At 53.3% G+C, this 60,948-nt stretch overlaps 1 protein-coding gene and 2 long non-coding RNA genes across 14 annotated transcripts; 1 reads left to right on the plus strand and 2 right to left on the minus strand.

The window, feature by feature from the left end:
* Nucleotides 1–3,464: 3,464 nt before the first annotated feature.
* LOC142824829 (uncharacterized) lies at nucleotides 3,465–8,871 on the minus strand. Of its 3 annotated transcripts, XR_012899400.1 has the most exons (9): nucleotides 8,803–8,868; nucleotides 8,128–8,322; nucleotides 7,206–7,322; nucleotides 6,908–7,052; nucleotides 5,404–6,684; nucleotides 4,989–5,213; nucleotides 4,799–4,897; nucleotides 4,560–4,676; nucleotides 3,465–4,372 (listed from the first exon to the last, which is right to left on the minus strand). It is a non-coding gene; the product is annotated as an uncharacterized LOC142824829 (long non-coding RNA). The 3 variants fall into 3 exon arrangements; XR_012899399.1 differs by having other exon boundaries at nucleotides 4,799–5,213; nucleotides 8,128–8,319; nucleotides 8,803–8,871; XR_012899398.1 differs by having other exon boundaries at nucleotides 4,799–5,213.
* Nucleotides 8,872–18,531: 9,660 nt separating this feature from the next.
* On the minus strand, nucleotides 18,532–34,147 carry LOC142824828 (uncharacterized). 8 transcript variants are annotated; one of them, XR_012899397.1, is made up of 10 exons: nucleotides 31,905–34,147; nucleotides 30,735–31,602; nucleotides 29,565–30,432; nucleotides 28,395–29,262; nucleotides 27,236–28,092; nucleotides 26,055–26,922; nucleotides 24,885–25,752; nucleotides 23,715–24,582; nucleotides 22,545–23,412; nucleotides 18,532–22,242 (listed from the first exon to the last, which is right to left on the minus strand). It is a non-coding gene; the product is annotated as an uncharacterized LOC142824828 (long non-coding RNA). The 8 variants fall into 8 exon arrangements; XR_012899396.1 differs by having other exon boundaries at nucleotides 24,896–25,752; nucleotides 27,225–28,092; XR_012899395.1 differs by having other exon boundaries at nucleotides 27,225–28,092; nucleotides 31,916–34,146.
* A 15,688-nt stretch (nucleotides 34,148–49,835) lies between these two features.
* On the plus strand, nucleotides 49,836–60,418 carry LOC102444856 (selenide, water dikinase 2). Of its 3 annotated transcripts, none has more exons than XM_075916583.1 (8): nucleotides 49,836–50,107; nucleotides 51,353–51,456; nucleotides 51,780–51,887; nucleotides 56,797–56,951; nucleotides 58,113–58,203; nucleotides 58,449–58,548; nucleotides 58,837–59,049; nucleotides 59,604–60,418. In XM_075916583.1, exons 1-8 carry the CDS (start codon nucleotides 49,876–49,878, stop codon nucleotides 59,726–59,728), a joined length of 1,128 nt encoding a protein of 375 aa, XP_075772698.1. In that variant the 5' UTR covers nucleotides 49,836–49,875; the 3' UTR covers nucleotides 59,729–60,418. The 3 variants fall into 3 exon arrangements, with proteins under 3 accessions (XP_075772698.1, XP_075772699.1, XP_075772696.1); XM_075916581.1 differs by having other exon boundaries at nucleotides 49,837–50,107; nucleotides 59,572–60,418; XM_075916584.1 differs by lacking the exon at nucleotides 51,780–51,887 and having other exon boundaries at nucleotides 59,572–60,418.
* The last annotated feature ends 530 nt before the right edge of the window (nucleotides 60,419–60,948 follow it).

Below are 60,948 nucleotides of genomic sequence, written 5' to 3' on the forward strand. Positions count from 1 at the left end.
CCCTAACCCTAACCACCCCCACCCCCACCCCCAACCCACCCACCCCCACCCCCACCCCCAACCCCACCCCACCTCACCCTACCCCACCCCCACCCCACCCCCACCCCACCCCCACCCCCACCCCCCACCCCACCCCCACCCCCACCCCCACCCCCCACCCCCTACCCCACCCACCCCCCTACCCTCCACCCCCACCCCACCCCCACCCCCACTCCCCACCCTCCCCTCCCCCACCCCCCACCCCCGAACCCTCACACCCACCCCCAACCCTCCACCCCCACACCCACCCCACCCAACCCCACCCCCTCCCCTCCCCCACCCCCTCCCCCTTCCTCCCAACCCCACACCCTACCCCAACCCTCCCAAACCCTACCCCCTACCCTACCCGACCCTAACCCTACCCTACCCCCTAACCGCTAACCCAACCCTACCCCTAACCCTCCCTCCCGACCCCCGAAACCCCGACCCCAAACCCGACCCTAACCCTACCCCTCACCCTACCCCTCACCGTACCTACCCCCTAACCCTCACACCCTACCCTAACCCTAACCCTCACCCCCTACCCCTACACCCTAACCCTAACCCTAACCTAACCCTCAAACCCCTAACCCCTAACCCTAACCCAAACCCTAACCCTCAAACCCTAACCCTAACCCTAACCCTACCCCTACCCTAACCCCTACCCTACCGTAACCTAACCCTAACCCTAACCCAAACCCCTAATCCCTAACCCTAACCCTAACCCTAACCCTAACCCTAACCCTAACCTCCCTAACCCTAACCCTAACCCTAACCCTAACCCTAACCCTACCCCTAACCCTAACCCTACCAAACCCTAACCCTAAACCCTAACCCTACCCTAACCCTAACCCTAACCCTAACCCTAACCCTAACCCCTAACCCTAACCCTAACCCTAACCCTAACCCTAACCCTAACCCTAACCCTAACCCTAACCCTAACCCTAACCCTAACCCTAACCCTAACCCTAACCCTAACCCTAACCCTAACCCTAACCCTAACCCTAACCCTAACCCTAACCCTAACCCTAACCCTAACCCTAACCCTAACCCTAACCCTAACCCTAACCCTAACCCTAACCCTAACCCTAACCCTAACCCTAACCCTAACCCTAACCCTAACCCTAACCCTAACCCTAACCCTAACCCTAACCCTAACCCTAACCCTAACCCTAACCCTAACCCTAACCCTAACCCTAACCCTAACCCTAACCCTAACCCTAACCCTAACCCTAACCCTAACCCTAACCCTAACCCTAACCCTAACCCTAACCCTAACCCTAACCCTAACCCTAACCCTAACCCTAACCCTAACCCTAACCCTAACCCTAACCCTAACCCTAACCCTAACCCTAACCCTAACCCTAACCCTAACCCTAACCCTAACCCTAACCCTAACCCTAACCCTAACCCTAACCCTAACCCTAACCCTAACCCTAACCCTAACCCTAACCCTAACCCTAACCCTAACCCTAACCCTAACCCTAACCCTAACCCTAACCCTAACCCTAACCCTAACCCTAACCCTAACCCTAACCCTAACCCTAACCCTAACCCTAACCCTAACCCTAACCCTAACCCTAACCCTAACCCTAACCCTAACCCTAACCCTAACCCTAACCCTAACCCTAACCCTAACCCTAACCCTAACCCTAACCCTAACCCTAACCCTAACCCTAACCCTAACCCTAACCCTAACCCTAACCCTAACCCTAACCCTAACCCTAACCCTAACCCTAACCCTAACCCTAACCCTAACCCTAACCCTAACCCTAACCCTAACCCTAACCCTAACCCTAACCCTAACCCTAACCCTAACCCTAACCCTAACCCTAACCCTAACCCTAACCCTAACCCTAACCCTAACCCTAACCCTAACCCTAACCCTAACCCTAACCCTAACCCTAACCCTAACCCTAACCCTAACCCTAACCCTAACCCTAACCCTAACCCTAACCCTAACCCTAACCCTAACCCTAACCCTAACCCTAACCCTAACCCTAACCCTAACCCTAACCCTAACCCTAACCCTAACCCTAACCCTAACCCTAACCCTAACCCTAACCCTAACCCTAACCCTAACCCTAACCCTAACCCTAACCCTAACCCTAACCCTAACCCTAACCCTAACCCTAACCCTAACCCTAACCCTAACCCTAACCCTAACCCTAACCCTAACCCTAAGCCCAAACCCTAAAGCCCAAACCCTAAAGCCCAAACCCTAAAGCCCAAACCCTAAAGCCCAAACCCTAAAGCCCAAACCCTAAAGCCCAAACCCTAAAGCCCAAACCCTAAAGCCCAAACCCTAAAGCCCAAACCCTAAAGCCCAAACCCTAAAGCCCAAACCCTAAAGCCCAAACCCTAAAGCCCAAACCCTAAAGCCCAAACCCTAAAGCCCAAACCCTAAAGCCCAAACCCTAAAGCCCAAACCCTAAAGCCCAAACCCTAAAGCCCAAACCCTAAAGCCCAAACCCTAAAGCCCAAACCCTAAAGCCCAAACCCTAAAGCCCAAACCCTAAAGCCCAAACCCTAAAGCCCAAACCCTAAAGCCCAAACCCTAAAGCCCAAACCCTAAAGCCCAAACCCTAAAGCCCAAACCCTAAAGCCCAAACCCTAAAGCCCAAACCCTAAAGCCCAAACCCTAAAGCCCAAACCCTAAAGCCCAAACCCTAAAGCCCAAACCCTAAAGCCCAAACCCTAAAGCCCAAACCCTAAAGCCCAAACCCTAAAGCCCAAACCCTAAAGCCCAAACCCTAAAGCCCAAACCCTAAAGCCCAAACCCTAAAGCCCAAACCCTAAAGCCCAAACCCTAAAGCCCAAACCCTAAAGCCCAAACCCTAAAGCCCAAACCCTAAAGCCCAAACCCTAAAGCCCAAACCCTAAAGCCCAAACCCTAAAGCCCAAACCCTAAAGCCCAAACCCTAAAGCCCAAACCCTAAAGCCCAAACCCTAAAGCCCAAACCCTAAAGCCCAAACCCTAAAGCCCAAACCCTAAAGCCCAAACCCTAAAGCCCAAACCCTAAAGCCCAAACCCTAAAGCCCAAACCCTAAAGCCCAAACCCTAAAGCCCAAACCCTAAAGCCCAAACCCTAAAGCCCAAACCCTAAAGCCCAAACCCTAAAGCCCAAACCCTAAAGCCCAAACCCTAAAGCCCAAACCCTAAAGCCCAAACCCTAAAGCCCAAACCCTAAAGCCCAAACCCTAAAGCCCAAACCCTAAAGCCCAAACCCTAAAGCCCAAACCCTAAAGCCCAAACCCTAAAGCCCAAACCCTAAAGCCCAAACCCTAAAGCCCAAACCCTAAAGCCCAAACCCTAAAGCCCAAACCCTAAAGCCCAAACCCTAAAGCCCAAACCCTAAAGCCCAAACCCTAAAGCCCAAACCCTAAAGCCCAAACCCAGGCTCAGGTCTTTCCAGGCTACAGAGAATGACACCACAACAGGATTTCACATCAAGTTTATTTGGCAACAAAATGGCTTCCTTTTACAGCAACAGCTTACACATTGGACTGTGACCAATACTGGACAAGTCCTATGACATGAACAATAATAATGTTCCATTTTCAGAGTCTTACATGACATGCTGAACATACACTGCAAGCAATACCTTCTCATATCAAAACCTCTCCTCTACAATATCTTGGCCCGCATCTCGAGCCTTTGTGATCCAGAGTTGACCACGTGTCGCCTGGCAAACGGCCAGCATGGTTCCTCCTTAGCACCATCTTGTCAAAAAAGTTAAGTCAAAGACTGTCCGGGACAGTCCCAACCCTGATGCAGTGCAGCGAAACAGCCGGAAGGCTGACAGTTTAAAAAAAAAGTCAGCCTTGCGGCTGTTTGACTGCACTGCATCAGGGTTTATCATCACTGCAGTGATGATGCACTTTATGACTTGGATGACAAAATGAGTCATCTCACCAAGACTCAAACTACACATTACACTCTTAGAAATACAGCACTTACAATACATCAAATGCATGACAATACATCAAATGATACAGCACTCCAATACATCAAATGCATGACAATACATCAAATAATAAAACACTCCAAAACAAAAACACATACAGCACATTACAGTGCCCTCTCGTTACTTTGATGGCTAGAACACACACAATAACCACCAACTTCATTAATTTTGAATTTTTGGTACATGAACTTGACATATCTACCGATTGGGACTGTGAAAATATTAACAATGCCAACTCAGAACTTTGGTACTAGCCATCAAGACAAGAGAACACTGCAAATCACAAAGCGAGAAATACACAAACTCCACATCTTCCAAACAAAGGCACGCCAAATTCTTCTCCAGCCACGTAGAAATGTTCAGATCACACCAAAGAGGAAGACTTCCTACAGAAAGACAAAACAATTGTCACGGTTAATGCCCATACGACAAACTCGAGCCGCTTCCGCTTCCAAAAAACACACATACGGTGTAGTGCGAGTGAATTTCCCCCAGTGACATGCACCCGGTGAAATACATTTTCCCGAGCAAAATGCACAGCTCACACAACCACTGATCAGAACCATACTTAACTTGGAAATCTGAAAGCAAATCCGATGCAAACTCTACATCTTCAAAACCAGCAAAGACACACCAAACTCCTCTCTGATAACAGACAAATCTCCAGATGGTACCGATGGAGAACGCTTCCTATAGAAATGAAAAACAATTCTTACAGTTAAGGCCTGTACCACAGGTAAACTTCCCCAGCGACATGCACCCAGTGAAATACAAAAACACAACAAAAGCCCTGATCGAGGACCACACTTAACTTGAGAATCTGAAAGCAAATCTTCCAAACTGGCAAAGACAAGCCAAACTCTTCTCCGCTTACAGAGAAATCTTTAGAGCACACCAACAGGGAACGCTTCCTATGGAAACGAAAAACAATTCTCACGGTTAAGGCACACACGACAAACACAAACTACCTCGGCTTGGAAAACACACATATGTGCAACATACCGCAGGTGAATTTCCCCAAGTGACATGCACCCACTGAACCACATTGCTCAAGTGAAACTCAGAGCACGCACAACAAAATCCAACCGCTGATCGAGAACCGTACTTAACTTGAGAATGTGAAATCGAATCCTATGTAAACTCTACTGCTTCAAAAATGGCAAAATCACACGGAACTCTTCTCCGCTCACAGACAAATCTTCAGATCGTGACAATGGAGAACACTTCCTATTGAAATGAAAAACAATTCTCACAGTTAAGGCACATACAAACGCAAACCTTCGCTTCCAAAACACACACGTGCTACGTTATGTATGTGAATTTCCCCAGTGACATGCACCCACTGAACCACATTGCTCAAGTGAAACTCAGAGCACGCACGACAAAATCCAACCGCTGATGGAGAACCGTACTTAACTTGAATCCTATGCAATCTCTTCATCTTCCAAACCAGCAAAGACACGCCAAACTGTTCTCCGGTCATGGCAAAATCTTCAAATCACACAGACAGGGAACGCTTCCTATGGAAACGAAAAACAATTCTCACGGTTAAGGCACACACAACAAACGCAAACTACCTCGGCTTCGAAAACGCACATATGTGCAACATACCGCAGGTGAATTTCCCCAAGTGACATGCACCCGCTGAACCACATTGCTCAACTGAAACTCAGACCACGCACGACAAAAATCTAACCGCTGATCAAGAACCGTACTTAACTTGAGAATGTGAAATCAAATCCTATGTAAACTCTACAGCTTCAAAAGTGGCAAAAATCACACGGAACTCTTCTCCGCTCACGGAGAAATCTTCAGATCGTAACAATGGACAACACTTCCTATTGAAAGGAAAAACAATTCTCACAGTTAAGGCACATACAACAAACACACATGTGCTACGTCACATATGTGAATTTTCCCAGTGACATGCACCCGGTGAACCACATTTCCCAAGTGAAATGCAGAGCGCGCACAAAAACCAAAACCCCTGATCGGGACCGTACTTAACTTAAGAATCTGAAACCAAATCTTCCAAACCGGCAAAGACGAGTCAAACTCTTCTTCGCTCACAGAGAAATCTTCAGAGGGCACGAACACGGAACGCTTCCTATGGAAATTAAACACAATTCTCAGCATTAAGGCACACACACAAAACGCAAACTACCTCAGCTTCCAAAACACGCATATGTGCAACATATTACAGGTGAATTTCCCCAGTGACATGCACCCGGTGAACCACATTTCCCAAGCAAAACACAGAGCACACACGAAAAACAAAACCCCTGATCAGAACCGTACTTAACTTGCAAATCTGAAAGCGAATCCTATGCAAACTCTTCATCTTCCAAACCGGCAAAGACACACCAAACTCTTCTCCGGTCATGGCGAAGTCTTCACATCGCACCGACGGTGAACGCTTCCTATGGAAATGGAAAACAATTCTCACAGTTAAGGCACGTACAACAAATGCAGACCTTCGCTTCCAAAAAACACACGTGATTTTTCCCAGTGACGTGCGCCCGGTGAACCATGTTTCCCCAAGTGAAACACAGAGCGCGCACAACAAACAAACATCCCAATCAATGGCCGTACTTAACTTGCAAATGTGAAATCAAATCCATTGCCGTGAGGGAGAAATTCCCCCGCTCGCCAACTGCATCGCTGGTTTTCCAAATTAGATATCTTCTGGAGGCAGAACCTACAACAATGACAAAAATTGAACGTGACACACGGCCTATGCGCTAAAGACTATTGTAAGCCAGTTACATTTATGGAAATGACATCTATTTCGACATGACTCTGTCCCATTCCCCCACAAACCCTTAAATAACTAAATCGAGAATCGCATGTCACGAGACCCCTCACCACGCTAGTATCACAATGATCCCCCCCCCACACACATTCCACACAGCCCTCCTCACCGTTATTCCCATGCTTCCAATAATACTGACGAATCTCCACACCTATATCGCACATCTACGATCCATTCGAAGAAAGTGACAAAACTCAACACGTTCAATTGTACGGGACGACGACCACACTGATGACCAGACGACAGCACGCCACCTTACAAGCGACGACGGGCATGGAAAAACAGCATCCGAGTTAACTTATGTAATTAGCCAAGGACCCTTTCGCAATTAGCCCACCGCACCTAACACAGCAAAGGCCACGTTGCCTTGGTCAAGGCTGCACTCAAAGCTCTAACTTAACACTTACCTCACGGACGCCACCGGTTATGCCACTTCCGCTTGCGTCTCCGTTGCTTCAAACCGCGACAACTGAACAGGATGGACTTGCCATGCCTCGCTCCCTCGGCTCTGTACTCGAATCCTCCTGTGGCATGTCAACAACAAATTCCACATTATCGCTAAAAGCGACGATACTATGTTATTGCTCTCCGTTTGCTAAAATAACCAAAAGCCCAAAAGACCCCTGACGCATGTGTATCTATGACAAAGATGCAACTCGCTTCCTGAATGTAGCCCTCCACATTTCCCACCCCGCTGGGGCCTCTCACTAGCTAGGACGCTCGCATCTGCCTCAGAAAACCACAACTGCATATAGAACCAAAGACAGAGATAGTGGTGATCGCTTGTGCAAACCCAGTGCATCTCTAGTGACATTCTTGCATAAATTGCTAGTTTTGTCCCCTGCAGGCTAGTTCAATTTGGCTCAAGACAGTCACGCTTTCAGGCTGGGTCCAACTCTATTTTATTGTTTGCAAACAAGTTGGGCCGAGTAGCTCGGTGCTCAAAGCAAGGTCGACCTTGAGCATTGCCTGAGCTGAAACTTTTATAGATTTCACATTCCTTCTGGTCAGCATGTCGCAACGTGATTGGTCACTGCAAGTTTACTCAATTCCCTGGCAGAAAGATTAGCAGCTTCTACAACATATGCAATCGGCTAAACAATACCTGCTGTTTCGAGCTTAAGCAATGCAGGGGAAGAAGCACGCTTAGTTTTTACTACAACATGCGCATCGCTCTCTCGGGAGAAATACTCACTTCCTCCATATAATGACCCCCCCGCTCCCATCCCTCTTCACAATAGCCATGTGTGACAGGACTTCCGTTCCTAAACAATGAACCTCAGCCTCACAAATCCTTCTGACCATCCAACTCTCGGAAAGACGCTTAACTTTGATGTCCCCTCCTGATCTCAAGCTCTTCTTTTCCTTTGTCTACAGGCCATCGCTCTCGTACGTCGTCGTCCCTCGGTCGGTGACGTCTTCCCGGACAAATGAACAAATGGTCACGATCCTCCGTGGAACGTGACGACCGGCATCCACATCCGGTACCGTTCTTGCCAATGAGCAAACTTCAACCGCCTACTGCTTCATTAACAAAAGACATTTCTTTTACAAAGTACACTCCCCGTGCCCCGCTGCCGCACCCCCTCGATCGCTTTTCAGGACACAGAAAATGGCTACACTTCTACATACTCCTGCTCATCCTCCCTCTCTCACTGCCACAGTAGCCCATCATTAACTAAGATGCTCTAGTGCTCTGCAGAAAACCAACACCCAGAAGAGGATGAAAGAAAAAAGTAGCAGTGACCGATTATGCAAGCCCAGTGCAGTGTAACAGACAGGAAACTGAGCGTGGAGCATCTCTAGCTACAGATGGGTCACTGGCCCAGAAACACCCTTTCCTCCAGAGGAAATGCATGGTCCCTTCCTACAATGACCTTCCACCCGCATGCCTTTCCTACTCCCGTTAGCGACGGTCACCGTTTAGAGAGCTTCTATACAAAAACGAGAAGACGCAACCACAGGAATGCTTCTCGTCATCAAACCCTTTGGCAGATACTTAACTAGGACGATTTGACGGGCGTTTCCCCTCTCAATGTCTCATTCCCCTCAGTAGTCGAGGACTCACGGACCTACGAGAAAAATGCATAAAAATATTCATGCATCTTGAAAATGACAACACCAATCCATACAAAATTGGACAATACTGGCAAATGCAAATAAAACCCGACTGCAAACCTGATTGCTAACTTCAGCTATATTTTTTCCCCTTTTCTTTCACGTTCAGTCATCTAAAGCCCCATGAGTACAATGAATCAGAGAGAACTTGCATTACACATTACAGTAGTCTCAGAGCAGCCCCTGCCTAACCCAGCCAGAAAACTGCTATGCTTCTGCAGCAGACACTCTAGAAATCCTATTGATGCTAATGATGTGTGTTTTGCAGAATGGCTATCAGAAACAATTCCCTGTATCATCTTCCCGCATGCATTAAATACGCTACAAATAACATAAAATGCAATTAAATCACAAATCAAAAATGAGAACAGAAGAATGGTACTTTAACCAAAAATACAGCCCAGCATTACCCAATATCAACACTCACCATGATCGTAGGAGTACCTACCTACACCTCCTCAAAGGAACCCAAAGCTGAATGACTCCCTAGGCCTACATGCCCAGCTTAAATGCTACCATAAGCTCCGCCCCTCAATATCCCAGCATGCCTTGCAGGCCAAAGGAAGGTATAAATGCAGACTCATAGACCACAGACTCCCTTTACTCCATTTCTACATTAGCAGCAGCAAGAGCAGCTCATGCTGAAGCATTTATCATCTCTTCTTCTAACAAATACTAATCTCCACAGACTCAAACTCTGTGACCAGGTGAGGCTACAGTCACCCCTCTTTCTGGGGGCAAGGTTTTCCTTTTAGGAACCTGAAATAGGGTTTCTCAGGGCGTACATAGCTACTGGGTGCTGAAATAGCTACTTTAGATGTAGTGAAGAGGGTGTTTCAACTGGAGTATATGCAGAGTGCAGGAAACATTACTTGCCTGGTGCCACAGAGGATACACGCTGCCTCATTCTCAAGATGAAGGAGGGTGGTCATTCCCTGTTATAGTGCCAGGCCACCTGATACAAACAAGAAACCCACCATGCCCCCCAGAGCCAATATGATGGGCAAATGGCAACCTGTGAGAACTTGTACTCTGATGATGTGAGCTTCAACACTGGCCAACGCTTCCTTTCAGGCTCCCTCCCCCCATCTCCTCTAGACCCCACTGGCTCCGCCAATACTTAATTTTCATACACAAAGGTCTCAGACCTCAATCCTGACACAAATTAGAACATGGGTGGCCAAGTATGGAGCAGCAGCTGCTAGGAGAGTGCTCAGTTCTAAAGACAACCCAGCCCTACACCCACCCACCCACCCCAGCACCACTAGTAAAGGACAAAGGTAGCAATTACCTAGGAGCCATTCCATTTCAAATGTCCCATGGGCCCGAGACAGTGGAGGTAAACACAAAACCCCTCACCCCTTCCCACCCCACAAAACCCTGCCCCAACCCACACACCTCAAAAATCTCACCCAGAGCCAGACCCCTTACTCTTGCCCAAACCCGAGGCCCAGTCTGAGGAAACTGAATGTACGTGGAGGACAACTAGCAACAGACACAGGACAAATTGAGTGAGCGTGAATTGGCCTGTTATTTTGAAATACCTCTGGGTATTGTGTCTAGACTGGCCAGTTTTTCTGGAAAAATCAGCCACTTTTCCAGAAAAACTTGCCATCTGTCTATACTGGCCGCTTGAATTTCCACAAAAGCACTGACTTCCTACTGTAAGAAATCAGTGCTTCTTGCAGAAATACTATTCTGCTCCCTTTTGAGCAAAAGGGCCAGTGAAGACAGCTCAGATTTGTTTTCCGCAAAAGAGCCCCAAACACAAAAATGGCAATTGGGGCTTTTTTTTTTGCAGAAAAGCGCATCTAGATTGGGACACATGCTTTTCCACAAAAGCACTTTTTGCGTAAAAGCATTCTTGCCAATCTAGATGTTCTGTTCTGAAAATGCCTTTAACAGAAAATTTTTCCATTAAAAGCATTTCCGGACAATCATGCCAGTCTAGATGTAGCCTAAAGGTGCATCTAGACTGGCAAGATTTTGCGCAAAATTGGCTGCTTTTGCACAAAATCTTGGCAGCTGTCTAAACTGGCTGCGAGAATTTGCACAAGAACACTGATGATCTACTATAAGATTGTCCATGTTCTTGCGCAAGAACAGTGATGCTCCCACTTGGGAAAAAGCCCTCTTGGGCCAATGTACACAGTCTAGACACAGCCTTAGAGAATTCTGCCCGCAATACCGCAAATGGCCACGGAGTGTAACTCTGGAGGCGCTGCAGAATTATACGTGCATTACCTGCAATGACCACCCAGTGTCACTGTGGAGACGCTGCAGAATTATACGTGCATTACCGGCAATGACCACCGAGTGTCACTGTGGAGGCGCTGCAGAATTATACGTGCATTACCTGCAATGACCACCAGTGGCACTGTGGAGGCGCTACAGAATTATACGTGCATTACCGCCGGTGACCACCGAGTGTCACTGTTGCTCTGCTAAGGGCAGGTATTTCGGAATGGGGCATTTCTACCCTAATAATATTTCCTGTTTTAAATTGACATGGATTCAGTGTATATGCTCAGATGATCTTATAAAAGATTGTTATTTCAATGTAAGGCTTGTGCTGTATAACAAAGTAAGTACTCCCCACAGTCACTCAAAATGGAGTCCCAGGAAGCACTGGGGAGTAACTAACAGCACGTCTATAAGACATCACTTTAGAAAAGTGGTAACGTGAGCATCCAGAGGGGAAGCCCGTTATTTTGAACGTATTTCAGAATAACAGGCTTCTTATTTTTTGTGACATGAGTTTGTTCCAGAATAATGCCATTGTTGAAATTGCTATTTCTAAATAGCAATATTGTGTATGCTCCACTGTCGCTATTTACAAATAGCTCCTTCCTAGGGCCATTAAAGTAATTATGCTCTAGTGTTTCCTGGGGCTCTAAATCAAGGTAGCACATCCACTTTAGGAAAGCCTGCCTCAGATAGAGTAATTACAAGTCTTCTCTATTTTGAAATAGCATTTCCCCATTACATTTTAGCACGTTTTATTCTAAAATACTTGTTAAAGTATGTCTACACTACATTGACTCTTAGAATATGCTATGTAGCATGTCCTTACTAAGGGAGCCTACCTCTCACAAATTTTGATGCTTCCCTGATGTGGGAACACACTATTTTGAAAAATATTTTCAAATACTTTATTTGAAATTACCCCCAAAATACCTTAATTCCCCAGTGTGAACATAGCATTGCAGTGTAGCTGTAATGTTTGGCTATTTCCATATACCCAAGAATCCCAAAATATCAACCCCTCATCTTCACAGCAAACTTGGTTTTTTTGGATTCATTATTCCAAAGTCCCTGTAAATATCATTCTATGAGGCAAAAGGGACGTTTTCTTAGAGCACCTTATTTTGAAATTTGGCATCACATAGACGGCGCCAAATGATGAAATCATTTGTATAGCTCAAATTGTGTATCTTGAGTATCTTATCTCAATGCTATTTCAAAATGGCTTATTTCAAGTACTCTGTAGAACTCTGAGACTCTCTTTACCCCTCCTTCACCCTCAAAGGTTCTCCCTCCACCCACTTTCCTCTCCCAGATTCTTTCCCCAGCCCCTCTCCAGCTACTTTGACCCCAAATAAAAAACACACCCACTTTGTTTCCAAAAAACAATGTCAGTTTTATTGTCTCTGCAGGGGAAGACGGGGAGGATTGAGAGAGGAAAGGCAAAGAGGGGCAAGACACAGGCCCCTAGTTGGGAGATCCTGGGGAGCGTGTCACTGGGGTCCTTGTGAGAAACTTTCCCTCAGGGGCTCCCGGATGTGCACCCCCACCTGATGAGCCTGCTGGATGGCAGCTGTGCACAGCTGTTCAAAGAGCCTGCTGACCTGGCCTGCCTTTGCTCCCCCACCCCCCGCCCAGGAGGAACACCTCCCCCTTCAGATCACAAATATTGTAGAGCACAGAACACTGGCCACTACTTCAGGAAATGTTTCATTCCCCAACATCCAGCCAGGTGACAAGACATTTCAACCTATGGGGGGAGGAATACCTCAGTGGTTTGAGCATTGATCTGCTAAACCCAGGGTTGTGAATTCAATCCTTAAGGATGGGATTTGGAGCAAATCTGCCACGGATGGTACTTGGTCCTGCCACGAGGACAGGGGAGTGGATTCAATGACCTATCAAGGTCCCTTCCAGGTCTATGAGATAGGTATAACTCCATATATTTAGTTAATATAAATAAATATATGGAGCTATACCTACCTCACCTTGAGACACCCATGGAGCTATACCTACCTCACCGTGAGACACCCAAAGGCACCCTCCACTACAGGGCGGGCCCGGCCAAGCCTGGAATTGAAGCATTCCTTGCTAGGGTCAAGGTGTACGGTGTAAAGCTTTGTGAACCAGGGCAACAGAATGTAGAACACATCCCCCACCCTGATGATGAGATCAGGGAATAAACTGCCTGCCTCCAGCTTCTGGAAGACTCTGGAGTCGCAGAAGATGCAAGCATCACGTGCCTTCCTCGACCAGCCTAAGAAAATGTCAATAAACTGCCCACGGTAGTTGAGAGGGCCTGTGGGACCATGGAGAAGTAACCTCGTGGTTTATATACATAGATGGCTGGTAGTCAGCGCTTGGGCAGGGATGTGGGTGCCGTCAATAATATCACTGCCACACGGTTCCGTGTTGCTGAGGTGGATGACCCTGACCAGCTGGCTGGTGTCAATGGCCCGCATGTGACATAGTGCGGGTGCTGTCTACTTTGTAACCCCATGTTCCCTCCTGGCTGTGTTGCTATGTGTGATTCCCAATGAGTCACTCCTCATGTGTATTAGCCCCAGACACCTAAGTCTCAGCCTGAGCAGATAAGGCTGTTCCCAGAGGGTGAGACAAAAGAAGAGATGCAGGGTCAGCAATCAGGCTGGGGGGTAGGGCCTGGGAGTTGAGTTGGTCTAAAACATCCTCACTCCACCTAGCCCAGCCGAGACTAAGAAAGGGGGTGAAGCCCCTTCCCCACAAGAGGACTAAGGCTGTCTGCCCTCACTCCTGTGTTAACATCTCTCCTATGCTATGCTGTGTCGCTGAGAAGAAATAAACCCTTTAACTCTACTGGCTGGCCAAGAGACACATCTGGCTGGGGATGGGGGCCCAGGGTCGGGGGCTCCCCGACACACCATCGCACCGCACCACCTGTAGCAGGAGACCAACAAACAGCGAATCACTGGGGTGCCTGAGCCCTGTGCAGGTCCCGCAGCCCACCCCTTCCCTGCCCACACATACCAGGAGCCACCCCCTACGTAGCCCATCCCTGGCAGGGCTGTGTGAGGGTGGGACTGAAAAATTGCCTGGGAAAGGGGGCTTCACCACCCCCAACCACCCTTTCCGTAGGGTTCCCCATTCCAGCACTTCACACACCCCTTCCGGGACCTTAGCTGGAGAGCGCCACGCCTGCATGACGTGGGCCCTGACGGTCGACTTTTCCACACCAAACTGGTTCCCGACACATCGGTAGCTGTCTGGCGTGGTGACCTTCCACACGGCAATGGTGACCCGCTTCTCCAGAGGGGAATGTGGGTCGCATGCGTGTCCCGTCGTGTGAGGGCAGGGGAGAGCCAGGAACACAGCTCCAGGAAGATCTCCTTCCTCGTGCAGAAATTCTGGAGCCGCTGTTGGTCATTCCGGTGCTCCATGTCGAGCCGGTCCCACCAGTCAGAACTAGTCTCCAGCACAAGAAGTGGCGGTGCACAGCGTGGTGCAGCTGGAAGAGCTGCGCTCCCAGACAATCAGCTGGTGGTTGCGTTCCTGCATGGCCAGGATGGCAGCCTGCAGAAACTGCAGCAGAAACTGCAGCACGATAGCTAAGGGCTGTCGAGTGCCCAGAGACAGCTCCAGGGAAAGGAGAAGCACCTGAGAAATGGCTGTACGGGGGGGAGGGGGGTGTCACTTTGCTACCTTCAGCGGGTCCCTTATCCTGCTTTTCTAACACGGGACCTAGGCCCATCCCTGGGGCAGATGGTGTTGTCTGCCCAGCCACTGACTGTGTGGGCAGAGGGGGGTGGGATCAAGCCCACCATCCTGTGCTCCCCAGGAAAATCCCTGCCCTATCCCTGAGTTCTCTGGAGATCCCACTCTGTCTCCCTGCCTTTAGCGGGTCCCTTATCCTGCCTTCCTAATGTGGGAGCCAGCTCCATCCCTGGGGTGTCTACGTTGGATGTTCGGCCGCTCTCAGGGTGGGTGGGACTTGGGCCTACCAGCCTGCCCTGCCCAGGCAAAAGGGTCTCAGATAGCCTCAAGCAGCAGCTTCCAGAAGTAATTGCTGACCCGATCCCCTGCCTAAAGTGGTTCTGGGGGGCCTTAAATGCAATCTTGCATCCAATCAGTGTGGACACTCTATTTTGAAATAGCTAAGTGCTTTTCGAAATAAGCATGCAGTGTAAACGTACCCTAAGGGAAAAGCTGATTTTGGAAATAGCACATTCACATTAGGAGAGCTTATCTCAGACTAATTTTGAGGTTTCCTGGTAGTGTGGACGCTCTATCTCAATTTAGCGCCCCACGATGCACTGGAAAAGAATAACTTTAGAATGAGGAGTTATTTTGACATAGCAGCAGTGGAGCGTCCACACCCTCACCCTCTGCCGAAAAAGCTTTTTCAGAAGAGGCATTTTTCCGACATTGGTAAACCTCATTCCACAAGAAATAAGCCCTCCATTGTTTCAATTTTCTTTTGAAATAACACAATTGCTGTGTGGATACTACTGTTGTTCTGCCAGAATAATGTCCCTTATTCCAGAAAAATGGTACAGTGTAGATACACCCTAGACGGCCGCTTTCCTGTGCCTAGTGCGGAGGTCGTGGACGAGGTCCACGATGTCTGCACTGGACCAGGCGGGTGCCCGCCTCTTGTGGTCCTGGGCAAGCTCCCGGGAGCCGCCAGCCTGGTCCCGGGAAGAGGGGGAGGGCTGGGGGGCATCGGGTGGCTGGCTCGAGCCGTGCCAGGTGCAGGGTCTGCTGGCTGGGTGCTGGCAGGCTTGCACCTGGCACGTGCACCGTAGCCAGCCCATGCCCCTTTAAGGAGTCCAGGGCCGGGAGGGGGGCAATAGAGTTTCCCTGGTGTTGGCCAGAGTGGCCACCAGGGAAAGCTGGGGAGGGCTAGCCTCCCACTAGTTCGAATTAAGGGGCTACACACCCCTTAATTCAAACTAGTAAGTTCGAACTAGGCTTAGTCCTCGTAGAATGAGGTTTACCTAGTTCGAACTAAGCGCTCCGCTAGTTTGAATTAAGTTCAAACTAGCGGAGCGCTAGTGTAGCGCCTATCAAAGTTAATTTGAACTAACGTCCGTTAGTTCGAATTAACTTTGTAGTGTAGACATACCCTTAGAGATTTATGCCTGTCTAGCAGCAAATGGCCACCGAGGGTACATCTAGACTACACGCCTTTTTCAACAGAGGCTTTTTCTAAACTATTTTTCAAAAAAGCCTCTGTAGAAAAAGAGCGTCTAGATAGCATGATGTGGATTGAAAAATCAATCAGCTTTTTCGAAAAAGAGTGTCCAAACTGCTGGATGCTCTTTCGAAAAAAAAAGGCACCCGGAAGTGCTTCTGGCAGGGCATGGGGGCAGCCTTTATTTCCAGGTGCTGCTGCATGCCCTTTGCAGAGACGCGTGCTTAAAGGGATCCCTCTGGACAGCCCTTGCTCTGCTCCTGCTTCTAGCTTGCCTACCTCCTGGAGGGAAAGCAAAGCTTCTGCAGTGCTTGCTCTGCTTCCTCGGACACCACAGCAGTTTATTTTCAGGGTTTTTTTTGTCTGCTTCTCACTGTGTTTTTGGCAATGGAGCCTGTGCTGCCTCTGGGCAGGTGATGGCTCCACACTGTGCTGCTGGAAGTTCTGTTGCATCTTCATGAGACCATCATGATGTTTGTGGCAGAGCTGGATTCAGAGCCCAGCTTTGAGCCCCTTACTCAGGCTGCAGCCCCACTGCCCTTGCCGCCGAACTTATTCCTACAGAGGCAAGTTGGAGTCTGGACACCAGTTCAGACTGGTGAGACCAGCTTGTTATGGAGCAGTGGGACGACGAGGCTTGGCTCTGAAACTTCCTTATGCGGAAGTCCACCTTCCAGGAGCTGTGCGCCTGGCTCGCCCCTGCCCTACAACGCCAGGACACCCCCTTGTGGCCCGCCATCCCTTTGGAGAAGCGGGTCGCTATTGCCCTCTGGAAGCTGGCCACCCCCGACAGCTACTGCTTCGCGGGACAACAGTTGGGTGTGGGGAGGTCTACTGTTGGGGCCATCTTGATGGAGGTAAGTCACTCTCTGGGGACAATCCATGGGGGGGGGCAGATAAGGGGGGCAGTCAGAACCGGGCAGAGGGAATGGGGGTGGCAGTGGTAGAAGTCCTCCTGGCTTCACCCTGCCATGGTGGGGGGCGGGGAGTGGCTCTTGGGGTCTGGAAGGGAAGGGGTGGGGAAGCACCTCGCATCAGCTCATGCAACTCCTCTAATGTCTTGTTATATGTGTGTTTCTATTTGTCCCTTTCTGCAGGTGGTGATGGCCATCAATTCAGAACTGCTTTACAGGACTGAAACACCTCAGCAGTCCAGCACTCTGGCATTTAATTTCAAAAAGGGAATTACACAAAAATTAGGAGGTTAGTTAAACAGAAATTAAAAGGCACAGTGACTAGAGCCAAATCCCTGCAAGCTACATGGAAACTTTTTAAAGACACCATAATAGAGGCCCAACTTAAATGTATACCCCAAATTAAAAAACATTGTAAGAGACCTAAAAAAGAGTCACCGTGGCTTAACCACCGTGTAAAAGAAGCAGTGAGGGACAAAAAGGCATCTTTCAAGAAGTAGAAGTCCAATCCTAGTGAAATAAATAGAAAGGAACATAAACACTGTCAAATCAAGTGTAAAATGTAATAAGAAGCAAAAAAAGATTGAGGAACAGCTAGCCAAAAACTCAAAAAGAAATAGCAATATGTTTAAGTACATTATAAGCAGGAAACCTTCTAAAAAAAACAGTGGGTCCCCTAGACGATCGAGATATAAAAGGAGCAATCAAGGAAGATAAAGCCATTGCGGAGAAACTAAATGATTTCTTTGCTTCAGTCTTCACGGGTGAGAATGTTAGGGAGATTCCCAAATCTGCACCATCCTTTGTGGGTGACGAATCTGAGGAGCTGTCCTGAATTGAAGTGTCATTAGTGGAGGTTTTGGAACAAATAGAAAAACTTAATGTTAACAAATCACCGGGACCAGATGGCATTCACCCAAGGGTTCTAAAAGAATTCAAATGGGAAATTGCTGAACTATTATCTGTGGTTTGTAACCTATCCTTTAAATCGGCTTCCATACCTAATGACTGGAAGGTAGCTAACGTGACATCAATATTTAAAAAGGGCTCCAGAGACAATCCTGGCAATTACAGACCGATAAGTCTAACGTCGGTACTGGGCAAATTAGTCGAAAAAATAGTGAAGAATAAAATTATCAGGCACGTAGAAGAACATAATTTGTTGGACAAAAGTCAACATGGTTTCTGTAAAGGGAAATCATATCTTACTAATCTATTAGAATAGTGATAGAAATGTAGCCGTGTTAGTCTGGTGTAGCGGAAACAAAATACAGGACTATGTAGCACTTTAAAGACTAACAAGATGGTTTATTAGATGATGAGCTTTCGTGGGCCAGACCCACTTCCTCAGATCAAATAGTGGAAGAAAATAGTCACAACCATATATACCAAAGGATACAATTAAAAAAAAAGAACACATATGAAAAGGACAAATCACATTTCAGAACAGAAGGGGGATGCGGGGGGGGGGGGGGCGAAGGAAGGTAAATGTCTGTGAGCTAATGATATTAGAGGTGATAATTGGGGAAGCTATCTTTGTAATGGGTAAGGTAGTTGGTGTCTTTGTTCAACCCCCCATGGAGAGTGTCGAATTTTAGCATGAATGACAGTTCAGAGGATTCCCTTTCAAGTGCAGATTTGAAAGTCTTCTGGAGTAGGATGCATGTAATTAGGTCGTTGAGACAGTGTCCTTTCTGGTTGAAATGGCAAGAAACTGTTTTTTCTTTGTGATCCTGTCTAATATCTGTTTTGTGAGCATTGATCCTTTGGCAAAGTGTCTGAGACGTTTGTCCAATGTACATAGCAGACGGACATTTTCGGCACATGATAGCATAAATTATATTTCTGGATGCGCAGGAATATGTATTCTTGATGACAAGTGGTGTTCTATTGTTGGTTTTCTTGGGTTTGTCTTGTAGTAGATGGTTTCTAGGTATTCGTTTGGCTCTTTCAATTTGCTTTTTTATTTCTCCAGGTGGGTAGTTGAGGTTTATAAATGCTTGGTAGAGATCCTGAAGGTTCTGGTCTCTGTCAGTGGGATTAGAGCGGTTGTATCGAAGGGCTTGGCTATAGATGATGGATTGTATGGTGTGTGCTGGATGGGAGTTGGAAGCATGTAGGTAACTGTATGAGTAAGTGGGTTTTCTGTAGAGGGTGGTGTCTAATTTTCAATTGTTGATTTGTACTGTGGTGTCCAGGAAATGGATCTCTCGTAGAACCAACAATAGAACACCACTTGTCATCACCACTTGTTGGTACATTGCAGAATGCACAGTGGCTTGGTGTTGAGACTTTCTGCTGACAACTGTTAATGCATAGCATTTGGCAATAAACCTGCTCAATTGGTTTCATCCTGGCCTGAATCTGTCATTTCTGGGGGCTCTCAGAGTTCTACTGTGTTGGCCCGAGTGCACAGGGTTTAGCACTTTAGATAAACTTTTGGATGTGTGTGTGCGCTCCCTTTATTAGCCACCCACAGAGTAGAGGACCTGTCAGGAGCACACCAGGACACCCCCGAAACCCTGATTGACGCCAACGCCAAAAGACCAAACCCATCAGGGGTCAGAGAACTGAGGGGATTTCTAGGGTCCGGGGCACGAGGAGTGAACTGACAGTCCCATTGAGCTCACAGAGGGGGTAGCCAAGTTAGTTGTTTTTTAAGTTTTTCCAGTTACAGACTAATAGTCTTGCAGCACCTTAGTGTATGTCTACATATCAAAGTTATTTTGAAATAACAGCCGTTATTTTGAATTAACTGTAAAAGCATCTACACAGGCAGACCGCTATTTTGAATTCGGTAAACCTCATTCTACGAGGAATAATGCCAAATTCTCTTTAGTCCTCAGGTCTTGCCCACCGTCAACCTATGGAACTCCTTGCCAGAGGATATTGTGAAGACCAGGAGTTTAATAGGGTTCAAAAAAGAGCTAGATAAATTCATGGAGGTTAGGTCTATTACTGGCTATAAGCCAGGATGGGTAAGATATAGTGTCCCTAGCTTCTGTTTGTCAGAGGCTGGAAATGGATGACAGAGGAGAGATCACTTGATGATTCCCTGTTCTGTTCATTCCCTCTGGGGCATCTGACATTGGCCACTGTTGGCAGACATGGTACTAGGCTAGATGGACCTTTGGTCTGACCCAGTCAGGCAGTTTTTATGTTCTTCTGTGCTGCTGCCGGCAGCAGGGCTGCCATCCGAGCTGGGCACTGTGCCAGAGGTCATGGCCCTACAGCCACCCAGCTCGGAAGGCAGCCCCACCACTAGCAGCAGCGCAGAAGGTAAGATGGCAACACCATACCTTGCCTCCCTCCCTTCTGCGCTGCTGCTGGTGAAGACTTGGACTTCTGAGCTGAGTGTCCTGGCAGCAACCTCCTCTCTCTAGTTGCTCAGTGCGGAAAGCAGAGCTGCCCCCAGCTGTGGCACAGAAGAAAGGGTGGCAGGAGCAGAGTTTACTACCCTCCCTTCTGCACCACTGGTGGTGGCTGGCTGGCAGTGGCTACACTTTGCTGCCCTGCTTAGAAGTTAGAGCCGCCAGCAACAGCAGCACAGAAGGAAGGGTTGGGATACCACACCCTGCCTCCCTTCTTTCTGTGCTGCTGTTGCTGGCAGCAGGTTGCCATCCAGGTTGGGCTTCTGACCACTTGCCACCCTCTCGCCCACCCCTTAGGAGGCGGTGGCGCCATCAGCCATGGCACAGAAGGAAGGGAGGCAATATCCTGCCAAACCACCTTCCTTCTATGCTGCTCCTGGTGGCAGCACTGGCTTTCCAGCTGCACTTCAAAGTAGGAATAAGAGATCCTCCGGAAAAGGGCGCTTTTTCCGGAGGATCGGGGCCAGTGTAGACACTCTTTTCCGGCTTTTCTAAAAGCCGGAAAAAAGCAGCGGACATTTTTATTTAAATGCCGCGGGGGATATTTAAATCCCCCGCGGATTTCCCTATTACGACCTGTAAAATTAGCATGCCCCTTTCGGAAAAGGGGCCAGTGTAGACGTAGCCTAGGAGGGTGGTGAAATACTGGAACGGGTTACCTAGGGAAGTGGTGGAATCTCCATCCCTAGAGGTATTTAAGTCCCGGCTTGAAATAACCTTGGCTGAGATGATTGAGTTGGGATTGGTTCTGCTTTGGGCAGGGGGCTAGACTCAGTAACCACCTGAGAATCATAGAAGCAGAGGGTTGGAAGAGATCTATTTCCTTGGCTCACCCAAAACATGGAGGGCGCCAGAAAAGGTTCTCTCAGTAAAAGCTCTCTCATACTCTTCCAGATAGATGGTCGCAGCCAGTAGGAGCACCCAACTCCATGACTTCAACAAAATATAACTTAAAAAACAACAAATAGTCTAGTAGCACTTTCTAGACTAACAAAATGTTTATCCACACTCTGCTAAACCGACTACTGCCCCTTCACCAGTCTCCCTTACTCTAGATTGTACGACTGGCGTACCCGTAGAACTCCCGTTGCCTCCTGAGACCTTAACCAGTGGAGATGCTCACCTGGAATGCCTGCAAGTGTCCTGTAGAAGGACACGGCAGAAGCAGAGCAAGGACAAAGACACAGACGGGAACACAGACAGATGGAACGTATTGGCCAATACGAGAGAGCAACAAGAGAGAAACACATGAGAGGCAGCCAGAAACCTTACCACCGTGCGTCTAAACTCCTCGAGCCAAGCGTCTGCTGACAAGGACACCGTATTGCAGAGAAACTAGCGCCCCTGACAAACGGGAGCCCTGTTTCTCCCACAATCAAGGCAGCACCTCGGGAACCTCCGCTCGGACTCGCTGTCTAAGCAAACGCGACTTCCCTTCCTAGAACCCACTGGGACGTAAGCCGACAGAGTTCCAGACCCGACACTTATCTCCTTCGCGGCGATGGCTTCTCCGCTCCCAGCCGGACGGTTCTCGCCTCGCTTCGAGCAAGCTCCCGAGCTCCCTGTTCTCCTTTTCGTTCCATCCCCCGACGGTAGGACACCGGGAGGGCTGACTTCTTATCGCTTGCTAGGGAACCCAGAAAGGGGGAAAGAACAAACAGGCAACTTAGCGTTTCAGCCCGCAGGGACGCGGCATCGCTCCTTCTCCCCTATAGCGCACCGCAGCCTGCCACCATCGGCCACCTCCCTCCCTCTGCCGCTGCAGGAACGCGGAGAGAAAGGAGGCCTTGCCGCCGTATCCACACTCTGTTGAACCGACTACTGCCCCTTCGCCAGTCCCCAAGCCCCCAGGCTCCGTGCCCCAGCAGGAAGCTCTCTGCCTCAGAAGAAACCTACTGCCAGGACGCTTGAAGATTTCAAAGCACGCACCTCTTACTCACACAGAGCCATGGGAAGGCCGAACGCTGAGGACCCTTCAGGTGTCCCGAGAATCACGTCCGGGCAGCTCAAGTCCACCTCCGACGGTTTCTTCTCCCGCCATGGCCCCGCACTGATTCCTCTGCAAGCACGGAAGAAAAAGCCCAGCGTGAGCTCTCACTCACAAAGGTCCGTGGCTGCGGCAATTCTATCCTTTAGCCCTTTCCCCCTCCCCCCTCTGTATCGGGCCCACTACGAGAACACTGAGTCAGTCAGCTGTGACACACCACCGCTCTCCCTTGATCTAGCTTGCGCGACCGGCGTACCCGCAGAATTCCCGTTGGCTCCTGAGACCTTAACCAGTGGAGATGCTCACCTGGAATGCCTGCAAGTGTCCTGTAGAAGGACACGGCAGAAGCAGAGCAAGGACAAAGACACAGACGGGAACACAGACAGATGGAACGTATTGGCCAATACGAGAGAGCAACAAGAGAGAAACACATGAGAGGCAGCCAGAAACCTTACCACCGTGCGTCTAAACTCCTCGAGCCAAGCGTCTGCTGACAAGGACACCGTATTGCAGAGAAACTAGCGCCCCTGACAAACGGGAGCCCTGTTTCTCCCACAATCAAGGCAGCACCTCGGGAACCTCCGCTCGGACTCGCTGTCTAAGCAAACGCGACTTCCCTTCCTAGAACCCACTGGGACGTAAGCCGACAGAGTTCCAGACCCGACACTTATCTCCTTCGCGGCGATGGCTTCTCCGCTCCCAGCCGGACGGTTCTCGCCTCGCTTCGAGCAAGCTCCCGAGCTCCCTGTTCTCCTTTTCGTTCCATCCCCACACGGTAGGACTCCGGGAGGGCTGACTTCTTATCGCTTGCTAGGGAACCCAGAAAGGGGGAAAGAACAAACAGGCAACTTAGCGTTTCAGCCCGCAGGGACGCGGCATCGCTCCTTCTCCCCTATAGCGCACCGCAGCCTTCCACCATCGGCCACCTCCCTCCCTCTGCCGCTGCAGGAACGCGGAGAGAAAGGAGGCCTTGCCGCCGTATCCACACTCTGTTGAACCGACTACTGCCCCTTCGCCAGTCCCCAAGCCCCCAGGCTCCGTGCCCCAGCAGGAAGCTCTCTGCCTCAGAAGAAACCTACTGCCAGGACGCTTGAAGATTTCAAAGCACGCACCTCTTACTCACACAGAGCCATGGGAAGGCCGAACGCTGAGGACCCTTCAGGTGTCCCGAGAATCACGTCCGGGCAGCTCAAGTCCACCTCCGACGGTTTCTTCTCCCGCCATGGCCCCGCACTGATTCCTCTGCAAGCACGGAAGAAAAAGCCCAGCGTGAGCTCTCACTCACAAAGGTCCGTGGCTGCGGCAATTCTATCCTTTAGCCCTTTCCCCCTCCCCCCTCTGTATCGGGCCCACTACGAGAACACTGAGTCAGTCAGCTGTGACACACCACCGCTCTCCCTTGATCTAGCTTGCGCGACCGGCGTACCCGCAGAATTCCCGTTGGCTCCTGAGACCTTAACCAGTGGAGATGCTCACCTGGAATGCCTGCAAGTGTCCTGTAGAAGGACACGGCAGAAGCAGAGCAAGGACAAAGACACAGACGGGAACACAGACAGATGGAACGTATTGGCCAATACGAGAGAGCAACAAGAGAGAAACACATGAGAGGCAGCCAGAAACCTTACCACCGTGCGTCTAAACTCCTCGAGCCAAGCGTCTGCTGACAAGGACACCGTATTGCAGAGAAACTAGCGCCCCTGACAAACGGGAGCCCTGTTTCTCCCACAATCAAGGCAGCACCTCGGGAACCTCCGCTCGGACTCGCTGTCTAAGCAAACGCGACTTCCCTTCCTAGAACCCACTGGGACGTAAGCCGACAGAGTTCCAGACCCGACACTTATCTCCTTCGCGGCGATGGCTTCTCCGCTCCCAGCCGGACGGTTCTCGCCTCGCTTCGAGCAAGCTCCCGAGCTCCCTGTTCTCCTTTTCGTTCCATCCCCAGACGGTAGGACACCGGGAGGGCTGACTTCTTATCGCTTGCTATGGAACCCAGAAAGGGGGAAAGAACAAACAGGCAACTTAGCGTTTCAGCCCGCAGGGACGCGGCATCGCTCCTTCTCCCCTATAGCGCACCGCAGCCTGCCACCATCGGCCACCTCCCTCCCTCTGCCGCTGCAGGAACGCGGAGAGAAAGGAGGCCTTGCCGCCGTATCCACACTCTGTTGAACCGACTACTGCCCCTTCGCCAGTCCCCAAGCCCCCAGGCTCCGTGCCCCAGCAGGAAGCTCTCTGCCTCAGAAGAAACCTACTGCCAGGACGCTTGAAGATTTCAAAGCACGCACCTCTTACTCACACAGAGCCATGGGAAGGCCGAACGCTGAGGACCCTTCAGGTGTCCCGAGAATCACGTCCGGGCAGCTCAAGTCCACCTCCGACGGTTTCTTCTCCCGCCATGGCCCCGCACTGATTCCTCTGCAAGCACGGAAGAAAAAGCCCAGCGTGAGCTCTCACTCACAAAGGTCCGTGGCTGCGGCAATTCTATCCTTTAGCCCTTTCCCCCTCCCCCCTCTGTATCGGGCCCACTACGAGAACACTGAGTCAGTCAGCTGTGACACACCACCGCTCTCCCTTGATCTAGCTTGCGCGACCGGCGTACCCGCAGAATTCCCGTTGGCTCCTGAGACCTTAACCAGTGGAGATGCTCACCTGGAATGCCTGCAAGTGTCCTGTAGAAGGACACGGCAGAAGCAGAGCAAGGACAAAGACACAGACGGGAACACAGACAGATGGAACGTATTGGCCAATACGAGAGAGCAACAAGAGAGAAACACATGAGAGGCAGCCAGAAACCTTACCACCGTGCGTCTAAACTCCTCGAGCCAAGCGTCTGCTGACAAGGACACCGTATTGCAGAGAAACTAGCGCCCCTGACAAACGGGAGCCCTGTTTCTCCCACAATCAAGGCAGCACCTCGGGAACCTCCGCTCGGACTCGCTGTCTAAGCAAACGCGACTTCCCTTCCTAGAACCCACTGGGACGTAAGCCGACAGAGTTCCAGACCCGACACTTATCTCCTTCGCGGCGATGGCTTCTCCGCTCCCAGCCGGACGGTTCTCGCCTCGCTTCGAGCAAGCTCCCGAGCTCCCTGTTCTCCTTTTCGTTCCATCCCCACACGGTAGGACTCCGGGAGGGCTGACTTCTTATCGCTTGCTAGGGAACCCAGAAAGGGGGAAAGAACAAACAGGCAACTTAGCGTTTCAGCCCGCAGGGACGCGGCATCGCTCCTTCTCCCCTATAGCGCACCGCAGCCTTCCACCATCGGCCACCTCCCTCCCTCTGCCGCTGCAGGAACGCGGAGAGAAAGGAGGCCTTGCCGCCGTATCCACACTCTGTTGAACCGACTACTGCCCCTTCGCCAGTCCCCAAGCCCCCAGGCTCCGTGCCCCAGCAGGAAGCTCTCTGCCTCAGAAGAAACCTACTGCCAGGACGCTTGAAGATTTCAAAGCACGCACCTCTTACTCACACAGAGCCATGGGAAGGCCGAACGCTGAGGACCCTTCAGGTGTCCCGAGAATCACGTCCGGGCAGCTCAAGTCCACCTCCGACGGTTTCTTCTCCCGCCATGGCCCCGCACTGATTCCTCTGCAAGCACGGAAGAAAAAGCCCAGCGTGAGCTCTCACTCACAAAGGTCCGTGGCTGCGGCAATTCTATCCTTTAGCCCTTTCCCCCTCCCCCCTCTGTATCGGGCCCACTACGAGAACACTGAGTCAGTCAGCTGTGACACACCACCGCTCTCCCTTGATCTAGCTTGCGCGACCGGCGTACCCGCAGAATTCCCGTTGGCTCCTGAGACCTTAACCAGTGGAGATGCTCACCTGGAATGCCTGCAAGTGTCCTGTAGAAGGACACGGCAGAAGCAGAGCAAGGACAAAGACACAGACGGGAACACAGACAGATGGAACGTATTGGCCAATACGAGAGAGCAACAAGAGAGAAACACATGAGAGGCAGCCAGAAACCTTACCACCGTGCGTCTAAACTCCTCGAGCCAAGCGTCTGCTGACAAGGACACCGTATTGCAGAGAAACTAGCGCCCCTGACAAACGGGAGCCCTGTTTCTCCCACAATCAAGGCAGCACCTCGGGAACCTCCGCTCGGACTCGCTGTCTAAGCAAACGCGACTTCCCTTCCTAGAACCCACTGGGACGTAAGCCGACAGAGTTCCAGACCCGACACTTATCTCCTTCGCGGCGATGGCTTCTCCGCTCCCAGCCGGACGGTTCTCGCCTCGCTTCGAGCAAGCTCCCGAGCTCCCTGTTCTCCTTTTCGTTCCATCCCCAGACGGTAGGACACCGGGAGGGCTGACTTCTTATCGCTTGCTATGGAACCCAGAAAGGGGGAAAGAACAAACAGGCAACTTAGCGTTTCAGCCCGCAGGGACGCGGCATCGCTCCTTCTCCCCTATAGCGCACCGCAGCCTGCCACCATCGGCCACCTCCCTCCCTCTGCCGCTGCAGGAACGCGGAGAGAAAGGAGGCCTTGCCGCCGTATCCACACTCTGTTGAACCGACTACTGCCCCTTCGCCAGTCCCCAAGCCCCCAGGCTCCGTGCCCCAGCAGGAAGCTCTCTGCCTCAGAAGAAACCTACTGCCAGGACGCTTGAAGATTTCAAAGCACGCACCTCTTACTCACACAGAGCCATGGGAAGGCCGAACGCTGAGGACCCTTCAGGTGTCCCGAGAATCACGTCCGGGCAGCTCAAGTCCACCTCCGACGGTTTCTTCTCCCGCCATGGCCCCGCACTGATTCCTCTGCAAGCACGGAAGAAAAAGCCCAGCGTGAGCTCTCACTCACAAAGGTCCGTGGCTGCGGCAATTCTATCCTTTAGCCCTTTCCCCCTCCCCCCTCTGTATCGGGCCCACTACGAGAACACTGAGTCAGTCAGCTGTGACACACCACCGCTCTCCCTTGATCTAGCTTGCGCGACCGGCGTACCCGCAGAATTCCCGTTGGCTCCTGAGACCTTAACCAGTGGAGATGCTCACCTGGAATGCCTGCAAGTGTCCTGTAGAAGGACACGGCAGAAGCAGAGCAAGGACAAAGACACAGACGGGAACACAGACAGATGGAACGTATTGGCCAATACGAGAGAGCAACAAGAGAGAAACACATGAGAGGCAGCCAGAAACCTTACCACCGTGCGTCTAAACTCCTCGAGCCAAGCGTCTGCTGACAAGGACACCGTATTGCAGAGAAACTAGCGCCCCTGACAAACGGGAGCCCTGTTTCTCCCACAATCAAGGCAGCACCTCGGGAACCTCCGCTCGGACTCGCTGTCTAAGCAAACGCGACTTCCCTTCCTAGAACCCACTGGGACGTAAGCCGACAGAGTTCCAGACCCGACACTTATCTCCTTCGCGGCGATGGCTTCTCCGCTCCCAGCCGGACGGTTCTCGCCTCGCTTCGAGCAAGCTCCCGAGCTCCCTGTTCTCCTTTTCGTTCCATCCCCAGACGGTAGGACTCCGGGAGGGCTGACTTCTTATCGCTTGCTAGGGAACCCAGAAAGGGGGAAAGAACAAACAGGCAACTTAGCGTTTCAGCCCGCAGGGACGCGGCATCGCTCCTTCTCCCCTATAGCGCACCGCAGCCTGCCACCATCGGCCACCTCCCTCCCTCTGCCGCTGCAGGAACGCGGAGAGAAAGGAGGCCTTGCCGCCGTATCCACACTCTGTTGAACCGACTACTGCCCCTTCGCCAGTCCCCAAGCCCCCAGGCTCCGTGCCCCAGCAGGAAGCTCTCTGCCTCAGAAGAAACCTACTGCCAGGACGCTTGAAGATTTCAAAGCACGCACCTCTTACTCACACAGAGCCATGGGAAGGCCGAACGCTGAGGACCCTTCAGGTGTCCCGAGAATCACGTCCGGGCAGCTCAAGTCCACCTCCGACGGTTTCTTCTCCCGCCATGGCCCCGCACTGATTCCTCTGCAAGCACGGAAGAAAAAGCCCAGCGTGAGCTCTCACTCACAAAGGTCCGTGGCTGCGGCAATTCTATCCTTTAGCCCTTTCCCCCTCCCCCCTCTGTATCGGGCCCACTACGAGAACACTGAGTCAGTCAGCTGTGACACACCACCGCTCTCCCTTGATCTAGCTTGCGCGACCGGCGTACCCGCAGAATTCCCGTTGGCTCCTGAGACCTTAACCAGTGGAGATGCTCACCTGGAATGCCTGCAAGTGTCCTGTAGAAGGACACGGCAGAAGCAGAGCAAGGACAAAGACACAGACGGGAACACAGACAGATGGAACGTATTGGCCAATACGAGAGAGCAACAAGAGAGAAACACATGAGAGGCAGCCAGAAACCTTACCACCGTGCGTCTAAACTCCTCGAGCCAAGCGTCTGCTGACAAGGACACCGTATTGCAGAGAAACTAGCGCCCCTGACAAACGGGAGCCCTGTTTCTCCCACAATCAAGGCAGCACCTCGGGAACCTCCGCTCGGACTCGCTGTCTAAGCAAACGCGACTTCCCTTCCTAGAACCCACTGGGACGTAAGCCGACAGAGTTCCAGACCCGACACTTATCTCCTTCGCGGCGATGGCTTCTCCGCTCCCAGCCGGACGGTTCTCGCCTCGCTTCGAGCAAGCTCCCGAGCTCCCTGTTCTCCTTTTCGTTCCATCCCCCGACGGTAGGACACCGGGAGGGCTGACTTCTTATCGCTTGCTAGGGAACCCAGAAAGGGGGAAAGAACAAACAGGCAACTTAGCGTTTCAGCCCGCAGGGACGCGGCATCGCTCCTTCTCCCCTATAGCGCACCGCAGCCTGCCACCATCGGCCACCTCCCTCCCTCTGCCGCTGCAGGAACGCGGAGAGAAAGGAGGCCTTGCCGCCGTATCCACACTCTGTTGAACCGACTACTGCCCCTTCGCCAGTCCCCAAGCCCCCAGGCTCCGTGCCCCAGCAGGAAGCTCTCTGCCTCAGAAGAAACCTACTGCCAGGACGCTTGAAGATTTCAAAGCACGCACCTCTTACTCACACAGAGCCATGGGAAGGCCGAACGCTGAGGACCCTTCAGGTGTCCCGAGAATCACGTCCGGGCAGCTCAAGTCCACCTCCGACGGTTTCTTCTCCCGCCATGGCCCCGCACTGATTCCTCTGCAAGCACGGAAGAAAAAGCCCAGCGTGAGCTCTCACTCACAAAGGTCCGTGGCTGCGGCAATTCTATCCTTTAGCCCTTTCCCCCTCCCCCCTCTGTATCGGGCCCACTACGAGAACACTGAGTCAGTCAGCTGTGACACACCACCGCTCTCCCTTGATCTAGCTTGCGCGACCGGCGTACCCGCAGAATTCCCGTTGGCTCCTGAGACCTTAACCAGTGGAGATGCTCACCTGGAATGCCTGCAAGTGTCCTGTAGAAGGACACGGCAGAAGCAGAGCAAGGACAAAGACACAGACGGGAACACAGACAGATGGAACGTATTGGCCAATACGAGAGAGCAACAAGAGAGAAACACATGAGAGGCAGCCAGAAACCTTACCACCGTGCGTCTAAACTCCTCGAGCCAAGCGTCTGCTGACAAGGACACCCTATTGCAGAGAAACTAGCGCCCCTGACAAACGGGAGCCCTGTTTCTCCCACAATCAAGGCAGCACCTCGGGAACCTCCGCTCGGACTCGCTGTCTAAGCAAACGCGACTTCCCTTCCTAGAACCCACTGGGACGTAAGCCGACAGAGTTCCAGACCCGACACTTATCTCCTTCGCGGCGATGGCTTCTCCGCTCCCAGCCGGACGGTTCTCGCCTCGCTTCGAGCAAGCTCCCGAGCTCCCTGTTCTCCTTTTCGTTCCATCCCCAGACGGTAGGACTCCGGGAGGGCTGACTTCTTATCGCTTGCTAGGGAACCCAGAAAGGGGGAAAGAACAAACAGGCAACTTAGCGTTTCAGCCCGCAGGGACGCGGCATCGCTCCTTCTCCCCTATAGCGCACCGCAGCCTTCCACCATCGGCCACCTCCCTCCCTCTGCCGCTGCAGGAACGCGGAGAGAAAGGAGGCCTTGCCGCCGTATCCACACTCTGTTGAACCGACTACTGCCCCTTCGCCAGTCCCCAAGCCCCCAGGCTCCGTGCCCCAGCAGGAAGCTCTCTGCCTCAGAAGAAACCTACTGCCAGGACGCTTGAAGATTTCAAAGCACGCACCTCTTACTCACACAGAGCCATGGGAAGGCCGAACGCTGAGGACCCTTCAGGTGTCCCGAGAATCACGTCCGGGCAGCTCAAGTCCACCTCCGACGGTTTCTTCTCCCGCCATGGCCCCGCACTGATTCCTCTGCAAGCACGGAAGAAAAAGCCCAGCGTGAGCTCTCACTCACAAAGGTCCGTGGCTGCGGCAATTCTATCCTTTAGCCCTTTCCCCCTCCCCCCTCTGTATCGGGCCCACTACGAGAACACTGAGTCAGTCAGCTGTGACACACCACCGCTCTCCCTTGATCTAGCTTGCGCGACCGGCGTACCCGCAGAATTCCCGTTGGCTCCTGAGACCTTAACCAGTGGAGATGCTCACCTGGAATGCCTGCAAGTGTCCTGTAGAAGGACACGGCAGAAGCAGAGCAAGGACAAAGACACAGACGGGAACACAGACAGATGGAACGTATTGGCCAATACGAGAGAGCAACAAGAGAGAAACACATGAGAGGCAGCCAGAAACCTTACCACCGTGCGTCTAAACTCCTCGAGCCAAGCGTCTGCTGACAAGGACACCGTATTGCAGAGAAACTAGCGCCCCTGACAAACGGGAGCCCTGTTTCTCCCACAATCAAGGCAGCACCTCGGGAACCTCCGCTCGGACTCGCTGTCTAAGCAAACGCGACTTCCCTTCCTAGAACCCACTGGGACGTAAGCCGACAGAGTTCCAGACCCGACACTTATCTCCTTCGCGGCGATGGCTTCTCCGCTCCCAGCCGGACGGTTCTCGCCTCGCTTCGAGCAAGCTCCCGAGCTCCCTGTTCTCCTTTTCGTTCCATCCCCAGACGGTAGGACACCGGGAGGGCTGACTTCTTATCGCTTGCTATGGAACCCAGAAAGGGGGAAAGAACAAACAGGCAACTTAGCGTTTCAGCCCGCAGGGACGCGGCATCGCTCCTTCTCCCCTATAGCGCACCGCAGCCTGCCACCATCGGCCACCTCCCTCCCTCTGCCGCTGCAGGAACGCGGAGAGAAAGGAGGCCTTGCCGCCGTATCCACACTCTGTTGAACCGACTACTGCCCCTTCGCCAGTCCCCAAGCCCCCAGGCTCCGTGCCCCAGCAGGAAGCTCTCTGCCTCAGAAGAAACCTACTGCCAGGACGCTTGAAGATTTCAAAGCACGCACCTCTTACTCACACAGAGCCATGGGAAGGCCGAACGCTGAGGACCCTTCAGGTGTCCCGAGAATCACGTCCGGGCAGCTCAAGTCCACCTCCGACGGTTTCTTCTCCCGCCATGGCCCCGCACTGATTCCTCTGCAAGCACGGAAGAAAAAGCCCAGCGTGAGCTCTCACTCACAAAGGTCCGTGGCTGCGGCAATTCTATCCTTTAGCCCTTTCCCCCTCTCCCCTCTGTATCGGGCCCTCTACGAGAACACTGTGTCAGTCAGCTGTGACACACCACCGCTCTCCCTTGATCTAGCTTGCGCGACCGGCGTACCCGCAGAATTCCCATTGGCTCCTGAGACCTTAACCAGTGGAGATGCTCACCTGGAATGCCTGCAAGTGTCCTGTAGAAGGACACGGCAGAAGCAGAGCAAGGACAAAGACACAGACGGGAACACAGACAGATGGAACGTATTGGCCAATACGAGAGAGCAACAAGAGAGAAACACATGAGAGGCAGCCAGAAACCTTACCACCGTGCGTCTAAACTCCTCGAGCCAAGCGTCTGCTGACAAGGACACCGTATTCCAGAGAAACTAGCGCCCCTGACAAATGTGAAACCTTTTTCTCCCACAACCAAGGCTACTCGTTGGGATCGTCAGATAGGGCTTTCTCTCTCTCAGGAAACAGGGTAAACCTTTGTGGATACAGGTCATTAGAGGCTCATATAACCCAAATACTTATCTCAATGGTGTTCACTCTGCTCCCAGCTGGATGGCTCTTGGCTTGCATCAGTTTTGCTCATAGTCACAGTTCTCGCTCTCTTCATCACAGTACTGGAGGAGATGCCAACAGTTGAATTTTTGCCCTGTTTCTTAATACAGCACTTCAGTAAAAGTGAACACGTTGGCATCTACAGCCATGTCACGTAACCTCTTCTCACATATAAAGTATGCCACTGGGTTCTACCCTCCCCCTCCGCCTGTCTCTGCCACTGCAGAAATACCAGTAGAGAAGAGTGCTTTGAGCCGACAGCCAAATAGTCTTTTTGTAGAGCAGACCCAGCAGAATTCTTCATGCCCATAAAGAAGCTCATGGCCTCTGACGAAAGCGACTGCCAGTTGTCCCCTACTTTTTTGAAGGCTCCCAAGACCACGTCTGTGGAGAGGCTCACCCAGCAGACCTGCCCATGTCCTGTGCAGGGAGACAGCAGGACTGCAAAGAGGAGATTCTCAAAGGGGCTGATCAGTGGAGAAGTTCATTTCCTATTTTGGGTCTCTACATAAGTATAACTGTCTTAAATATATGGTATTGGAGGCTGCACTGTGGAGGGGAGAGGTCTGAGGATCCCAGGGGCACTGAGAGTTTGGGGGATTTAGAGGCCCCAGAGTTGAAGGACGGCATGAAGGTGTGTTTGAGGGCCCCAGGTTGGCAGGCAAAGCCAACTCAGCAAATTCATGGGGAACAATAATTGGAATTGGGGAGAGCTGGGCGTTAAGAGATCCCATGAATGGGATAACCGGTGGAGGGAGCAGATTAGAGAAGGATATGGCAGGCTGGCAGTGTGGGGAAGGAGAAGGACTGAGGGGGTAGGAGTACAACTTGAGGATGCGAAGGAAGGAAGGAAGGAAGGAAGGAATAAGAGAGGCTGACATGTCCCAGGCCTGGCGAGATAGGGGTGTGTAAGGAGGGTGTGTGGGTTAGCAAGGAAGGAAAAAGGGAGGCTGAAAAGTCGCAGGCCTGGAGAGATAGTGGAGTGCGAGGAGAGTGTGTGGGTTGGGAAGAAAGCCAACAGGGAGCTGAGTGGTCCCATGTATGGGGGATGGGTAGGAATAGGGCACAGGTCGGAGTGAGCTGGGGGGTGTTCTAAGGAGCAAAATGTGGGACTGATAGACCCCATGAATGGAGAAATGGGCTAGGGGGTACATGGGTGTTGTGGAGAGGAAGGAAACTGAGGGACCCAAAGGATAAAAATATGGTTCGGGCAAGGGAGGGCACTCATGGGGATAAGGTTGGCCTGTGGGTGTCGTAATGAACTCAGGAAGTGGGGGGTAAGAGAGGGAACGGGGGTACTGCTGGGCTGGGGCTGTGATGAAAGGGGGTGTGGGTTGGGCTGAGGGTGTTGAATGGACTGGGGGCAGAAGAAGGGGGGGCAGATTGGGTGGGGAAATGTGTGTGCAGATTGGGCTAGGGGTGCAGATTGGAGTGGGCACTGGGAGAATGGGGGTGTACATTGGACTAGGGGTGATGGATGGACGGGAGAGTGAGAAGAATGGGGGTGCAGGTTGGGTTGAGGTGTTGAGTGCAGAGGGCGGGAGGGGGGTGCAGGTTGGGTTGAGGTGTTGAGTGCAGAGGGGGGTGCAGGTTGGGTTGAGGTGTTGAGTGCAGAGGGCGGGAGGGGGGTGCAGGTTGGGTTGAGGTGTTGAGTGCAGAGGGCGGGAGGGGGTGCAGGTTGGGTTGAGGTGTTGAGTGCAGAGGGCGGGAGGGGGGTGCAGGTTGAGCTGGGGTGTTGAGTGCAGAAGGCGGGAGGGGGGTGCAGGTTGGGTTGAGGTGTTGAGTGCAGAAGGCGGGAAGGGGGTGCAGGTTGAGCTGAGGTGTTGAGTGCAGAGGGCGGGAGGGGGGTGCAGGTTGGGTTGAGGTGTTGAGTGCAGAAGGCGGGAGGGGGGTGCAGGTTGGGTTGAGGTGTTGAGTGCAGAGGGCAGGAGGGGGGTGCAGGTTGGGTTGAGGTGTTGAGTGCAGAAGGCGGGAGGGGGGTGCAGGTTGGGTTGAGGTGTTGAGTGCAGAGGGCAGGAGGGGGGTGCAGGTTGGGTTGAGGTGTTGAGTGCAGAAGGCGGGAGGGGGGTGCAGGTTGGGTTGATGTGTTGAGTGCAGAAGGCGGGAGGGGGGTGCAGGTTGAGCTGAGGTGTTGAGTGCAGAGGGCGGGAGGGGGGTGCAGGTTGGGTTGAGGTGTTGAGTGCAGAGGGCGGGAGGGGGGTGCAGGTTGAGCTGAGGTGTTGAGTGCAGAGGGCGGGAGGGGGGTGCAGGTTGGGTTGAGGTGTTGAGTGCAGAAGGCGGGAGGGGGGTGCAGGTTGAGCTGAGGTGTTGAGTGCAGAGGGCGGGAGGGGGTGCAGGTTGGGTTGATGTGTTGAGTGCAGAGGGCGGGAGGGGGGTGCAGGTTGAGCTGAGGTGTTGAGTGCAGAAGGCGGGAGGGGGGTGCAGGTTGAGCTGAGGTGTTGAGTGCAGAGGGCGGGAGGGGGGTGCAGGTTGGGTTGATGTGTTGAGTGCAGAAGGCGGGAGGGGGGTGCAGGTTGAGCTGAGGTGTTGAGTGCAGAGGGCGGGAGGGGGGTGCAGGTTGGGTTGAGGTGTTGAGTGCAGAGGGCGGGAGGGGGGTGCAGGTTGGGTTGATGTGTTGAGTGCAGAAGGCGGGAGGGGGGTGCAGGTTGAGCTGAGGTGTTGAGTGCAGAGGGCGGGAGGGGGGTGCAGGTTGAGCTGAGGTGTTGAGTGCAGAGGGCGGGAGGGGGGTGCAGGTTGGGTTGAGGTGTTGAGTGCAGAGGGCGGGAGGGGGGTGCAGGTTGAGCTGAGGTGTTGAGTGCAGAAGGCGGGAGGGGGGTGCAGGTTGAGCTGAGGTGTTGAGTGCAGAGGGCGGGAGGGGGGTGCAGGTTGAGCTGAGGTGTTGAGTGCAGAGGGCGGGAGGGGGTGCAGGTTGGGTTGATGTGTTGAGTGCAGAGGGCGGGAGGGGGGTGCAGGTTGAGCTGAGGTGTTGAGTGCAGAAGGCGGGAGGGGGGTGCAGGTTGAGCTGAGGTGTTGAGTGCAGAGGACAGGAGGGGGGTGCAGGTTGAGCTGGGGTGTTGAGTGCAGAGGACAGGAGGGGGGTGCAGGTTGAGCTGGGGTGTTGAATGGCCTGAGGGTGGGGGAAGCGGGGGTGCAGGTCGGGCGGGGGGGCTGTGCATAGGGGAGGGCTGAGGACCGCGGCGCGGGGCGGGGTCAGACATGAGCGGGGCCCGAGTAGCGCTGCGGGGGCGGCCGGGGATGCAGCCGGGGGCGGGGTGAAGCTGGAACACGCTGGGCAGGGCCATGATGACTAGGTCGGGAGGGGCGGGGCGGACTGAGACACGCCCCGGGAGGACGCACTCTGAGAACTACAACTCCCAGGATGCATCGCTCACGCTGGGCGTGACACGCGCGGGAGACCTGTCACCTCCGAGTCAGTGGCCGGACTGCGATGTCACTTCCGCTGAGCCCGCCCAACCGAACAGCGCCAGGCCTGCTCTGGCCCTGCAATGGCCGATGGGAGCTGCGGACTGGGGCGCGCAACATTTCCCACAAGCCACTGCGGCTACTTTTCCTACTCCTGCGGTAGCTAGGCGGGGCTCCTGCCTCAGAGAAGACAGCGTACGCCGCTGATGCCCCGCCCCCCCCTCGGGAGAGGAGACCGCGCGCCAACCCCTCCCCCTCAGATCCCCTGCACTCTGCTCCCCCCACCAACCCCCCCCGCCCCCTGCAGTCTGCTCCCCCCTAACCCTACCGACCCTCTGCACTCTGCTCCCCTGCCCCAACCCCTCCCCCGCCCCCAGCTCCCCCCAACACCAAATTTCCCAGCCGGCTTGTGCGGGGACAGGCAGCGGGACAGGCTGATGCTGCTGTTGCCTTCGAAAGTGCAGCGGGGAGCGTGAGGCGGGTTGGGCGGCTCGTCCCGTTCACAAGCCCAGAGGGGCCGCGCGAGGGTTTGCCAGAGACCCCGAGGAGTTTCCTGTTGCTCACTTCTGCGTCCCAGCTGAGTTCCTGCCGGTCAGTGGCCCCGCCCCTGCCATTAATGACGGAGCCTGGGACCCTTTTGTGTGCGACACAAACCCACGTGTCACTCGCTGGACCATTCAGTGCTCCAGCCTGACAGGAGCCGGTAGAATGTGCCTCGCGTTCCATCATTTGCATGCACCGCGCCAGGGCAATGACGTCACTAGCAGCGCGTTCCTTTTCGTAGCTGACGGCAGCAGCAGCAACTTCACACCAAGCCGAGCCACGAGGCAGCGGGCGCAGCGCTGGGGGCGGAGCTACAGGGGAGCGGCCCGGCCGGGCGGGGCTCAGCGCTGGGGGCGGAGCTACAGGGGAGCGGCCCGGCCGGGCGGGGTGCACACTCGGGCGCCCAAGGGCTGAGATCCGGGCGGGGCAGCGTCACGCTCTGACCTCGCTGCTGCCTCCCGCCGCCGCTCCCTTGGGGCCGGGTGGCGCAGACCGGAGGACCCTACTGCTCCTGTGGTGCCACGGGGCCGTAGTGGCTGGTGGAAGCTCTCACATCTCCTGGCATGCATTCCGCCTAGGGTGGGATTTCCTGGGGAACCCGCTCTCTGTGACGTCAGGACCTGCCCCAGAGGCAGGGCGCCACCCGCCCAAGCAAGGAGCAGAGCTAGGGTTGCCAGATGGTTTCAACAAAAATATCGGACTCACCAGACATTACATCACAATCTACATTACATCTGATTTAGACAATACTGGACATTTATATTTTCTCAATTTGTTTCCTGAAGAAAAAGCTCAAATACTGGACCATCCAGTTCAAAACTGGACACCTGGCAACCCTAAGCAGAGTGGTGCCTTGTTGGAGCAGTTCAGTCACAGTCTCTGGTGTCCCTCGTCTGCCCCACGTACCACAGGAGCTGGTGGGCTAAACTGGCTGCACTGCCACAGGAAACTTCCGACTCCAGTCCCTGTCCCAGCCAGGCACCCCAAGTCTGAACCCGTCCCACCTGGCCCCGTGTCTCCCTCTGCCTGCCACTCGCTGACCTGGCACCAGCTGAGCACTCCCCAGAGCCAATTGACTCCGGGCCCTGTTCCCACGGGGACGCGATTGGAGCACATACCTGGGCACTTTCCAGTCACGGTTCCCAGTCAGTTGCTGTCAGGCCATGGACCGAGCAAACGTCATTTCCAGTCCGTAGGATGGCGAGCGGGCTTCCACCGCGCCACATGTGCTGGCGTGACGCTATACTGTGAGGCTACGTCTAGACTGGCATGATTTTCCGGAAATGCTTTTAACGGAAAAGTTTTCCGTTAAAAGCATTTTCGGAAAAGAGCGTCTAGATTGGCACGGATGCTTTTCCGCAAAAGCACTTTTTACGGAAAAGCATCCGTGGCCAATCTAGATGTGCTTTTCCGCAAAAAAGCCCCGATCGCCATTTTCACGATCGGGGCTTTTTTGCGGAAAACAAATCTCAGCTGTCTACACTGGCCCTTTTGCGCAAAAGTTTTGCACAAAAGGGACTTTTGTCTTAACGGGAGCAGCATAGTATTTCTACAAAAAGCACTGATTTCTTACAGTAGGAAGTCAGTGCTTTTGCGGAAATTCAAGTGGCCAGTGTAGACAGCTGGCAAATTTTTCCGGAAAAGCAGCTGATTTTCCGGAAAAACTGGCCAGTCTAGACACAGCCTGAGAGCTCACAGTGCCCATGTGACTGCTGTTTGTTGCCCTGCGAGGGATGTGAGACGCATAGCTCCTGCCTCATGCCAGAACGCACCACAGGAGTTACAATCCTCCCCCGCCCGCATAAGTGCATCATGAGAGCCAGAGTGGAGTTCCCATGTGTACACTGTCAAACAAGAGCCCCCCCCCAGAGGGCGTGTGTCTGTCTCAGTGTCTGCCAGCTCCCGCTGCAGTCACGGGTGGGGCCCTGAGCCCGAGTCCCTGTCCCGTCTGGCTCTTCCCTCTGGCCCTCTCAGACTGTCTGGGCCATTTTAGGCTCCTGCTGGGAATGGGAGGGGGTGTCGCTCTCCAGTAGTGGGACCTGAGTATCCGCCTGGCACTGCTGCCAGGACACCGTCTGACTGGAACTCGTCATCCACACATGCCCGTGCAAAAGCTACACACCACGCCAAATGCTCACATGCAGAAATGCGCTGCCATGGCACTGTCTGACTGTCACACACCCTCTCTGCGCACTCCTCAGGCCAGGCCTGGGTCTGGGTCTGCAAGTGTGTGCATGGCCCTGCTTGCTTGGCCCCTAGAGCAAGGGGCAGGTTTGTGTCTGTATCCACACGCTACTGTTGGGCTGTGTCTACATTGGCAAGATTTTGCTGCCTGTCTACACTGGCCACGAGTACTTGCACAAGAACACTGACGTTTTAATGTATAAAATCAGTGCTTCTTGTGCAAATACTCTGACACTCCCGCTCAGGGATAAGCCCTCTTGCGCAACTGTTCTTGCGCAAGAGGTCAGTGTAGACAGGCAACATACATTCTAGCACAAGAAAGCCCAATGTTTAAAATGGCCATCAGAGCTTTCTTGCACAAGAAAGCATCTACACTGGCATGGATGCCCTTGCGCAACGGCACATGCCAGTGTAGATGCTCTCTTACTCAAATACTTTAACGTAAAAACTCTTGCGTTAAAGAGTATTTGCGCTAAATCATGCCGGTGTAGACGTAGCCTTGGCGTCACTGAACCAACACTCTGCCTGGCAATGTTTTCTAGTTGATCTCCATTCTAAGGATGTTGAAGACTAGTCAACTACAGCCTCTTCCCGACTTATGAACTGGTTATGGACCAAGCAATTGGTCGTAACTTGGTTCGTTCATAAGTCGGACCCCATAAAGTTACATGCGACTGCGCTGTTCGTAAGCACGGATTGCGTTCGTAACTCGGGGTCCGCCATTTACAACAGCTTTGGTTGTAACGGCGAACGGTCGTAAGTCAACCATTCGCAACTCAGGGACCGGCTGTATCTGATAAGCATTTGCTTATCGGACAGTAATGTCCACTAGTCAATCCCCCCCACCTTGCTGCCTCTATAAAATAGAGGCAGCAAAGGGGGGTGGGAGGGAAGGGGTACTTCCAAATGGCAGATTCTGAGGTGTGGCTATGTAAAAATCCCATTCAGCCTGGGCTGATAGAGGGTCAGTGTTGGAATGGAATGTGGAGAATTGTATATAATTTGGGACTGTTGTGGGGGTAACTAATCATGCTACCCCTAAATGTGGGAACTGTAAAACATGCCACCAGTGCTTGCAGGAGAGACACCACCATTATGGTAAGAGGTCTCGGAAGAACAAGCCTCCCCTCTTCCAGAGTTGAGTGAACTGAGCTGGGGTAAAGGGTTAAAGGACTTGAGTCAGCCTGCCAGGTGTGAGCTATAAGACTAGCCCAGCCTGCACTTTTCCCCCTTTGTTTTAAGGACAGACCTAAAGCAGACTCCCTGAGAAGTCTTTTCTCTTACTAGTCCAGTGAAAGCTGGATTCATTTGGCAGCCCAGCTGGTGGCTAAAGAGTTGAAATCACTGAGAGCTGAAATCTCTGGTTGGGCTGAGAGCCAGACCTATTGCAGCCAGTGAAGTGGCGGCGACCAGCGGCGTGGTGTGGAGCGGCCATCAGCGGCGTGGCGTGGAGCGGCGGCAGGCGAGGAGCGGCCATCAGCGGTGTGGCGTGGAGCGACAGCAGGCGAGGAGCGGCCATCAGCAGCGTGGTGTGGACCAGCGGCAGACAAGGAGTGGCAGCAGGTGCCCAGCGGAGTGTCCAGAGGTGTGGGACGAGACAGCTGGTGGAGTTTCATATAAGGTGCCCCCTATCTATCCCCCCACCCCCATTTCTACCCAGGTTGGGAGGTGAAACCCTGCGGGTGAACTTTGAGACTCTGGGTGGCACCGACCAGGGACAGAGACTTTTTTTGGACTTCGGACAATTCTTGGCTGGGGTGGGGGCTTGGCTCATGTTTGGGTTATGAACTCTGTGGCATTTTCCCCAAGTTAATGCCGTATGAATTCTCTGTTTCATTAAATGTTCCTTTCCTACACTCAGACTCAGTGCTTGCAAGTGGGGAAGCATTGCCTCTCAGAGGCACCCAGGGGTGCGTGAATTTCCCAGATTACTGGGTGGGGGCTCGAGCCGGTTCTTTGTGAGATTGACCCCAAGATATTGAACCCAGCCCTGGTTACTGCCAGGCCTACCCGGCAGAAGGGTTACACTTAGATATAAATTAAGGCAATAATGCAATGAGCCAGTAAGACAGTACTTGAGCCAAATAAAGACACAAGGCGTAAAAAGCCTTAAGCATAAGTAATAACTAAAAAGATCCCAAGATAATACCATCTTAAACACTAAAATGCTGAAATGACTGAAGAGGTGACAGGTAGCCATGGGATGCTAGTTCATAGCATCTGGAAATAAAAGAAGGGAAAAAAACAACAAATGGTCTGGTAGCACTTTATAGACTAACAAAACATGTACAAAGAGAAAACAGTTTCTTGCCACTTTAACCAGAAAGGACACTCTCTAAATGACTTAGCCACCTGCATTCTGCTACAAAGACCTTTTACATCTGCACTTGAAAGGGAATCCTCTGAACTGTCATTCATGTTAAAATTCGACACTTGCCAACAAGGACTTAACAAGACGTTGAACTTTCTCACCCATTACCAAGAGTTTCCCCAATTATCACCTGTAATACCATTAACTCACAAACATCCCACTCTCCCTACCTTTAATATCAGCAATTCACAGACACTTACCTTCCTTCCTCCCCCTTCCCACCCCCCCCGCATCCCCCTTCTGTTCTGCAATGTGATTTGTCCTTTTCATATTTGTTCATTTTTTTTAATTGTATCCTTTGGTATATATGGTTGTGACTACTTTCTTCCACTATTTGATCTGAGGAAGTGGGTCTGGCCCACGAAAGCTCATCATCTAATAAACCATCTTGTTAGTCTTTAAAGTGCTACATTGTCCTGCATTTTGCTAAAACATGTACATGGTATCATGAGCCCACAAAAGCTCATGATACCATGTACATGTTTTGTTGGTCTATAAAGTGCTACCAGATCATTTGTTGTTTTTTTTCTGTAACAGACTAACTCGGCTACCCTCTGAAGCTTCTGGAAACAAAGGAGTTAGGCATCTGCTGATGTCCCTTTCCCTAACAACAAGAGTGCCATGGTAACTGACTGACTTCTACTGCTAATGAGAGTGAGGTAAAAGGATTAAGAATTTAGGGAAAAGCATCCCAACATTGTGGTGAGGTAAGGAATTACAAATAAGGAAAAGGACATGAAACCTCTACTGCGTATTGCACTGGGCACGCTGGCATAAGTAGAACACATCGTAGAAGTTGTATTCTACCCTGTGTGCCCTGAGAGATGCCACAGTGATGTCTGATGGCAAAGGAGAAGAGACCTAAACCACCCCTTTCCAAACAGCCTGCAGCCTGAAGTGGATGGATGCCCAGCTCATCCTGTACTCTCTCTACTTGCTGTGCAGGGTTAGAGTGTTTGTGACGTGGCTCTAGCTCTATTCATTATAAATAGGGGGTGATTTTTTAAGTAGGATTGTTGCAACCATGCACCTTCAGACTCCCAACTGAACACAGTTCTCATACTTTACCTGAGGTTGGTACAAGAATCTATCCAATTTCAGTGCTAAGTAAGGAAACTAAATTAGTAATCACTGTACAGTCACTATATCCGGCACTGGGCATGTGTTTCCTATTTTCATTAGTCAAATGCCTGGGAAAGCAAATCCACACTGTTGCACTGCAGTAGCAGCAAGTTAAATCCTCTCCAGCTCTCTCCTAAAAGACCATGGGTGAAACCACAAGGCCCCTGCAGGATTTTCACTCCGTGGGTAAATGGATCCTTGTCTTGAGCAAGGACCTTGGGATCTTACCTCATTCCCACTCTGTATTGTGGCCACTACACGTGGCTGGAGGGGACCATCTCCACCCGCTTGTGCTACTGAATTCTTCAGCCAGGAAACAGGGAGATGCTGGGTGGGGGGAGAGCGGCCCCTCGGTCTCAGGACACCACAAGGGTGCCACGTGTGCCAGTTACGTTTCGGCAGCCCTCGGCACCCACAGGTAGCAAGGAGGTGGGGGGGAGGAGGGGCCAAATCTCACCTTCTATGCATGAGGGGGTGGGGCACTGCCTGGGACAAGGCTCTGGGTCCTAGCAAGGTGGGGGGAACCACTCTGGCATCTCTACGATGGGAGAGACTCTCTGGGAGCAGTGCCATTGGTGGGTATCCCGCCCCCTCTCTACGCTGCCACACTCCAATACCACAGCACCTAGGCCAGGAAACGCCACGACTCCCTTGGGGCTATGGAGCCGCAGGGGCTGACGGGAAACGCAGTCCGGAAGACACTACAACTCCTGTGGTGTCATGGGGGCCGTAGTGACCTGTGGAGCCTAGCGGCCCGAGGAAAGACTACATCTCCCAGCATGCACTGCTTCCCTTCCCCTCTACCCACCCAGGGTGGGATTTCTTGGCGGACCCGCTCCCTGTGACCTCAGGGCCTGCCACACCCCTCCTGGACCTCTCAGATGTCCCAGAGACATTGTGGGCAGCCCATGTGAATGAAGTGGGGTTGCTAGCCTCTGCAACACCAGTGCAAATAACATACAGACACAACAAGCCTTTCCCAAGGGTAGCCCTGTATCTATTGGCTAGGGAGGCACAAGAGGGCATTAAGCCTGTAATCTCTCCCTCCTTAAACAAGGGATACTTGTTTATACAACTTCACCATGTAATACACCTATACTACCTGTGAAAAAGCAAATCTATAGATTTGTAGAAGACCTAAGAGCCATTAATAAGTTTGTAATCCTTAGATTTCCAGTAGTACGTAACCTGGTTTTCTGTAATAGATTTATGTTCTGCCTTCTTTTCTATTCCAGTGCATAAGAATTCCCAATTTCTCTTTGCCTTTTCCTTTCAGGGTCATCAATTAACCTGGACATGTTTTTGTAAAGTTATTGTAAAAGCCCTACTCTGTTTTCTCAGTTTTTAAAAAAGCTGACCTTAATTCTATCTCTCTTCCCTGCAGTTCTGTGTTAGTTCAGTATGTTGATGATGTGCTAATTGCTAGTAAAACTAAGGAAAGATGTAAAACTGATACCTCATATGTGTTAAAGTGTCTTGCTAATAAGGGTCACAAGGCTTCCAAAGCCAAATTGCAGTTTGTAAAACAAAGAGTTCAGTACTTAAGGACATTTACTTTCAGGAGATGGCCACCAGTTAACACCTGAGCGAATCTCACATGTTTTTTCCATTCCTCACCCTTTCACCAAAGTCAGGTACACAAATTTCTGGGTACTGCAGGATATTGCAGACAATGGATTCCTAATTTTTCTGGACTCACCAGACCCCTTACTATTCTACTCTTAGACTTAGCTCCTGACCCAGTGACCTGGTCCCCAGAATGTGAATCTGCTTTCCTTTCCCTTAAAACTCTTCTGCACAGTGGGCTTATCTAATTATAGCAAGCCTTTTACTCTGTTTTGTCATGAACAGGATGGAATTGCAGCTGGAGCTCTCTGTCAACCCCTTGGACCCACACCTCGTCCAGTAGCTTATTTTTCTACAACACTGGACTCAGTAGCCCGTGGGTTCCCACTTTGTCTGAGGGCAGTTGCAGCTGCTGCTGAATTACTTTAAAAAGGCCCAACCTGTCACATTAGGCCACAGCATTATCTTACAGGTCCCTCATGCTGTCTCTGCTCTCTTACAGCAACACTGCACCCAGCACCTATCTGTTCAGAGACAAACCCTGTATGAGAATGTTATCCTCTCTTCCCCAAATGTGGTAATTCAAAGATGTAATGTACTTAACCCAGCTACTTTTTCTCCTTTACCCTCTAATGGTAAAGCACATACCCATAACTGTGAAGAATTGCTTGAGCACTGTGTAAAACCTCCCCAAAAATTTGTCTGATCAACCGCTGGAAAATGCAAATCTTGTATTGTACACTGATGGCTCATGTAAAAGAAATGCAGTTGGTATACTAAAGGCTGGATATGCAGTGGTCTCAGATAATGATGTTTTAGAGGCCTTTTCTCTTCCAGGAATCAAAATCAGCTCAGGCTGCTGAGCTCATCGCTTTAATTCGTGCTTGCCTTTTAGCGTCCAGACAGTCTGCTGCCATTTATACTGATTCAAAGTATGCTTTCTCTGTCTGTCATGCCACAGGAAAAATTTGGAAACAACGAGGTTTCCTTACCTCTTCTGGCTCTGCTATCTCTCATGGTCCCCTTATTTCCCAACTCCTTGATGCTATTCAGCTACCCACATCCCTCTCTATTACCCATTGCCCGGCCCACACAGGTGCCACTGATCCTGTTTCTCTGGGTAATGGGAATGCTGATGCAGCCGCCAGACATGCAGCAGAACATGGACCTCTGGCTCCCTTTCAGATTCTGGTCTCTCTTTCCCTCCCTGTTTCTTTGCAGCACCTGATAGAACCACAGCAAGCTGCTCAACCTGCAGAGAAAAACCTTTGGGAAAAAGCAGGCTGCTCCTTATCCCCAGCTGGCTGCCCAGTCGCCCCAAAAATCTCTCACACGGCAGCTTGCTCAGGTGTCTCATCAAATGACACACATGAGCAAAAGGGGGGTGGCCTCACAGATCCTAAAACAATGGTACGCCCCAGGCGTGCACCTAGAAGCTGTCAAGAATATCTAATTCATGTGTGATTTGTAAGCAGTTTAATGTTGCAGGAGGCCCACAGGCTAGCAGCCACACAGAAAGAAGAAACCTAGACATAAAATGACGGTTAGGAGAGCTTGAACCTGCAGGTAAAGGAAGCCCTCCCAGTACCTACTGATGTACCGTGCCACAACATCCAACCAGGCGACTACGTGTTCGTGAAGGGACATCGCAGAAAGAATTCCCTGACAGCCCAGTGGAAAGGACCGTTCCAATTGCTGTTCATCACCCACACAGCAGTAAAGGTGAAGGAGGGCCCCTCGTGGATCCACGCAAGTCATGTATGCCGAACTGCAGATCCAACAGAGCTGATTGACCCCGTCACCCAGGACCCCTCCCTGGAGGAATCACCTGAGGACGAGGTTCAGCGGACCGAGGCGGCAGACTCTCAAACCAGACTGTTACCAAACCGGCCTCCACCAGGAGCTTCGAGGTACAACCTGAGAGGTAGGACTGTACCAGCAAAGACCTACAGGTGAGCCTGGCGCCCTGTAGCTCTCACAAAGGGAAATCCATTCCAGTATTGAGTGAACTAAGAGACTACGAAATCTCGAAGAGTGCCTGCAGAGGCAAGCCAAACAATACTAACTGATTAAGTTTAGTTAAAAGACTGCTTTGCTAGTTGCTAGATAATTACTATATTATTATTATTATCCTTTCTACTTTAGAAATTTAAGATACTATAATAGGATGAGGATTGTTTTCCTTCTTTTAGTAGTCAGAATAGCCTTAGTGTATAACTTTCCCCACCCTTATTGGGAAGCCCTGCAAAAGGTTGTGTCCCTCACCAATACAAGTGACTGTTGGATATGTGAACAGCTTATAATAGGCTCTGAAGGCCTTTTACCATTGCAGTTTATCCCAACTCCTGCCTCCCTGTGGACCAGACCCCTAAAATTCAGATTTACTGGTAGTCAGTACTCTACAGGAGAGCGGGAGTGGGTAGATGCCCAGAATGATAACACTGTGCCAGAAGTACATAGTCATGGGGGGGAACAGGCAGATTTGGCATAAAAATCTGATTGCCTCAGAGATTCCCCTTACTCAAGCATTACATCCATCAGGGACTATGTTTCCATTGTGTTTTGAAAGCAAAATTGGCACTGGTAAAGATCTGGGGTTGAATGGGCAGTGGGTCATTTACCCAGCAGATAAAGAAAAACCTCCCTCTAAGATGAGACTTCATCCTAGCAAAAGAAGAATACCTAAGAATGTCCAGAATAAACTTTGAGTAATACTCCAATAGGAGTATTAAAGGGGGGAATTGTGGGGAAAATCAAATAACTCCAATTGTGTCTAAGGGGGGACTGTGCAGAAATCATAACTTTCTAAAAGAAAACTGCTGTAAGGGTTAAAAAGTTTTCCAGGCCTCTCTCCCTGTATCAAAGTGAAATCAAATTAACTCTAATCAAAGACCCTTATGAATGACTATCTCAAATTCATGGATACTCCTAGTCTGTCACAAATTATCATGTAAACTCTTATCTTTGTCACAGTTTGCCTTGTAGACTCCTCCACTCAAGTTCTCATGTGGCTTTGTACTGTAAAAACTTACTTCTAGCACTCCTGGGGTGAACAGAAGTCTCAGAGTACTTCTGCTGAGACTTTGATATGTTAAAGAAGAACAATCCACAACTGAACTGTCTAAGCATTCTGTATATAGGATACCTGAATCTGTCTGTCAGGGCTGCTGCTTCACTCTTGGAAGTGACAGCCTGCATGCATGCATCATAAAGTTTTCTCTTCTAGGGTTCTCTCCTGCCTCACTGATTTGACCTCCGGCCTCGAACCCTTCTGGGGGCTCTGTACCCCAGGGGAGCGAGATTTCCCCCTCAGACTCCTTCTCTGGATGGTGCAAAAAGATGCAATGAATCCAAGAGATCCCCCTTCTGAGTCTGGGAACAGGAGTGCCAAGGGGGGGAGGGGCGTCCCTTCGATCTGAAGCCTCAATGGCAGAAGTTCTCTTTTGGCCTCCCTCACTGCAGGCCTCCGTCTGGTATCTGGCCAGCCCGGTTCTTGCTCTACAGCAGGGCTGAGCTTCTGGCCCTGAGAGCCTCGTGCCTGCAGAGTGGGAGGCCAGTGAGCGTGTCTGGAAGTAGCCTGCTGAGAGGCAGGCAGGGAATGGGCCTTGGGAGGGAAGGCCAGATCCTGAAGAGGAAAAGAAGTAACAGGAGAGGAAGGGGATGGGGAGAATGTCTTGCACAGCATCCCTACAGAGAACAGCTCGCTTGCACTAGCAGGGACTTGAACCCTGGACCCTCCTAGCAAAAAGCCAGCTGCGCTACCAACTGAGCTAGCTAGGCTCACCTGTGGAGGGCTCATACTGTGGGGTGGGAGGGAGCCCCTAGAGAGGAAAAGGTGACTGCAACACAGGATACCACACCTATAGGGTTACCACGTGTCCGGTACTGACTGGACAGTTCAGTATTTTCGCCTCCTGCCCGGTAAAAAAATTCAGAAAATACCCAACACCTGAAACGTCCCCGTGGTATTTTCTGATTTTTTCCCGGCCAGGAGGCGAACATCCCAGGCGCTTACCTGGTTCCACATGGGTGCTGTCCGACCTGGCGCAGGGAGACAAGATGGTGGGCTGGCAGCCTGTTAGGACCAAAAAGCCTCAAAAGCATTTCTGAAAGGGGGAAAGCTGGCTTCCTGCACGTACCAGCTCCCACCTCCCCCCACCCCATGCTACTGCCTCTGATACAGAGGCAGCAAGGAGAGAAGTATGAGTAGTCAACAGGACTAACCGATAAGACCAGGCTTATCGGTAATTGTGTAGTCGATTACACATCAACAGCAACTAATTGACTCATTGACTCCACATAAGGGAAAGTTTATCTGATAGTTGACACACTAGTTGAGGGGTGCTGGTGGGTGCCTGCTTAAAAGGTTTCCTCCCAGGGGAGTGGGTGGGCGCTTCCCCTTTGAAATGCACAGGGCAGGGCTCTTGTACACTTCAAAGGCGGACCACAGAAGTTCTTATCGACTAATTCCGTGGTCCCCAACATGGCGCCCGCGGGGGCATTTCCATGCGCCCGCCAGGTGCTCAGGGCTGGCCTGGCCCCGGGCACATGGCGGGGGGGAGCGCCGGCCCCGGGCGCGCGGCGCTGGGCGGGGGGAGCGCCGGCCCCGGGCGCGCGGCGCTGGGCTGGGCGGGGGGAGCGCCGGCCCCGGGCGCGTGGCGCGCCGGCCCCAGGCGCGCGGCGCTGGGCGGGGGGAGCGCCGGCCCCGGGCGCGCGGCGCTGGGCGGGGGGAGCGCCGGCCCCGGGCGCGCAGCGCTGGGCGGGGGGAGCGCCGGCCCCGGGCGGGGGGAGCGCCGGCCCCGGGCGCGCGGCGCTGGGCGGGGGGAGCGCCGGCCCCGGGCGCGTGCTGCTGGGCGGGGGGAGCGCCGGCCCCGGGCATGCGGCGCTGGGCGGGGGGAGCGCCGCCCCCGGGCATGCGGCTATGGGGGGGGGGGGCCGCCCCCGGGGCGCAAGTGTCCCCGCCCCTGGCGCCTGGCGGGCGAACGGCCACGCCCCCTGGCGCCCGACAACCTGGAAAGGTTGGGGACCACTGGACTAATTGATGGAAATATCATCAACTATTCGATTAGGAGCCACATGAAAAACGCAACGATCACGAGCACCGCTGCGGACTCTGCCCAGCCACTGCAGGGGCCTGGCCCAGGACCAGGCAGGGACTCGGGCTGCAGCCGCGCTCGTCGCACAGCGGGAGAGTCCGAGCCGCCTGCGCTGGGTTCCAGAGGGGCGGGTTAGGAGCGAACCCTCGACTCCTAGCAGCCCCTTGCTGCCTCTGGGCCCCTCCCAGTTCCCGCGGGATCTCACCCAGCTCTGCCCCGTCTCGCCCAGTTCCCGCGGGATCTCACCCAGCTCTGCCCCGTCTCGCCTAGTTCCCGCGGGATCTCACCCAGCTCTGCCCCGTCTCGCCTAGTTCCCGCGGGATCTCACCCAGCTCTGCCCCGTCTCGCCCAGTTCCCGCGGGATCTCACCCAGCTCTGCCCCGTCTCGCCCAGTTCCCGCGGGATCTCACCCAGCTCTGCCCCGTCTCGCCTAGTTCCCGCGGGATCTCACCCAGCTCTGCCCCGTCTCGCCTAGTTCCCGCGGGATCTCACCCAGCTCTGCCCCGTCTCGCCCAGTTCCCGCGGGATCTCACCCAGCTCTGCCCCGTCTCGCCCAGTTCCCGCGGGATCTCACCCAGCTCTGCCCCGTCTCGCCTAGTTCCCGCGGGATCTCACCCAGCTCTGCCCCGTCTCGCCTAGTTCCCGCGGGATCTCACCCAGCTCTGCCCCGTCTCGCCCAGTTCCCGCGGGATCTCACCCAGCTCTGCCCCGTCTCGCCCAGTTCCCGCGGGATCTCACCCAGCTCTGCCCCGTCTCGCCCAGTTCCCGCGGGATCTCACCCAGCTCTGCCCCGTCTCGCCCAGTTCTCGCGGGATCTCACCCAGCTCTGCCCCGTCTCGCCCAGTTCTCGCGGGATCTCGGCAGGCCGCGTCCCGTCCTCGTGTGATCGCGCTCGCTCAGCTCTCGCGAGATTTGACGCGCTCGGGCTGTGAGATGGCGGCGCCGCCTGGCTCCCCCTCAGCCGTGCCGGCCGCGACCCTGGGGCCGCCCGGCTACCGTCCCTTCGCGCCCGAGGCGCTGGGCCTGGCCCCCGGCTGGCGCCTCACGGGCTTTGGGGAGCTGCGCGGCTGAGGCTGCAAAGTCCCGCAGGAGACGCTGCTCAGGCTCCTGGCGGGGCTGGGCGGGGCCGCGCCCGGGGGGGGCGAGCCGGGAGCGCCCGCGCTGGGTGAGCGGGGGGGCGGGATGTTGGGGTGAAGAAAGGGGCCGGAGGAGCTGGGGGACCGGGGAGGCCGGGGGAGCTGGGGGACCAGGCCGGGGGAGCTGGGGGACCAGGGCGGGGGGGCTGGGAGCAGGGGGACCGGGGGAGCTGGGGGACCAGGGAGGCCGAGGGAGCTGGGGGACCAGGGCGGGGGAGCTGGGGGACCGGGGAGGCCGGGGGAGCTGGGGGACCAGGGCGGGGGGGCTGGGAGCAGGGGGACCGGGGGAGCTGGGAGCTGGGGGACCAGGCCGGGGGAGCTGGGGGACCAGGGCGGGGGGGCTGGGAGCTGGGGGACCAGGCCGGGGGAGCTGGGGGACCAGGGCGGGGGGGCTGGGAGCAGGGGGACCGGGGAGGCCGAGGGAGCTGGGGGACCAGGGCGGGGGGGCTGGGAGCTGGGGGACCGGGGAGGCCGAGGGAGCTGGGGGACCAGGGCGGGGGAGCTGGGGGACCGGGGAGGCCGGGGGAGCTGGGGGACCGGGGAGGCCGGGGGAGCTGGGGGACCAGGCCGGGGGAGCTGGGGGACCAGGGCGGGGGGGCTGGGAGCAGGGGGACCGGGGGAGCTGGGGGACCAGGGCGGGGGGGCTGGGAGCTGGGGGACCAGGCCGGGGGAGCTGGGGGACCAGGGCGGGGGGGCTGGGAGCAGGGGGACCGGGGAGGCCGAGGGAGCTGGGGGACCAGGGCGGGGGGGCTGGGAGCTGGGGGACCGGGGAGGCCGAGGGAGCTGGGGGACCAGGGCGGGGGAGCTGGGGGACCGGGGAGGCCGGGGGAGCTGGGGGACCAGGCCGGGGGAGCTGGGGGACCAGGCCGGGGGAGCTGGGGGACCGGGGAGGCCGAGGGAGCTGGGGGACCAGGGCGGGGAGGGGCCGAGGGAGCTGGGGGACCAGGGCGGGGAGGGGCCGAGGGAGCTGGGGGACCAGGGAGCTGGGGGACCAGGGCGGGGGGGCCGAGGGAGGCCTGGGGGGCTGGGAGCTGGGGGACCAGGGAGGCCGGGGGGACTGGGAGCTAGGGGACCAGGGCGGGGGGGGGGGGGCTGAGGGAGCTGGGGGACCAGGGAGGCCGAGGGGGCTCGGAGCTGGGGGACCAGGCGGGGGGGCTGGGAGCTGGGGGAGAGAGCTGACCTGGGGGTTGCAGTGGGGAGAGGCAGGGGGGGGCTGAAGGCTCTATGGGAATGGGGTAGGAGCTGGTGTAAAAAACTCCATCTCCTGCTCACAGGCATAGGGATGGATTCCTGTGTCATCCCCCTCCGGCATGGGGGCCTTTCCCTTGTGCAGACCACAGACTTCTTCTACCCGCTGGTTGAGGATCCCTACATGATGGTACGATGGTTCCAGACGGGTAGAGAAAGGGGGCAAGTAATGCGAGAGCCAGGGACTGGTTTGCAATGAAGAGCTCATGGGAGGTGCACTGTGACTTGGAGCTTGGGAAATGGGGCCCCTGCAGAGAACAGGCTTTGGTGCAGAGCCAGTGGGGCAGGAAATGGGCCCTAGGGGGCATCTTGAGGCTCAGATCCCAGGAGGCTTTCTGCCCACAGGGTACACGTGTCCTGTTGGAGGTGGGGAAGCAGCACATGTGATCTGGACTCAGAGCCTGAGGCAGGGAAGGTAGGCTCCTGGGGTAATCTCGCATGCCTGTGTTCCAGGGCCGCATTGCCTGTGCCAATGTGCTGAGTGATCTTTACGCCATGGGCATCACCGAGTGCGACAATATGCTGATGCTGTTGAGTGTCAGCCAGAAAATGACTGATGAGGTGAGGCTGGGATGTCAAGGAGACAGGTCTCCTATGTGTTGGGGTCACTGGCCTTCTCGGCTGTGATGGGTGGGCTCAGAATCCTGGCACTGTTGGTGTAGGCTGTATTGGATGCTCTCTGGCAAGAGAGCTGGAAGGACTGTTACCTGCACAAATTTCTCTATCCCTTCCACACTTTAGGGAGACACACCTTTACCCAGTTCCTAGGGCTCAGGGCGCATCTTCCTTCGGGTTGGCAGGATCTTTAGCCAGCCTTACATAGTAATATTCTTATCTTCTATTTATTGATAATTCCCAAACAAGCAGAATACACATGCTCACCAATCCTGAGAGAGGCAGACTTTCCCTCTTGGCCAGGCAATATCAGTCTTTCTGGATCTTAGCTGCTGCATGTCATGGTCGTGCAGGAGAGTCCTGGGAGCTCTGGGCTTAGGCTGTGTCTCGGAGGTGAGTTCGTCTTCCAGGTCTTCCCCCTTCTTCTTGGTCTTCCTTTGGTCTTCTTCTGTTACTTCCGATCTTCCTGGTCTTCTTCTTGGACCCCAGTTTATATAATGAAACCTGAGTCCTGCTTAGCTATACCATAACCAATTATTTTAGTATAATTTTACTAACCAATCATAACAAAATTACCTAACCAATCATACCCTACCACCTTAATTGATTTACACCTAGCAAAATTAATTATACAGCAGACAGAAACAGTTATAAACCAGAGATCACACAGTCAAACAATAGGAAAGTGTAATGACAATAATCATAGAATGAGGATTCCACAACCTCAAGTATTGATAAGCAGTTTCTTGCCAGACAGAATGACGTTATTTAAGTTTTCTTTACCCATCTTGAGAGCTGTTTCTTTATCTGGTGACAGTGGGGGAGCTTTCAGGACAAAATCCCCTTCTCACAGCTTGGTGTGACACTATTTTAATACAATTTAGATGGAATGTGAGTATGTGACTCTAGACCAGCGTTTCCCAAACTATGGTCCGCGGCCCGGTACCGGGCTGCAGAAAAAAAATGCCGGGCCTCAGCGGTCCTGGTGGCTGCTGGCCCTTAGGCCGATGGACCCATCTGGTCGAATCGGGCCTCGCACCCCTACACCCGGAAGTGCCGGTGAGTTAAGAGCCAGGCCCTGCTCCAGCGCTATGTGGAGCTGGGTCTCTCCCCAGCTTTGCCTGGAGCGGGCCCCGCCCCCGCGCGTCCTCTCCGGCCCCGCCCCCAGAGTGTCCCCTCGTCCCTGGATGTCTCTGCCGCGCGCGGCTCCTCCTCGCCGCCTGCCACCCATGCGCAGCGTTGCACATGGGCGGGGAGGATGTGACGTCACGGCCCGGGGTTTTGAAACCCGCACGTGGCGGGGCCTGGCTGGCTCCGGGTTCGACCTCCGGGGCCTGAGCGCGGACCCCAGCCCCGCAACGGGGAAAGAGAAGGTGGGAACTTGCTCGTGCAGCGGCGAGGAAAGGAGAGGGGTGGAGAAAGGGGTGGAAGGAGAAGGGGCTTGGGAGGGAAAGGCACCAAGGGACAGGGGTGCGGGAGAGAGAGACAAATGCCAGGGGGCCAAGTGCAGACCATGAGGGAAAGGGCAGGAGGGGAGGTGTCAGTGGGGGGGGGGGGATAGGGGGATGCTGGGAGAGGAGAGGGGAAGGGCGCTGGAGGGGGAGGTGCTGGCAGAAAGCTTGAAAGAAGGGGTGGGCATGAGGAAAGTCAGGATGGAACAAATTGTGTGTGAGGGCCCAGAGGGGCAGGAGGGGAATGGGGCAGAGACTGGTGAGGGGGTGGGTATTAGGGGAAAAGGAGGCATCAGGAGGGTGCAGGGCTAAGGGAAGGTGCAGGTGCCAGGGGATTCTGGGGTGAGGGAGGAGGGGAGAGCTGGCCACCGGAAGCAGAACTGGACGGGGGAATCAGGGCAGGCTGGGGATATTGAGGGGCTGGTGGAAGCAGGGCTGCCGGGGGGTGCGAGGTTGGGGGCAGGGAGCTGGCCGGGGAAGATGTGGGTGGGGTGGGAGAAGTGGCCGCTGGAAGGAGGGCTGGACGCAGGCAGCGGGGCTGGCCAAGGGAGATTGGGAGGAAAAGCGGGGGAGAACTGGCTGACAGGGAGGGGGTTGGGGGAAGTGGGGCTGGCCAGAGGCGTAGCAAGGGGAGCAGAGGGGAGGAATGAATCGGCCTGCAGGGAGTGGGACTGACCCGACCCCGTTCCCCTCTCCCCCCCTTCCCCCCACAAAGCACGAGTTAGTCTGGCACAGGGATTCTACTGTTGTCCTGTGTCGTCCCCCCCTCCCCCCCCCACACAAACCCCTCGACTAGTTGCGAACTATCTGGCTGGTAGACACACTCATGCAGCCTGAGCACATTTACCAGCCAGGCAGTTTGAAACTACAAACTGATACATCTAGAAATAATACAACTTACCTACCGAGAAAATACCAGACATGTTATATGTCTGGTATTTTCTTCGTTTGTTTTTCATTTGTTTATATTTTGGGGCTGCAAAAAGCAGAACTGAAAAAAAAGGGTTCCAATTAAAGTAAAAAGTTTGGGAAACCCTGGTCTAACCAGCTTTCTGTCTGTCTTACAGCCCATTTATCCAATCCATATTCATTAACTTGCTGGCAAGAATATTGTGGGTGACCATATCAAAAGCTTTGCTAAAGCTGGCACTGGGAGATTTGGGAGGACCAGAAACAACTTATTTGAATATTCATAATTTGATTAATGAATATGAAAATATGCAAATGAACATTACTGGTCCTCCAAAAGTTCGTGAATGGATTTACTGGTCCCCGTGTAGCTAATGCTGCTGCTCTTCAGTCTGACTGCCAATATGGCTTCAGGCCTTCCATCATGGTTACAGAAAAACCATATTATTACAACTGTACAGAGAAGGGTTTATAGAGCGAAACAGCTGCTGCCCCGGAGCTGGCAACCTGATAGTGCCTCTGCTCTGCAAGGTGCAGCTCAAGTTTCCAGGCCTTGAGTTCCAATCCTGGAGATAGTGGGGAAGGTCTTTATCCTTCCTGCAAGAGCCCTGTGGGCCCTGAAATACCCTGGTGTTGGAGAGGGAAGGGGAGAAGCTTCCTGATGGGATACCGAGCTTTCCCCTGCATCTTAGAGGCATAACTGGGCAGCATCTCCTGTCAGTATGAGTCCACGGCTGACGCCTGTGTCAAAGACCTTTGCATGGGGTTTAGACTCCATGGCGTTGCTAGTCCCTCACTGGGCCTGTTTTCTCTCTACAACTCTGCTGTGGGCCTTTTCTGTCTTTCTGTGGAAAAGAAGGCCAAAGAGAGAGAACAAGACTGTAGGGAGACGATGCTGGGGCAACAAAGGGATTATCATGCAGACAGTGAAGGGGGTGAGCAGGAGGAACATATGGGTATGCTGAGAAATAAAGTAAGGAAACGACCAACCCCCAGATGTTTGTTACCACAGAACTTTGGTTGCTTTCCGGAACATGGAGATAGGGTAGCCTAGACTTCCACTTTCTAATGCTGGGATTTCAAATTAGCCTATCAGCACAGCTTTGGCTCAGCAGTGCCCTAGCATGCTGACTACAACCATACTGCTGCTCTAGATGTCACAGCGCTCATGAATTTAGCAGCATAAAGTCCAACACCTTCTCTTTTCTAGGACAAAGCTCAGGCTTGGGTCAGATGCACAGAACAGGCTTTACATGGAGATGCAGATCCAGTTCCACCCAAACAGCTCTTTGCTGCCACCCCTTCACTCCTGCTGTGAGGGCCCTGTCTGATCCATTGATTTCACTTACCTTCACTGAGCCAAGGAGCCGTGGTAGTGTGTGCCCCCAAGTTAATTGTCTCTGTGGTGTGGGTGGAAGACGGCGGACAATGCCCCTGTGCACCTCTCTTGTCTCAGACTGAAGAACTCAGCACTGAACTGAGGCATTCCTCAAGGTTCATGGGCAGCTGTTCTCAGCAGGGTGCCTGCTCTGCCAATGTGCTCCAGCAGACTCACCCACCACTTAGCTCAGCTGCGCCTCATGCAGAAGTGTAGGGAAATGTGGTGATTCAAATTGGAAACAAAACACACCGTGGCAGGTTCCCTGTGGTTATTGCCAGCTCCAGGGAGAGAAGATGTAAAATTGTGTTGGAGTACCACGTTCCTTTGTATTTCCTGGTGGTCAGTGGCTATAGCCACTTGCCAAGTTGTGGAAATGAGCAAGGCATTTTGGCCTTGACGTTAAAGCATTGAGTTTGTTGCCCTGCAATTACAGCATGTCTCATCCTCCCACTGCTTGGTGCAGCTCAGCAGAGAGGCTCTTGTTACACTGTGCAGTAAAGTAAATAACTCCTCTGACCATTGTGTCAGCGGTCGGTGCTCCAGGCCCCAGACCTATTTGTCAAGCCCCAGTTAGCACTGTGGTTGATGTCAAAGGGGTTGCCTTCATTCTGTTAGGACGCTGAACTAGATCAGCATCTCCACCATGTACTGTTTGTTCCAGTGTGCTCTCAAGAAAACAGAATAAGCTCCATTCTGCCAAGACTGCTTATCCTCACTTTGTTCTGAAAATGCTTCCTTACCTTCTTGCCTCACTCTGGGAGAATGCCCTGCCATATTTGCATATTTTCCAGCCTTTCAAGTCCTTCTGATTTCCTGATGAAATTCTGCTTTGTGACCTTTGGCTGTAGGTGTGAGCTCATCTGCATTGTCAGTCAGGTCCTGTTGCATGTGGGCCCTTCACAGCAGCATTCTTTTTCATTCCTCCTATCGATTCGCTTTCTGTGAATGCCAAAGTGTTGCCAGAGCCTAAGCCCTGTTCCTCAGCTGCTGTTCTTTTGCTGTTGTCTCACAGCCCTGGCTTCCCTGAAGCACACCCTGTCCTAGAGTACTGGGCCCTGAGCTACTAGTAGCCAGCCTGCTGGCTGTTTCCTGATCTGTGTTCTCACCTCTTCAGGAGCGTGAAAAGATCATGCCACTGATAATCAAAGGCTTCCGGGACGCCGCAGAGGATGGTGGGACATCAGTAACAGGCGGACAGACTGTGTTGAATCCCTGGATCATTGTTGGGGGTGTTGCTACAGTGGTGTGTCAGCCCAACGAATTCATCATGTAAGTGAGGAGCGGTGATGCTAGACCCTAAGTTACTGAGCAAGGGGCAGCCTAATGTGCCAGAGGTGCCCGGTGGGCAGGATGACCTGAGACATGCACAGTGCTACTGCACATTGGGTGGATATATTTGAAAATATCCACCCAGTGTGCAGTAGCAGTCCAAAAAGCAAACAATGTTAGTAATCATTAAGAAGGGGATAGAGAATAAGACAGCCCACATCTTTAATGCTGTGTGCAGATGTGGTCACTTCATCTCAGAAGGGCAGAATAAGTGTTAGGAGTTTGTAATAGCTGCCATATGAGGAGAGATTAATAAGACTGAGACTTTTCTGCTTAGAAAAGAGGAGACTGAAAGGGGGCCATAATAGATTTCTATAAAATCATGGCTGGTGTGGAGAAAGTGAATAAGGAAAAGTTACCTACTTGTTCCCATAACACAAGAACTAGGGGTCACCAAATGAAATGAATGGGCAGCAGATTTAAAATAAAAGGAAGTATTTCTTCATGCAACGCACAGTCCATCTGTGGAACTCCTTGCCTGTGAAGGGCAGGATTTTAAGGAGGTTCAATAAAGAGTTAGATGAATTCATGGAGGATAGGTCCATCAATGGCTATTAGCCAGGATGAGCAGGGATGGTGTCCCTAGCCTCTGTTTGCCAGAAGCTGGGAATGGTGAGTGGGGAGGGATCACTTGATGATTCCCTGTTCTGTTCACTCCCTCTGGGGCACCTGGCACTGGCCACTGTTGGGAGGACATTGAGCTAGACTGACCTTTGGTCTGACCCAGTATAGGCTGTATGCCAGTCACTATGCAATCCCTGGATCCAGACCCTGAGAGACCATGCTTTATATGAGGATAAGCATGGCAGCTGTCTGGGTTTTCAGGTTCCAGCCCCCCTGTTTCCCACTGTGGTCTCTTGAGTCGAAAGCTTTGTAGTTCAGTCTCCTGGAGAGATGTCTGTGCCTTCGGGAAACTATGCAATCAGTGGGCAGTGTTGCAGGGAAGCAGTTTCAAAACAGACAGCATCCGTTATTCATCTGGGCTCTGATTCTGGAGAGCTCTTGGATCAGCATGGAAAAGCCACGCTCCTCAGAACATAGCGGTGGCTGTAGGGCACAGCCAGGTGTGATTCTCTCAGTTGACAGATGTCTCCATTTCAGGCCAGACAGTGCGGTTCCTGGAGACGTGCTGGTGCTGACCAAGCCACTAGGCACACAGGTGGCTGTCAGCGCTCATCAGTGGTTGGATAACGTACGTATTCGCCTGTTGTCATTGCCCTATTATGCTTGAGCACCCTGCAGCAGGGAGAGGCAAAGGGGGTCAGGATTGAGGATCTGTTATGGGAGAGGGCCCTCCACCTCCAATCCTAGCACCCAGCAGGTAGAACATCCACAAGATAGGCAACAGACCTTGCTTGGGGACCCTCTGTGGTAGATGGAGGCTATTAAGCCCCCAGGGATGCAGGCCTGGGTGACTCTTACTCGTTTCTCTTCTAGCTTGAGCGGTGGAATAAGATTAAGCTGGTGGTGTCCAAAGAGGAGGTGGAGCAGGCCTACCAGGAAGCTATGTTCAGTATGGCCATGCTGAACCGGACAGGTAGGCAACTCTTGCTGGTGGGAGTAGCACCTAGCAGTAGCTGGGCCGAGCTGGTGGCAGCAGGGCCTGTCGCTATCTGGAGCTGGTAATCGGAGTGGTCACAGCTCCCTTGCTTGTGAGCTCAGAAGTTAAGTTAAGCAGCGTGATATGGGGGTCGGTGCTTGGCAGGGAGTCCTTGGGGGACCCCTCTACCCGCATTTATCTCCCAGACTCTGGCCTGAGAGGAACAGGGGTTAGCAATGCAGCACCTCTGGTCAGCTTGTAAGTGCCTTTCCTCCCCTGCCACAGCTGCCAGCTTGATGCACACTTTCAACGCTCATGCTGCCACCGACATCACAGGCTTCGGCATCCTAGGACATGCCCAGAACCTAGCCAAGCAGCAGCGCAGCGAGGTCTCTTTTGTCATCCACAACCTGCCCATCATTGCCAAGATGGCTGCCATCAGCAAGGCTTGTGGGAACCGCTTTGGGCTGCTGCAGGGGACATCCCCAGAGACATCAGGTAGGCAGTGAGCCAGGGGCATAGGGAAATGGCTCTCATATCATCTGGCCTGGGCAGGGAAGGCTGCTGGAACAGTTTGCAGCTCAGAAGCTGAGTGTGTCTTGGTGAAGCTGGGACAAGACAAGTGGCGTTGATCCTGGGGCTACTGGTGACCAGAATGGTGGGGCCTGGGAGGGAGGGAGAGAGAGAGAGAGGCATGGGGCTAACCTGGCAGAGCGGAATCTGATACCCTCTTGTTCTAACATTGATCAACTCTACCCACCAGACTGGCTGCCAGGCCAAAGAGGCCAGTGCCCGCCTGTCACCCTGGTAGCTGTGCATGCTGCACAGCATCCACCATAAGCTTACTGTGTGGGCTGGGGAACAGCTTCCATCCCTTTCTTGGCTGCTTGGATTGCCCCATGGTGGAAGGGCTCAGGGGGCCAACTGGAGCCCTCCCCCCATAACTGCTGCTGATGTAGTAGTTGGGTTTGGGGGTGAATTGATACCCTTCCCCTTGAGTGGCCCTGTCCCTTTCTGCAGGGGGGCTGCTAATCTGCCTGCCCCGGGAGCAGGCTGCCCGTTTCTGTGCAGAAATCAAGTCTCCCAAATATGGGGAGGGGCACCAAGCCTGGATTATCGGCATCGTGGAGAAGGGGAACCAGACCGCGCGCATCATCGACAAGCCGCGCATCATTGAAGTGACCCCCCGGGGCGCCACAGCCTCCCCCCAGGATAACAACTCCAGCGCCAGCCCCGAAGCAGCCTCGTGAGATGGCAAAGCCTCCTTCCCTTGGACACTATAGGCTGTGCCCGCAGATACGGGGCAGCAGAGCTGGCTGGTGTCTTGGCTTTGGGAATGGGGATGCTGTGCCATCCTTGCCTGGTGTTGATCTTCCTGCCCAGCTGGAAGCAGCACCAGCTAAGACAGCTCTCCTTCCCAAGGCCAAGGTGGCCGAGGCAAGGCCCTTCTGAACTGCACCTGAGCTATGTCCCACCGCTGCCTCCCCCACAGGCTGATCCAAGGAGAAAGGTGGCGAATTGATTCCTGGGGGGACCCGAGTTAGTTAGTTCTTGGGGAGAAATGCAGGTGATTCACAACTGCAGGTAATTTCTGACTGGAATTATTTATTGAAATATTGTGATGAGCCCTTGTGCTTGCCCAGCCTTTGTTCAGACTGAGCAGCTGGTACAAAGACTGGGAGGTTGGGTTCAGCCATGTGGCTGGGCATGTGCCCTTGCTCTCTTCAATGAAGCTCTTCCCCTTAAACCCCCCATGGGGCTAGGAGGAGTTGAGGACCCCCAGAGGGCAGGGCCTCATTCAGCCAGGTGGATTGGTTCTTGGGTTGTAAATTCCTGGTGATTTGTTCAATAAATGCCAATTTCTAGATGTCTGTGGTGGTCAATTCGCAAGGAAGGGGCATGCACATGCTGCACCTACTCGGTTCCTGGACACCCTGTGCAGAGGGCTGCCAGAACTGGCACTGTCCCACCAGGGCAGGTGGGGGGCGTGCATGTCAGCCACTGCTCTGGAAGTTAATGTAGAATCACTGCTGATCAGCTCTGCCTCCCTCTGTAAATGCAGAGGCCAGGGCAGCTTTACAGAATGATGGGGGTCACTTGGAAAGCTGGGGCCACTGGCCAGACAGTGCAGGGGAGAGTGCCCAAGGGCCATGTGCATGCAAAGGTGGGAACGTGCAGCAAATGGGGTGGGCCTGGAGCTGCCAAGTGATTTTGGGGGGTGGCTTCTTGGTTTGGCCTTTTGAGCACACTTTGCAAATGGATTCTTGGGACGGAGATGGAGGAGGGGAGAAAAGGAGCCCTTCCCCCCCAAACAATGAACCTGGGAATCAAGCTCTGCCGAGGTAGGGGTGTAGTCTCGTAGTCTATTTCAGGGAGGGCTGTAGGGGATGGGGATGG

Source organism: Pelodiscus sinensis, unplaced genomic scaffold (assembly GCF_049634645.1).
Source record: "Pelodiscus sinensis isolate JC-2024 unplaced genomic scaffold, ASM4963464v1 ctg145, whole genome shotgun sequence".
Taxonomy (NCBI): Eukaryota; Metazoa; Chordata; order Testudines; family Trionychidae; genus Pelodiscus; species Pelodiscus sinensis.